Source organism: Hibiscus syriacus, unplaced genomic scaffold (genome assembly GCF_006381635.1).
Source record: "Hibiscus syriacus cultivar Baekdansim isolate YM2019G1 unplaced genomic scaffold, ASM638163v2 tig00112408_pilon, whole genome shotgun sequence".
NCBI classification, from domain to species: Eukaryota; Viridiplantae; Streptophyta; class Magnoliopsida; order Malvales; family Malvaceae; genus Hibiscus; species Hibiscus syriacus.
In genome coordinates this window covers 320,950-393,038 of record NW_024063325.1, presented here as the reverse complement: position 1 = coordinate 393,038, position 72,089 = coordinate 320,950, and the positions used below count along the sequence as shown (strand labels likewise).

Genomic DNA, 72,089 nt, shown 5'->3' with positions numbered 1-72,089 from the left:
TACTTTTATAGCAGTATCGGTACTATTATATTTAAAAATCATTTTTGACTCGATTAAAGTTCGAAACCCTTAGTAAAAATTATTTCAAAATCTTTTCCAGTATAAGACTCAAATTTTTAGTAGAGTGAGGAGTAAAAATTGATGTTTTAACTTTAAAGAATAATTATATATGTTCGAATGATTGAATCGAATTTAATCTTAAAATTTATAAAAACTTATTAACAATTTTGTTTGGTATATCAAAATATCAAAGTGTTTTCAACAATCTCCCCCTTTTTTATATAACAAAACATTTTAAAAATTTTAAGATTTACTTTGAAAAATTACTCCCCGGTACTCTGACATTTATCTCCCTTTTTGTTAAATCAAAAAGACTCAATATGAATAAACAAGATATAAAATCCAGCTGTGAAGAACAAATGTGCCAAAATAGGTCAGGCAACATAAATAATATCCAAAATATAGTGGGCATGGTCATAAAGATAATAAGAGGTAACATAGTATTAAAAAAATGTAAAATATGATAAATATAAATCTGATAATCCAAAACATAATAGTATGATCGAAACCAAAATATCAAATGCGAAGAAATTCAAGGAAATTGAAAGTTCAAAGTATGACATTTGAAACACCAACAAAGAACAACTATCAAAATAACATGATCAATCATCCGATGGAGGATAAAGATCCGAATGAGGTGCACAGAAAGAGGCAACGTCTTGTGAAAGAGCATTGAGCCTATCCGTCATGGCATCGAATCGAGCTAGGGTATCGCGTTGCAGCTCGGTCAATTAAGTCCCCAAGGCAGTAAAATAGGACTCCATAGATGCAAACCTCAGATCTAAAGTCTCCACCAGAGAATGAAAATAGGGAGGCATAACATTACTAGCGCTCGGAGGCTCACCAGGGATGCAATTTACAGGATTATCAACATCTTGTAAAACATCATCGCCCTGAGAAGGAGCCGGAGCTGGAGCCGCTCGAGAAGAACTAGCACCAGACGTCTTTTTAGGTGTCTGTTCCCAATTTGTCCCAACTTGAGTCCATCTTGACTTGCGGAGAAAGGTAAAATCTATTGGGGTACCCAAGGGGATGGCAGCATCTAGGTCTACTTTAAGACCATCTTTGATAAAGAAATTACTAAGAAGATAACCATAAACCAAAGACTCGACTCTTTTAGAGGGAATATGGTTCACGAGCAAGATTAATTCTTTTATTGTTTTGAAAACAATGGATCCACCAAATGTCGATACTTATGAAAGAGGAGTACTTTCCTCCGGATGGTCGAAACTGGCAAGAGATAATCAATTGAAGAAATTGCTTCGTAGAAGTCAAGGATACTAGCGCTCTTTCCTACTTCTAAGGAAGAATGGACGGTATCTCGCTCATTATCAATCCCAGTTTTTTCGAGACCAAAAGCACGGGCAATAGAGTCAAAATCAATGGTAATGTATTCACCCAAGAGATAGGAACGAATACCTTCAGTTTGTGTACGAGCTTCATTTTGGATGCAAACCGCGTTAGAATAGAAAATGTGGACTAGTTGGTGAAAGACAACGAGTTTAACTTTGAAAGTGTTATCCAAATTTCGAAGCTTGTAGAAGGGGTAGGTATTTAAAGTTCATTTCTTGCATTGCTGAAAGAGAGGGGAGACAATCACCCCTAATAGCATAAGACTTAAAATAGTTTAGATATCGTGAATATAGATTTCGACGATTCAGTTGATTAAAACACGAATTTACTATGGTCATTTCAGTTGGATTGGGAGGAGGATTTGGCGGAGGGTTAGGAAGTGGATTAGCACGAGAGGATGATGATCTAGGACGTTTGTGAGACATGTTAAAGAGAATCAGAATAAATATTATACCTGTAAAGAAAGACAATACATGTATATGCGCTCAATTAATCCCAAAACTCAATATGAGTCCATAATACAAGGTATTCTATAACTAAATATTTTTTAATATAATATAATGGGCAAAAAAATGATGTGTTATATCAAAAAAACAAGTTATGAAAAATAAAAGCATATGTATACCTATATTTTACGAAACAAACGTACATGTGTTTTTTATTTAATGAAATTTCGAATTTTGAAGATTTTGTTAAAAAAGTTATATATTCTAGTGTAAAAATACAAAATACGTAAATATAATTCACTAATTTAAGCAAAAACTAACTAAAACTATCCCTAAATTCGAAAAGAAAAATGTCTATCGGTTGTACCTCGGAACGATTAGGCAATCGTAAATGCTTATTTTGTCAATCATATATAAATGTAGCATGCTTCCTCTGCTTCCCACGCATATCTATTTTATGCAAATCGTCAATGTCATTTATTGGCATTTCTATTGGTTGGTGAAACCCAAATTGTCACAAAACTCTATCGGCGACATGGATCTCAACAATTGTGAAATAGAGCAATGGTGTTATGGCACACCATGTGTCCGCTCCTTCAAAGAACATTGGCGGTAGACACCGTTGGATATCCGAATCATAATAAGGCATCCAATTAAACTATAAAAAGTATTATGTTAGTATAATTAAACAATTAATATTACAATTTAAAAGTTAATGCAAAAAATACGAAAATTTACCACATGTCTACCGGCGATATCAATTCTCATCTGAATATCTACTTTGGTTGCACCTGACAACTTTGTATCGATTATTCGGTGTCGTCATCTAAAAAAATTAAAAAAAATTATTGTGATTTTCAAAATATTTAAATAAATATTATAAAATATGAAAACTTTAAATATATGAATTTACCTTGCGACGAGAGGTAACTCCATAGGAGCGGATATAATAGGCGTCATAAACGGGAGACGATATCACGCTCATGATTGGAGCAAAACTAATCAACCCGCTACATCCGCTTTTTTTCGTCTAACGACTACGGTCGCCTTACATAGTTCACGATACAAAAATGCCCAAATTGCAGAACCTCAACTATATTGGCGACATACAACGAAATCCTCCATTATCGAAAGATATTGGGTGTGCACCAAATTGCCCGATTTATCTGGTAGCAAGTCCCTCTAATCAATGTCAAAAGATATGCTCGAGCTGCATATATCACCTCTTGCTCCATTGATTGTTCATATACTCTAAATTCTCTTTCCAACCACATCATCCGTAATCGTAACCCATCAATAACATCGGTTGAAGCCTCCTTTCCCAATAAATTTGAAATACCATTATTTACCTTATAAGTGTTGTGAATCACCAATCGCATACTATTAATCGGCACACCAAGTTGATACACAACATCTTCCAAAGTTATTGTCACTTCACCACAAGGTAAATGAAACGTATGCAGTTCGGGCCTCTAACGCTCAATCAATGCTGATATCAGTGCCGACATCACCTTAAATCCGTGAAGAAACGTTGCTCCATATAATCCATATTGTGAAAGATATATCATCATCCGCTGATATGGCTCTTTATTCGTCATTCCTCGATGACGAATGGTTCGTTCTTCTCGCTATAATTTGAAAATAAATTATTTAATACAATTACATAAATAATTATTATTAATACTATAATTTTGTCAAAACTAAAATGAAATAAAACAAATTAAACTTACTGTTGTCAACTCGATCAACGAAATATGAACTTCATCAAAACGTAACATTTCTGATATTGAGGCCATTTCAACACAAATTCTTAAACACAAAAGTTTTTGCTCTAAGTAGAATGTTTGATTACAAGTGAAAAATTTATCCAACCCAAACCTCTATTTATACTACTCTACCCAACGACTAGTTTTTTCAAATTGAAAATAGCCGTTGGAACTCGTCACACTGGCGTGACGAGTTCCATTGAAATTTTTAAATATTTTTTTTTAATTTTCTTTTAACAAAATTACAAAATAAAAAAATTATTGGGACTTGTCACGCCGATGTGACGAGTCCCTCAAGAATTTTTTTTAATCAAACTGTGGGGTTCACCTAACATTGCCCATTAAAAATTACTCCATGGGGATTGTTTAATTTACCGTAGATCCCAAATTAAATGTTTGGGTGACGTAATGGGCTAATAAGGTTTTTGTTAATTATATAATGGATGATATAAATATATTCTATTATTATGACTTCAATCATGTAATGTATTAATTATAATATTTTATAATTGAGGTTATATATATATATATATATTAGTGGTCATGTAATGTGTTTCGTATAAATTTCAAAAAACAGAAAACTCATTTTGAGACACTGTGATGAGTGTTTTAAATCTATATTATTTGTTTGTTAAATCTTTGATCTTATGGATTTATTGTTGTTAATTTGGTTGTGTTATGCTTATTTTCGTGAATGATCTTACTTTCTAGAATTTGCAGTAAAAAGGGTGCATTCTGCATTTTTTTTATTTGGTCACGGCTAGAGACATGGGCACGACTTTGGACATGACACGGCCTGACGTGGCAATTTCTAGAAGGTCCAGTCAGCATTAGTTTTCTAGAAGATCTAGTCAGCGCCTTCTGGAAGGCGGACGGCCAGAGATATCTTAGGAGATTTATTTTTAAATTTTAAAGTTTGAATTTAGGAAACATTTGAAATTTTCTTTAGGATTATTTTTATTTTTATGTTTATCTATAGGGTTTTAGAGGCTATAAATACCCTCTTGGGGTAAGTCTAAACTCACAACTCGGATTTCATTCCTCTTCTTACTTCTAGTTTTATAAAGTTTTTTTCTTTTCTTTTATTTTGTTTAAGTTTTATTTTTAAACATGCTAAGTATGACTTTTGTCATGTTTAGCTAATTTTCTCATAAGCCGAGAGCTTAAGCGATGACTCAATTACAATGTGAGAATTAAAAAGCTCTTGAATAACTTCGGAATATCTCTCTCAATCTCTGCGCTTATTTTCAAAATCAAAACAGTTTTCAAAATCAAAGATTAACTTTGGTCAAGATGTTGTTGCAATTAAATATGTGGGAGGAAGGATCGGCTTATTGAAAGCACATTCGACTTCCTAGGAACACACTTGGCGAGATTGCCTTGCCAAGAGGGAATTCATATCGAAATTAGTAGTTATTGAAACAAAAATTTGATTCGGTCTTCATGAACTTAAACAGTTATTGGTCTACTAAAATTGATGTTAATCAGATCAATTTCCGAAGCTGGAATCAAATATTGCCTTGGGTATTCGGTATACAAAGAAGAGTCACGAGGATTGTCCTTGTAGACAAAGTAACCGACGTGAATCACGAAGAGAAAATTTAATTTGATGATCCGAAGGAAATTGAGTCAAACCGAGGCTTGAGGTTGTTTTTAGCATATTCATTTACAACTTTACATTCTTTATTTTCTTTTATTCACTTTAAATATCTTTTTATTATTTAATAATTTTTACCAAAACCTTTTTTTATCCACTACTTATCGCTTGATTTAAGCAATTCAAACCAAAATTTGGGACTTTTCTAAGACCGTGAGGATCGACATTTACTTCTCTTTACTACGTATTTCTTATATTCTATTGGGAAGAAGGAATTTATTTTGACATCAAAATGACAGTTGTCAAATTGGCGCCGTTGTCGAGGACTTCGCCAAAGTTACTAATTTTTGTTTACTTTTGATTTATGACAAGGATAAACCCAGGCAAATTAGTGGAGTACGACTCGGAAATCAAAGCCATAGCTAGGAGACTTCAAGCACAAACGCTTCGGGAAAGAAGGAGACAATAATCAGATCCATAATTGAATTTAGAATCAAATTCAAGCGAAGCTGTTAATACCGAACCAAATTCGATGGTCGATCCTACTATCAGAGAGTTAGTCGCAGCTCTTACCGGACAAGAGCCTTTGTGCATTGATTTTCCCCAAGGCGAAACTCCATACCAGTTAAAAATTGGTCTTATTCATCTCCTCCCTACCTTCTGCGGATTACCAAACAAGAATCCGCATAAGCATCTCCCAAAATTTTACATGGTCTGCTCCAGTATGAGACCACAGGGAGTAACTGAGGACCAAATCAAACTTAGATATTTTTCTTTCTCCTTAGCCGATTTGGCTAAGGAATGGTTATTTTATCTACCCCAAAATTCTATTACTACATGGTCTTAAATGACTCACCTTTTTATGTACAGGTTTTTCCCTGTGGCGAAAGCAAGTGAATTACGAAGAAGAATACTTGGAATCAAACAACTTGATGGAGAGTCACTTTATGACTAATGTGAGAGATTTAACAAATTATGTGCTAGTTGCCCACAACATGGGTTAACCGAACAAACACTCATTCAATATTTTTATGAAGGATTAACTCCCTTGGAAATGAAGATGATCGATACTGCCAGCGGAGGAGCTTTGGTGAACATGACTCCTACTAAGGCTAGGTATTTAATTTCCACAATGGCCGCAAATTCCCAATAGTTCTGCCCAAATAATGAACCTCTTCGAAGGGTTCATGAGATAAGTTCATCTTCTTTAAAAAGTAAGATAGATAAATTAACTGAAGTAATCAACTCTCTTGTTGCAGGAAAGATAGGACCCAACAAAAACTATAATAATGTTCTTCTTTGAACTTGTTCTCGTCTAAAATTGTCACTAGACCATCAAAACATCCATCAACCGCTGAGACTTTGAATTCAAAATCATCATTGTTCCATATTCTTCTTATTTTAACTTCATTTGTAGAAACCTTCTTTGTTTCTTGTAAAAAATGATTTGTTAAAAATCGATAATGTTAGCGACCAATTTGTTACTTTTGAAACTTCAATGGAGAAAAAAAACTTATTAGTGACCATTTGTATCTACCTTAAATAATTAAGAGCATTATGTCACCCAACAACCTAAGAGTCATGATAACTTGCTTATTCATCTCACACTAACATATTGATATTTGTATACCTCTCAACCATTAAAACTATCAACACAATAATTTCCTAAAACAATATGTCTAATGTAAGTTATGTTTGTCTATGTTGGTATCAAGTTACTTTATGACATTCCTCTGACTAGGGGATCACAAGTGTTATATCACCCCCGTATATCAAGGTATCTAAATAATATATTTGTAGCAAAGGTTTCAGAAGAGTAACTTCAAACACATACATCAAAAGTCAGAGCCTTATACCCCTTGGAAAATCACAATTCTGTGACGACCTTTAGTAGGACCTCATATGACTTGTCAAAATCAATCAATAAATTGATCACATCCATTAGATCGATCTAACTTGTCAACCTATAGGTGGTTATCATGACCATATGACACTATGCATGATTATAGCACTAAGAGTCAATATAGACCCTATCGACTTAGACTGAGAAATGATTTTATAATCCCTCATCATTTTTTCCTCTTCAATCTTTTGATAGATAAAATAGACATGGATGCTAATCAATGGCCAATCCACCATCAACTGTAATTTTTAATTTAAACTAAAAAGGTTAATTACTTATTGTTGTCAGATTCTGTTAGGATCGAAGAGGCTCAATTTGAACAACCAAAAAATATGCAAGGGGGTGAATTGGCCAATATTGTTTAGGGAGTAAAGATAAAAAAGATAGAAAATTTTGCACAATGATTTAGAGTGGTTGGACTTCTCAACTAAGTCTACCTCCACTACCTTAGCTCCTCACTAAGGATTTTCTAACAAATTCACTAATTTGTTCTTTCTTTTTCAATGACAAAGAGATAACCTTTTACACTCCTTATTTTATCACTTGACTAAACTAGAACCAATCCCCTTTTACAAAAGGTAAAAAGAAGTAAACAATAAAACCTCTCAAGGGCAGGGTGTTTACAAATTTAGCTCACTAAACACTAATATTTACAAGAGAGATAAAATAAGATTGGAAAACTCTTCTCTTGTGTTTGATTACTTGGATAGGTGTTCTAACCCTTCTTCAAGTGTCCTCAACTTGTATTTATATGTTGGAATAAAGTTGTGTCTGTTTATAGTTGTTGGGAGTGATTTGGAGCCGTTTGGGGATGTTTTCTCTGCAAAATAAAAATGCTCAGTACTGAGGGTATCGGTACTAACTTTGTTATTTTTAAATCAACTAGCCGTTGGGGCTTGATGGTATCGATATTATGCATATGGTATCGACACTACTATACAAAGTAGTATCGATACCATTTTTTCATTTTGGAATTTGAGTATTGTTGGTAGTATCGATACTACCTAGTGAGTATCGATATTTCCCTTACCTTTGGTATCAGTACCATATGAACAATATCGGTATTGTTCATGAGGTATTGATATTGTAAGAACAATATCAGTACTTCTTGTACGTGAAAATCATTTTTGCTCAAATCGACTTTTAAGGACTTTGAATTATTTTTGAAAACTTTGAATAAATTCAATTCAAGTCCAAAAACATTTTGCCTTAAATTGTTATATCAAAATATAGTTCAACAATCTCCCCATTTTTGACATAAAAAACATTTGAAAAATAGTTTTTTGGCAAAACTCCCCCTTAATAAAATATTTAATGAAAAAGATATTAATTGTTGGAAAAATGTATGAAAATGTCCAGCTCCCCTTTTTAATTAAGAAATTGAATTTTTCAAACCATACTACTCCCCCTTTTTGTTATATAAAAAATAATTCAACTTTAAAGTTCTAAAATAACATTGGAGAGTAAGTAATAAACTTGACATTAAAAACATTCGAAAAATCAAAGCTCCACCTCAAAAATTGCATTCCAAACAAAAATTGACTTTAAAAGCTTGACACTCAAACACAATTGAATTTCAACAAAGAATAACAAACATGTTAGTAGCACATAAAATTCAATATATCCAAGTCTAAAATACTTCATGCAATACCAAATTGAAATTAAGTGCATATGCATAAAGCTTTCCAAAAATGTTATGCATTTGAAAATTTTGTTATCAATTGTTAGAGAGATATCATTTGCATTTTTAAATTACATGCATAAACATTTAAATTTAGGTAAAAAACTTAAAAAAATTAAAATCGAAATATTTTGAAAATTTGATATCAATTGTTAGAGAGAAATTATTTGCATTTAAAACCAATTTTGACCAAAATTCATTATGATGAACTAAAAATTATGAAATATCATTAAAATTTTAAAATGTTCATCATAACACCTTTTTAACATACATGAGATGAAAAAAACATAACCATATAAGATCAAAACTCATTCATGCAAAACAAATCAAATGAAAAACCAATTATGCAAAATTAAAAAGCTTTTAAGCTTAGAGGTTACCCATTCCTTTTTTAGTGTGGCTAGAGCATCCTGATTTCTTCATTTTCATCACCATTGCTCCCATACACCTACAAGAGACATTTAAATAGATTTTGGTATCCAAATTGCTTTGGATCCTTGAACGTTATTTTCAATACCCCTTTTTCCCTTAGGAACCCATACTTGTCTAATTTTAAAAGTTTTTCTTTTCTTTATAGGACAAGCATGTTCCAAATGACCATTAAAATGGCAATGTGAGCATTTTGTCATTTTTAATAATGAGTTGTTTTTAGAAATTAATTCTTTTTCTTTTGTTAAGCTTTCAAGATTAACTTTTAAATCAAAATTTTTTTTCTTCTAAATCATTGATTTTGACTTTTGAAAGTTCTAAATCATTTTTCATAATTTCATTTTGTTTTTCAAAATCAATTTTTTCTTTCAAAACCAAATCATTTTCAACTTTAAGTTTTGAAATTAAATTTTTATATTTGGAATTCATGGTATAGAATTCCAAATACAACTCATTATAAGCATATTGTAACTCGTCAAAAGAATATGAATTTAAATCATTTGAGTTAGAAGATTTCGATGACCATGAGGCATAAGTTGGCTACTTCATCTTCATCATTGGAGTCATCTTTATCACTCCAAGCTGCCACAAATGACTTTTTCTTGGATGATTCATTCTTCTTTTAGAGGGGTCATTCATACTTGACATGCCCCGTTCTTTGATAATTGAAGCACATCAGGGGACTCTTCTTCTTGCTCGATTCATGCTTCACTTCCTTAGAAGTCATGAATCTCTTGAATCTCTTGAAGAGCTTGGCCATCTCTTCATCTTCATTATCATCTTTATCCACCTCTTTATTTGAATCTTCATAGCTCTCATTAGTGGATTTGAAGGCAATGTCTACCTCATTCTTATTTTCTACATTCTTCTTGTCCTTGTTTTCTTCATCATCTTCCTCTTCCTTCACCATAAACTCATGAGTGAGAAGAGAACCAATAAGCTCATCGAGAGTGAGAGACTTTAGATTTTTAACTTCGATAATTGTTGTCTTCTTCGATTGTCAAGACTTTGGAAGAGAGTAAATCATATTCCTCACAAGCTTCTCATTAGGTATTACCTCTCCAAATCCCTTTAGACCGTTAACAATCACGAAAAATCTATCCCTCATAGCTTTGATGTCTTCTTCAGGTTTCATCTTAAAATTTTTGTAGCTATGGTTGAGAAGGCTTATCTTGGTTTCCCTCACTTCATCGGTTCTTTCATGAGTGACTTGGAGCTTATCACATATCTCCTTGGCATTGGAACAAGAGGAGACTCTTCCATATTTGTCTGGGCCTAATGCACAAAAGTGGATGTGCATAACTTAGCATTGAGTTGGAACTTATTCTCTCCATCACTCCAATCATTCATCTCACCAGGAGGAGTGGAGTAACCCTTCATGATTGAGTTCCAAACTCCTAGATAATTTGTTTGAATGAAGAGCATCATCATATTCTTCCAATAGGCGTAGCATGCTTCATTGAAGTAGGGTGACTTGTTGACCGGTTGTGAATCTTCAATATAATAGGCACTGGAGGTTGAAGCCATCTCTTTGTCAATTGTGTCGGAAAATCGGTAGAATTTTTTCAAGGAACGTCACAAGGTGGTTAAATCTTCTAAAGAGTGAGGCTATGATACCAATTGTTATGATCGAAGTGGCTAAATTTGAACAACTGAAAAATATGCAAGGGGGTGAATTGGCAAATATTGTTTAGGGAGTAAGGAGAAAGAAAATATATAAACTTTTACACAACGATTTACAGTGTTTCGACTTCTCAATTAAGTCTACCTCTACTACCTTAGCTCTTCACTGAGAATTTTCTAACAAATTCACTAATTTGCTCTTTCTTTTTCAAGGTCAAAGATATAACCTTTACACTCCCTAGTTTTTCACTTAGCTAAACTAGAACCAATCCACTTTTACAAAAGGCAAAAAGAAGTAAACAATAAAACCTCTCAAAGGTAGGGTGCTTACAAATTTAGCTCACTAAACACTAATATTTACAGGAGAGATAAAATAATATTGGAAAACTATTCTCTTGTGTTTGATTGCTTGGATAAGTGTTCTAACCCTTCTTAAAGTGTCCTCAACTTGTATTTATATATTGGAATGAAGTTGTGGTCGTTTATAGCCGTTGGGAGTGATTTGGAACCGTTTTGGGATGCTTTTTCTGCAAAATAAAACTGGCCAGTACTGAGGGTATCGGTACTCCTAAAGGGATTATCGATACTACCTTTGTTATTTTTAAATCAACTAGCCGTTACTAGCTGTCGGGGCCTGATAGTATCGATACTATGCCTATGGTATCGATACTACTATACAGAGTAATATCGGTACCATTTTTGAATTCTGGAATTTGAGCATTGTTGGTAGTATCAAAATTACTCAATGAGTATCGATAATTTCCTTACCTTTGGTATCGATACCATATGAACAATATCGGTACTGTTAATGAGGTATTGATACAATAATAACAATATCGGTACTTCTTGTATGTGAAAATCATTTTGTGTTCAAATCCACTTTTAAGGACTTTGATTTATTTTTGAAAACTTTGAATAAATTCAATTCAAGTCCAAAAACGTTTTGCCTTAAATTGTTATATCAAAATATAGTTCAACATATTCCATTTGTTTCCGTCAACATATTTATTACTTTTGAGAGATGGATACAGAAAACAACTTCGAAGTTGGACATTCAAATTTTAAACAAATGAAAAGGTAGGACAACCTGGACAGAGATGCTAAGTATTGTTGGAAGCATTGGTGGGCACTCGATAAATTATATAACTCACACGATGTTATTTGAATGAAAATATGAGTAAAACAACATGAATATGACACTATCTGTAGCTAGTTTAAAAACACCACGCAACTAAAGCTTTTCTAAGCTACCTCACTATCTTTTGTATTCTTTCTCTTCACTAGTATAAACAAAGAGCCAAACATATATATATATAAGAAAAATAAACTGACTATAATGCTGCAATTCCATGTCATGCTCAAGTTTAATTCTGCAATTTCTTTTTACTTAGTTAATAAGCTTTGGACTAATTTCTGCTAACTTAATTAGCTTGTTCTTGTTGATTCTCCTAATTGATCCATATTTCAAGCTTGGATAAGCTTGCCACAACATCTCATCTTTTTGTTGCCACGTTCATCCTAAATTTATCACCTTCAATTGATTATCATGATTGAATTTTGTTGTTTCCATATGTGTGTTTGCTACCCACATTTTCAAGTTTCATTAATTTTCAATTTTACCGACATGCACTTCCAACATATTTGGCTTGAGATGCTGCCAAGTAAATTATCACGTGTAATATTCTAAGCTTTGGTGACTTTCTAGAAATCAAGTTTGAATTCTAACATGCCCTTCAAACTTGATTTTCCATTCTAAGCTTTTCTTTGAGTTTGTTGAATATGTCTGCTTTCAATATCTTTGTGAAAATATCTGCTAGTTGATCTTCAGTTATGTAGTAGACTAATTCCACATTTATTTTCTTTACATACTTTCATATAAAATGATACTTTGTATCAATGTTCTTGCTTCGACTATGGGAGACATGATTCTTTGCGAGAGAAATTATAGACTTGTTGTCCATATATATTGTAGTTGGTTCTTCTTGTGTCAAGTTTAACTCATTCAAAATTTTCTTCAACAATAATGCTTGGCAAGTGCATGCTTCAGCGGCTATGTATTATGCTTCACATGTCAAAAGAGCTATTATTTGTTACTTCTTTGAAGACCATGAAAATATTGCAGAGCTAATATGGAATAGATAGCTAGAATTACTCTTTTGATCATCTAAGTCTCCCTTATAATCATTGTTAGAATAACCAACCAACTTTGAATTTTTCTGAATGTATATAGAATAACCATGACTTATAGTGTCTTTGACATATCTTAAATTTATTTTTGCTGCAATTCATTGATATTGTTTTGGCTTCTCCACAAATCTGCTTACCAATCCCACAGAATATATAATATCTAGTCGTATGATAGTCAGATACCTTAGACTTCCAATGATGCTTTGAAACAAGGTTCGATTCACCAACTCTCTTATTGAATTAACACTTAATTTCATGATTGTTTCTGCTGGAGTGGCTACCGGCTTGCAATCTTCCATTATAAATTTAATCAAAATTTGCTCTGCATACTTATTTTGTGAAATAAATATTCCATCATGCATTTGATTCACCTCGACTCCAAGAAAGTATGAGATTTCACTAGTATTTGTCATTTCAAATTCTTTAGTTATAGTTTTCTTGAAATCATTAAACATACATAGATTATTTCATGTCGTCCATACGATCAAGATATCACCATCGTCATCTTTCTTCGTATATAAGGCATGCTCGTATGGACTCTTAATGAACCAATTTCTCTGAAAATATTCATATATTCTCGTGTTCAATGCTTTTGGAGCTTGCTTTAATCTGTATAAAGATTTATTCAATTGATCAACTTTATCTTCATGCCCCTTTTTAAGTGTATTAAGGTGGTTGCTCAATGTAAATTTCTTCTTCTAGGTAGCCATTTAGAAATGATGACTTCACATCCATTTGATAAATGTTCCATTTCTTTTGTGTTGTTAGTGCTATGAGAAGTCTGATAGTCTCGATCTTTGTCACTGGAGTAAATACTTCATCATAGTTTATTCTTTGTCTTTGTTTGTAGCCTTTGGAAACTAATCTTGCTTTGTATTTCTCTTCTTTTCCTTCTTTATTGGTATTCGTCTTGTACACTCATTTGACTCCAATTGGGTTGTGACCTTCTGGTCAACTTTTTAGCTATCATATATATCATTTCTTTCTATCAATTCAATTTCTTCATCCATTGCTTTCTTCCATTTTTCATCTTCAACCGCTTCTTCATATGTTATTGGATCACTGTTTGCAAGTAAGCAGAAAAGTGAAACATTATTTAATTCTTAATCATTGTACATTTATGGATATCTTCTCTCCCTCGTAGATCTTCAAACTTCTGTGGGAGGTTCTTTAGGATTTTCTGTTCTCTTGCGACCACTGTTGTTTCTCTATGATGAATATGACTGAGTTGAATTTTATTGAGGACCTTGATCATCATCTTGTTTATCTTGATTGATAAGATTATCATCATCTTTATTTTCATAAAAATAGTCCTTCAACTTTCCTGTCTTCTCTGCTCCATTTCCAATAATTTGCCTCGTGATACTCGGCATCCCTTGAAATTATTACCTTCTTGGTAAGAGGATTATAGAGCCTATAGGTTTTACTTATTTCATCATAGCTGATGAAAATATATTTCTCTCTTCTATCATTGAGTCTGTTTCTTATTTGCTCAGGAACATGGGCATATACAATGCACCAAAATATTTTGAGGTGTTCAACTCCTAGTTTTTGACCACTCCATGCTTCATTTGGAGTTATGTACTTCACACTTTTTTATGAACATCGGTTTAACAGGTAGACTGCACATCAAAGAACTTTAACTTAGACATTTCTCGGTAGATAATTACTTTTTATTTATACTCCTCGCTATGTCAAGAATTATCAGGTTCTTTCTTTCAGAAACTCCATTTTGTTGAGGCGTGTATCTTACAGTAAGTTGATGGATATGTTAGAGTATGCTCAAAGACCAATCATATGATGATTGTAATAATACTTTTATTTACCGATTTTATTGAATAAAGGCATTGCCGCTATTATTTTCAGTTATATATATGTGTTTAGCATAAACTGGAATATAATAAAGTCCATATAATGCATAATTGTTATTATAAAAGATCCCTAGTCAAGTATTATTATGGGCATGGACAATAATAATACGCTTAAGACTAACATGTTATTGATTGATGACAATGAGTTGTCATTGACATAGAGATGTCAGAATTGATACATGATTATATTGTTAGAGAACAATGTATTGATTGACCCACCATGAGCATATGTCTTGGATTATTATGTGACAATCATAACATTGCTCATGGTGATGACTATATGTATGATCCTCAGACTTGAGATCAATACTATCCCAACATATATTGTTGTATGTTTTGATGCAGCTAAACAAGCTCCGTAACTGGTTGCTCTATAAAGACCGTTATTGAATATATCTCAATATATGTAGTGGGTGTGTATGATTAAGATAGAATTTGTCCTTCCTACATAATAGGAAATATATCACAGGCCACTTGATTGAGTAAGACTAGAAACGCATGGCCATGCTCGAATAAGTTGATATGAGATATCATAAATTATTCGTTAATTAAAGTCTACTCTAGATATCAAGAAACAATAGATGGGCTATACAAGTGTGACTATTCCAAGACTTGTGCCTATTCTAGATATAAAGGACATAAGGATGTAATAAATGAAAGAGTTAATCACCAAGATAATATGTCGAATCATATTTTCTTGTAACTTAGGTGTCAATGATATATTGCTAGATGTCACTCATTGTATGTAATATTAGAATTTTTTTAATAATTACTGCTAACGTTACAAGAACCTACAGGGTCACACCCTAGGATTGAAACGAGCAAAGATGTACAATTTGTTGTACGTTACTAAAATATATATCTAGAGTTAATTAAATATATATTTTAATTTTAATTAATTAAATATAGATTTAATTAATTTGAAATAATAAAATCCCTAATATGATTAGGGTAACTTGGATATAAAAGGATTATCAAATTTAAATTAATTAAATATTGATTTAATTAATTTGAAATAATAAAACCCTAATATGATTAGAGTAACTTGGCTATAAAAGGGTGTGTTAGGTCTAGCAGTCGCTTTTTGAGAAAACACACAAAATCTTCAGTCATTTTCTCTCAAAAACGGTTTTGAGGGAAAACAAAATTGCTCTCAATCGGGTGAACTGAGTAGAGGCCGAGACGTGATTTCGTGCAGGCTTACGATTCGAACTGATCTACATCTCCAGTATTCACTGTTGTCCTTGCTGTTTTTCAAGGAATCCGCTGTAAGTATTCGCATCTCTTCCTCTGATTTTAGTTTTCGTTATTGGATTGTTGGTAAGACCGTCGAGTTTTGTTTCCGCTGCGCCATGGGGTGTGTCGACGGTCCCAATAGTAGTATCAGAGCCACTTATACAATCTGAATTTGGGTTAAATTTTTTGTTGATGCGATATGTATGAGATGCATGTTCTAGTTTTATCGATTTTGGTAAATATGCTAATATTATTGTACGAATCGATAACCGCAACGATTAATATGTTAATTTGTTAATATATTTTTCAATCGATTTGTTGTTGGATGATCTGTGGGAGTACGATAGCAAAACACGTTAGGAAGTGGAACAATGGTTGTTCCGATGTAGAAAACTTCAGGATTGAAAATCCCAAAAGCACGATTTTGTTGATAATTGTTATAAAATCGTGAAGTTTTCCCATGGAAACAGAAGTATTGTTTTTCAAAAAATCCCACCGGCCCTTGACCCCTTATTAGTAGTATAAATTGAAGGCCCATATTAAAATTTTATTTTTTTAACAAATGCATAAGAATGTGTATATATATATGATATGATATGTTTGTTTTGCACGGTGTTTGACATGCATGGTTATAGCCCTTGTTCACTTATAATGGTTTAATTTGAAATACGGTTTTTGAGTTGTGCCTTTCTATATCTCTTTTGTATTTCTCTTCTCATCTTACTCCCTTGTATGTAAAACGAGTTTCTTTTAAAATTGTAAACCTATGAAGATTCACATGGAGCAGAAGAATGGCCAGAAGATGCCTAGAGAGCAGTCTTAGGCTTTAAGGTTCTTGGTTATCTCATTGGCTTGGGATAGGCCACCTTAGTCATTATTTTGGGCTATAACCATTGCATCTTATTTATTGCTATATTTGTTATGTATGCAATACATCAAATGATAAAATAAGAATAAATATTGATGAGATCAATAAGGGCCTAATATTAAAACGAACAATGATGAGATAATTACGCAAATCCCTCTTTATAATCTAAGTTAACTTAACCGTCCAATATTTACCCTCTTTAAGGCTTTGATCGATATTGTGTGGGTTTTGCCAAAGCATTGGCACATAAATCTATCTTGGTTAAATGCGAAGAATAAGCAAGTGATATTCACCGGTTGAAATATTGGTAATAACTTAGCTAGGTTATTCTAATAGGATTAGAAACTTAGAGGTTAAATATTTGGATAAGTCATGAGATGACTTGAACAAAAGTTTTTCACCAAAATGAGGAGTTACATGAGATGTAACTAGTCAAGTGTTACTTACCTAAATAATCAATATCCTAAAAGAAAAGCCAAAGCTGATTTAGGAATTTGTTATATTATGGATCCTCACCCACTAGAAAAAATTTTGTTGAATTTTTTCGAAATTAAAACAAAGAGGGTTTTTAATTTTGAATAAAATAGTGGGAGTAATTTGTAAATAAAGTCCTATTTATAAATTTTAATTCGGTAAATTTACTTACTTTAATATTTCCATTGTTGTAGATTTAATGGAAAACAATACTTTATCACTGTGATCACTCCTTGAGAATGATAAACTTAATGGCATAAACTTCCTCGACTGGTTTCGTAATTTGAAAATTGTTCTCAAACAGGAAAGGAAGAAATATGTCATTGAGGAACCTGTTCCTGATGAACTGCCAGCTAATGCTTCAAAAGCTAACAAAGACAAATTCAAGAAACATATGGATGATATGTTAGATGTTGGATGTCTAATGCTTGCCACCATGACTCCTGAGCTTCAGAAGCAACATGAGGACATGGTTGCATATGAGATGATTCAAAATCTCAAAGAAATATATGAAGGGCAAGCACGTCAAGAGAGATATGAGACCTCTAAATCTCTTTTTCAATGCAAAATGGAAGAGGGAACTCCTGTAGGAGCTCATGTCATCAAGATGATGGGCTACATCCAAACGTTGGAAAAATTGGGATTTCCTCTCAAAGATGAATTGGCTACCGATGTTATCCTGCAATCGTTGCCAGATAGCTTTAGCCAATTTGTCCTTAATTTCAACATGAATGAAATTAACAAGACTTTGCCACAGTTACTTGGCATGTTACGAACTGCTGAAAGTAACATGAAAAAGGTTGGACCTATGCTCATTCTGATAGTCCACAAGGACAAAATGGTAAGACCAAACCAAAAGGGAAAAATGCATTGAAACCCAAAGGGGGAGTTAGCAAATAAGGAAAATGTTTCCATTGCGATAAGACTGGACACTGGAATAGAAACTGCCATGTTTACCTTGAAGAGGTCAAGAAGGCAAAAGCAAACGGAACGTTTGTTTCAGGTATTTATGTTATTGATATTAATTTGTCAATATCTACTTCTTGGGTATTAGATACCGCTTGTGGTTCTCATATTTGTACTTCTGTACAGGGACTACAAAAGAGAAGGAATCTGGCTAAAGGAGACGTGGGCCTACAAGTGGGAAATGGAGCAAGAGTTGCTGCATTATCTATAGGGATAGATGTTTTATCTTTTCCTAGTGAACTTGATTTAAATTTAGAGGATTGTTATTATGTGCCTAGTTTGACTAAGAACATTATTTTTATTTCTTGTTTGGACAAGATTGGTTTTGAGATTATTATTAAGAATAATTGTTGTTCTTTTTATCTTGATAGTGTTTTTTATGGTTCGGCACAATTGGTTAATGGTCTCTATATTTTGGATCAAGAAAACACCATTTATAACATAAATACTAAGAGATCAAAAACAAATGACTCGAATCAAACTTATCTTTAGCATTGTCGTTTAGGCCATATAAGTGAGAAACGCATATCAAAACTCCATAAAGATGGATTCTTAGACTCATTTGTTTTTGAACAATATGATGTATGCGAATCTTGCTTGTTGGGAAAATGACTAAAGCTCCTTTTAATAGTAAAGGTGAGCGAGCAAGTGATTTATTGGGGTTAATACATAGTGATGTATGTGGACCAATGAATACACAAGCCAAAGGTGGATTCCATTACTTCATTACTTTTACCGATGACTTCAGTCGATATGGTTATATTTATCTTATGCGCCATAAATCCGAAGCCCTTGAAAAGTTTAAGGAATTTAAAAATGAAGTACAAAATCAATTAGGCAAGAGCATTAAGGCACTTCGATCAGATCGAGGTGGAGAATACTTAAGCATAGAGTTTGATGAACTCCTAAAAGAATGTGAGATTGTCTCACAACTTACACCATAGTGGAATGGAGTTTCTCAAAGAAGGAATCAAATACTGTTAGACATGGTTCGATCGATGATGAGTCATAGTGATCTTTCGACTTCTTTTTGGGGACATGCACTTGAAACAATCGCTTTCACACTAAATCGTGTTCCATCTAAATCGGTTCAAAATACACCATACGAGATATGGACTGGGAAACGTCCCAGTATGTCTTTTATGAAGATTTAGGGTTGTAAAGGTTATATAAAACATCAGATGTCTACAAAGCACGAACATAAATCTCATAAGTGCATATTTGTTGGATATCCTAAAGAAACTAAAGGATACTATTTCTTCAACCCTAACGAGAACAAAGTGTTTGTTTCTCGAACATGAGTTTTTCTCGAAAGAGTATTTCTCTCGAAGAAAGGGAAGGGTAGAAATATTGAACTTCGAGAAGTTCAAGAGAACCAGATAAATGAACCTGAAGTTGAGCATGTTTCACAAGTTGTTGAGGAGCATTCAACAGATTTAGAAACACAATCAATGCGTAGATCCACAAGATAATATCGTGCACCTGAGAGATTTGGATTTCTCGTTACGCCACATGGAGATGTTCTTCTTATGGATCAAGATGAGCCCAGGACTTATCAAGAGGTAGTGTCTAGCCCAAACTTTGAGAAATGGCTTGAAGCCATGAGATCTGAGATGGATTCCATATCAGTAAACCAAGTATGGACTTTGGTTGAACCACCTGAAGGGGTCAAACCTATAGGGTGTAAATAGGTTTTCAAGAAGAAAACTGATATAGATGGTAATGTACAAACATACAAGGGGCGATTAGTCGCTAAAGGTTTTCGAAAAGTTCATGGTGTAGACTATGACGAAACATTCTCCCCTGTAGCTATGTTTAAGTCCATCTGGATCTTGCTCGCAATAGTTGCATTCCATGATTATGAAATCTGGCAAATGGACGTCAAAACCGCCTTCCTTAATGGAAAACTTGAAGAGGATGTGTATATGACACAACCAGAAGGTTTTGTCTTTCCAGGAAATATTGGAAAGGTTTGTAAGCTACAGAGGTCTATTTATGGACTAAAGCAAGCTTCTCGAAGCTGGAATTTTCGTTTCAATGTTCCAATCAAAGAGTTTGGTTTTATAAAAAATGAAGATGAGCCTTGTGTTTATAAGAAGGCTAGTGGGAGCATTGTTTCTTTCCTAATCTTGTATGTAGATGACATACTCATCATAGGAAATGATATACCTACTTTACAGTCTGTTAAGACTTGGTTAAGTAGTTGTTTTCCTATGAAAGATTTGGGTGAGGCAGTGTATATCTTAGGAGTTAAGATCTATAGAGATAGATCAAGACAATTTCTAGGTCTAAGTCAGAGTACATATATAGACAAAGTGTTGAAAAGGTTCAGTATGGAAGAATCCAAGAAAGGATTTTTGCCTATGAGACATGGCATTTTTCTTTCTAAGGAAATGAGTCATTCAACTCCACTAGAAAGAGAACAGATGAATAAGATTCCATATGCTTCGGCTATTGGTTCTATAATGTATGCCATGATATGTACTCGACCAGATGTATTGTATGCTCTAAGCATGACGAGTCGGTATCAAGCAAACCCTGGTGAAAATCATTGGGTTGCGGTTAAAAATATCCTTAAGTACATAAGCAGAACTAAGGATAAATTTCTTGTCTATGGAGGGGAGGAAGAGCTTAGTATAAAAGGTTATACTGGTGTCAGCTTCCAAACTGACAAGGATGAATCACAATCGCAATCGGGTTTTGTGTTTTGTCTTAATGGAGGTTCTGTGAGATGGAAAAGTTCAAAGCAAGACATAGTAGCTGATTCTACAATAGAGGTTGAATACATTGCAGCCAGTGAAGCAGCAAAAGAGGCTGTTTGGATCAAGAAGTTCATATCGGAATTAGGGAATGTTCCCAGCATATCAGATGCTCTAGAACTCCGTTGTGACAATAACGGAGCCATTACACAAGAAAAGGAACCCAGATATCATCAACAATCCAAACATATTCTTAGGCGCTTTCATCTCATTCGAGAGATCATTGATCGAGGAGATGTGGAAATTTGTAGAGTACACATGGATGACAACATTTCTGATCCATTGACGAAGCCTCTTACACAGCAGAGGCATGATCGTCACACTGAGTCACTCGGTATTAGATATGTGAGTGATTGGTCTTAGTGCTAGTGGGAGATTGTTAGAGTATGCCCAAATACCAATCATATGATGATTGTAATAATACTTTTATTTACCAATTTTATTGAATAAAGGCATTACCTCTATTATTTTCAGTTATATATATGTGTTTAACATAAACTGGAAGATAATAAAGTCCATATAATGACATAATTGTTATTATAAAAGATCCCTAGTCAAGTATTATTATGGGCATGGACAATAATAATACGCTTAAGACTAACATGTTATTGATTGATGACAACGAGTTATCATTGACATAGAAATGTCAGAATTGATACATGATTATATTATTAGAGAACAATGTATTGGATTGACCCACCATGAGCATATGTCTTGGATTATTATGTGACAGTCATAACATTGCTCATGGTGATGACTATATGTATGATCCTCAGACTTGAGATCAATATTATCCCAACATATATTGTTGTATATTTTGATGCAGCTAAACAAGCTCCGTAACTGGTTGCTCTATAAAGATTGTTATTGAATATATCTCAATATATGTAGTGGGTGTGTATGATTAAGATAGGATTTGTCCTTCCTACATAATAGGAAATATATCACAGACCATTTGATTGAGTAAGACTAGAAACACATGGCTATGCTCGAATAAGTTGATATGAGATATCATAAACTATTTGTTAATTAAAGTTTACTCTAGATATCAAGAAACAATAGATGGGCTATACAAGTATGACTATTCCAAGACTTGTGCCTATTCTAGATATAAAGGACATAAGGATGTAATACATAAAAGAGTTAATCACCAAGATGATATGTCGAATCATATTTTCTTGTAACTTAGGTGACAATGATATATTGCTAGATGTCACCCATTGTATGTAATATTAGAATTGTTCTAATAATTACTGCTAACGTTACAAGAGCCTACAAGGTCATACCCTAGGATTGAAACGAGCAAAGATGTACAATTTGTTGTACGTTACTAAAATATATATCTGGAGTTAATTAAATATATATTTTAATAATCCCGAATATTTAATTTCAATTAATTAAATATAGATTTAATTAATTTGAAATAATAAAATCCCTAATATGATTAGGGTAACTTGGATATAAAAGGATTATCAAATTCCAATTAATTAAATATTGATTTAATTAATTTAAATAATAAAACCCTAATATGATTAGGGTAACTTGGCTATAAAAGGGTGTGTTAGGTCTAGCAGTCGTGTTTTGAGAAAACACACAAAACCTTCAGCCATTTTCTCTCAAAAACGATTTTGAGGGAAAACAAAATTGCTCTCAATCAGGTGAACTGAGTAGAGGCCGAGACGTGATTTCGTGGAGGCTTACGATTTGAACCGATCTACATCACCAGTATTCACTATTGTCCTTGTTGTTTTTCAAGGAACTCGCTGTAAGTATTCTCATCTCTTCCTCCCGATTTCAGTTTTTCGAACTTGGATCGCTGGTGAGACCGTCGAGTTTTTGTTTCCGCTGCGCCATGGGGTGCGTCGACGATCCCAACAGGATAATATCATGCTCTCTACATAATTTTTCAAATAAATCTGATGTATACTCATCTCCTCTATCATATCTATGTATCTTCAAGTATTGGCCACTTTTCTTTTCCATCATTGCTTTGAAATCTTTTTAATTTCTTCAATGATTTGGACTTCATTTTCAAGATATATATCCAATTTTTTTTACTAAAATCATTGATAAAGGTTAGGTAGTACATGTTTCCACCAAGTAATGGGATGTGATAAGGACCAGATATATCTATGTACAAATCTCCAACGGCCTTGGGCTCGCTAGGATCTACTAACTTCAAAACTTTGTCTATGCTGCTTTCCTTTAATGCAAGCATTGCATAGTTGATCTTCATGGTTGATTTCTAGCATTCTTTTCACCATATTTGCCTTCATAATAACTTTAGGCCCGAGAATCCAAGATGTTCATATCTTAAATGTCATAACCATGAATCATCTTTAATTATTGTCTTCATGCACCATATTTTGCCTAATTTTATATCAATGGTAAAGAGACGATTTTGAGTCATGTAGACTTTGGTAATTATTTCTCCTTCTATATTTTTGATGGCGAGGGAGCGATTCTTCATCTACACTTTGTATCCTTTTTCTAGGAGTTGACCAAGGGAGATAATGTTGCTTTTCAAAGCTGTTACATAATATACATCTGAGATGTATTTCTTCTTACATTCTTTTGTGTTATCATAAATTCGCCTTTGCCTTTGACTTATGTGTGTGAGTCGTCTCCAAATGTTACTCGACTATGGACTATTTCATCTAACTTCACAAATAGCTCCTTTCGACCACACATGTGATTATTGGCACAATTATCGAGATACTAAATATTTTCTTGAATTCTCCATCTCCTTTATGAGTCAAGAAAACATGACATTTTTCAAAATTTTCTTCTTCAGCAGCTACTACATAATTTCCTTCTTCTTGTTTAGGAGCTGATCTACACTCGTAACTATAGTGACCATTTGTGTTGTGATAACTCCATAAAAATACTCTATTTTTAGTCTTTTTACTTAAGTTATTGCTCGTCTAAACAAAGTATTCACAACATATTAATCGCATTTAGCTGCATTTAGATTATAATTGCATGTGGTGGATGAGTTTTGCTTAGGCAAAATTTATTTGGTTTGATTGATGTTGTTGAGGAGAAAGGGCTTGTGTGGATTGTGTATGTGCAGGAAATTAACTACGGAAGAACATTTCAGTCGCGACAATGTATTTGGAAAGGGCCAGTGGAATATAAAAGATAAAGATAGTGAGGAGTATATTTATCTCGCCAAGGAAAGGTTTATCTTGCAAGTTTGAAGCAGATCTGACGAATTGCCTATGTCACATGCCAGTTGTACGACTACCCTCACGTGGAATAAAGCCCTCAAGATTCTGACAACAGCCAGCCGTCTTTCCTTTTTTAGTGTAGAAAAGAAAACAACGAGTATTTAGGGAATCTTCACTTGTGCGAAACCCTAGGAGATTTCCCTCTATAAATATCCAGTCACACCCGCCAAAATGAGGAGGCAATGAAGCAAGAGGAGCTTTAACTAAAGCGTGAGCGAGAAACTACAATGTTTTCCCACCATTTTCCAACCTGACCATCCTTGGTGTCCTCCATAGACAAGATATAGAAAAGCGGCTCGAGGCCTGACCGCCAGCGCAGGCGCGGTGTTGATCAGAGATGTCACGAAAGAGCTCCCAATTTTGGGAGTCGTTCTTTCTTTGTTCTTAATTTCTTTACTTTTCTTGGGGTTGTATTAAAACGATGATACTTTGGTTAACTTTTTGACGACACCATGAACTGCTTTACTTGGTGTTAGTCCTTGTTTTGCCGAGATAATTACTTTCTGTTTTATGAATGATGAATTATGATTTTGCTCATGTATATTTTGTTTATTGTTTAAATATTTTGCCCTGACACTGGAAGAGCTTCGAGAGATTGCTTGGGGTCTAGGTGAAACACGTCTTGACACTGTAAGAGCTTTAAGAGATTTCCATTTGTCTAGATATTGATTCTTAGATTTGAAAAAATTAAGATAGATCTATGTGAACAATGAAATGGATCTGGGATAGTAATGTTCTAATCTGCGTACCTTAGAGATAAGGAGAGGGTTTTAATCGAATAAAAGGGATAGATGCTAGAGTAGGATAGACAACGATTATAGTTCACGCTGAGAGGTATTGCTACAACAACAGTCTGACAAACCAAGGGTTGTAGTTAATGCTGAGTAGTATTGCCATAATAACCGTCTAAGAATACTCAGTAATCCTGTCGGGCAGCTTAATCATTCTAGACTTAGAATAATTGTTTGTCATAACAAAAGATTAACATGAGTGCTTTGTGAAAAGTCTGAATATGTGAGGTTCGTTTTGAATATATTTGAATTAATTTTTGTCTTTTCCTTGTTTATTTTATTTCGATAGTTTTGCATGTGTTTTGCCTCAACCAAACTTTTCTACAACCATACTTTATAATACTTTCTTGCTTTATTTTGTTACTAATAATTTTTTTAGTTTGACAAGACTTCGGGAATTAGCTTGTGACAATTAGTTCTAGTTGTGGTAAAACTTAAAAGAGCCGACTAATCCCTGAGGAGACGATAACTCACTTACCCTTTATTACTTGATTCGAATGTGTATACTTGCACAGATTTTCTTGCCTTAGCATATACATTTACAAGCGATCATGTTGCAATTATAGCATTGTATCTGGGATCTATTTATATGTTGATATTTGCCTCGTCCTCGAGCTCGGCCTCTAAATCCTCTTTCATCATTTGATTCTAGTAATTTTCACTCGTTTGAGCGATGTCATATAATCGACTATCGCATTCATGTTATCCTTGTCCACCTCTAAATCTTCCATGATAATCACCTCGATTTCCTCTACCTTGTGTGTAGCTGCTGCTAGCTTCTCCTTTATTGACATTAATCTTGCTTTGCAAAGCTTGCTCTAAATTTTCAGAATCTTCATTTTGCTTTATTTTCTGCTCATGGGCTTGGAGTGAACCCACAGCTCATCAATCGATATTTGGGACAAATCTTTTGATTCTTCAATTTGCTACTATCACATAGTCAAATTTTCGTGTTAACGACCGTAAAATATTTTCCACCACTTTGACTTCGTCGAGTGATTCACTATTTCTTTTCATTTTATTCACCACCACTTTTATATGGCTAACATAATCGTCCATGCTTTCGTATTTTTCATTTTTAGCATTTCAAATTTCGCTCTAAGCAATTGTAAACGTACATTTTTCACTTTTTCAGCACCTTGAAGAGATTTTTACAAAATCTCCCACACTTGTTTTGTGGTTTTCGCGTATGAAATTGTTTAAAATGTAGATTCATTTACTCCTTGAAAAATGAAAAATAATGCCCTCTTGTCTTTTTTACGTGATTCTTTCAGTGTCCTCTTCTCTTCATTTGACATGGTTGCTTATGCTGTTGCATTCTTGGGCTCGGTGTAACCTTCTTCTAAAATATCCCAATAATCTTGTGAACCAAGTAGCGCCTTCATTTGAACACTCTAGTTTCCATAATTTGACTTTATCAATCTCGATTTGAGGTTGGATCATATTGGTCATCTTCACCACTGCGTAAATTCAAACCAAACTCTGATACCACTTGTTGAAAGCATTGGTGGGCACTAATAAATTATATAACTCACACGATATTATTAAAATAAAAATATGAGTAAAACAACACAAACACGACACTAGCTACAGCTAGTTTAAAAACACTGCACAACTAAAGCTTTTTTAAGCTACCTCACTATCTCTCGTATTCTTTCTCTTCACTAGTACACATTTCATGCATAAAAACAAAGAACCAAGTATATATATATATATATATTTTGCTGCAATTTCATGTTGTGCTCAACTTTAATTATGCAAATTCTTTTACTTAATTAATAAGATTTGGACTAATTGTTGCCAACTCAATTAGCTTGCTCTTGCCGATTCTCCAAATTGATCCACATTTCAAGCTTGGATAAGCTTGCCACAACATCTCATCTTTTCGTTGCCACGTTCATCCTAACTTTGCCACCTTCAATTGATTATTGCGCTTGAATTTTGCTGCTGCCATATGTCATATTTGTGTTTGCTGCCCACGTTTTTAAGTTTCATTAATTTCCAATTTTGCCGACATGAGCTTCCAACATATTTGCGTTGAGATGCTGCCAAATTAATTATCACATATTATATTTTAAGTTTTATTGACTTTCTAGAAATCAAGTTTGAATTCTAACAAGCAATACTTATAGTCAATAGGAAATATATGGAAGCATGGTTAAGCTTAAGCAAGAGGTGAAGGTACTCGCAATCAGAGGCATCTTTCTTTCATTAAGAAAGTGAGCAGAGCTGAACAGATTAGATCGAGAGATGAGCGAGACAAGCGAAAAGCTTCAGTTTGTAATGGTGCATGGGTTCGGGCATGGAGCCTTGTGCTGGTACAAAATCAGGAGTCTACTGGAAGCAATGTGCTACAAGGTCAGCTGTATTGACCTCAAAGGCTCGGGCATAGATCCATGCGATCCCAACATCATCTTCACTTTCCAAGACTATAACCAACCCTTGATTAACATCCTCTCCAACTTACCTCAGAATCAAAAGGTAAACTTCACCACCACCACCACCACCACTCTTAAGGAATTTGCTAATATGTAAATTATTAGTTAATTAGTTTTGGCAAAGGCATGTGATTCTGGTCGGACACTGTGCTGGAGGTCATAGCTTAACCTACGCCATACACAAGTTTGCCAACAAAATTCGTATGGCCATTTATGTCGGTGCTACTGTGCTCAAACATGGGTTAGTCACCCCTCAAGATTATGAAGACGTAATTACATTTCTTCTCTTATTTTATAAATACATCATCATATTCATCCTCTCTTGTTTTTACCATCTCTTTATCAATAAGAAAGTGATTAACTGATTACCACTACTTAAGGAACGGCGTCTGTGGATAGATTCAAGTCAGTGTAGTTTATCCGTTGGGTTTTTACAATAATATTTAGAAGGTTAATTTGAAATTATAAACTATTAAGATTCATTATTTTTTTCCAAGTGCCAGCGCGAATCGCAATATATCAACCTTGTACATCTTCCGATGAAATTAAGAAGCTGCATGCGCTGAAGCTCATCAATCTCGAGGAACATAGACAGATGCAGGAATTTAAGTTAGATTACTCATTTAAAAAATTATATTAAAAGTTTTTTTTATGTGAATTTATAAAATTTTAACGGTGTAAAATTAGATAATAAAAAATAAAAAATCTAAAGTATAAGAAAATTTAAAATTTTTAATGGTGTGACCGTACCATTAACACCCCGAACTATCCGTGCGGAGGAACCTCATATTCTCCATCTGTAACAGATCAAGAAAAAGACGTGAAGAGGCCGGAGAAAATTGTAGTGTAGGATGATTTGAGTAATATTATGTTTAGATGAAACGAGCTTGTAATTATAAATTTCTAAGGTCGATATTTGAATACATTTAAAGTAGGGTTTGAGGAAAGAGTGTCTAGGTCACGGCATTCTCTCCTGTTATATATGTAGATGGTATATAATAAGTTATTATTGTCCAGTATATATATATATATATATATAAGTCATCAGTCATATCAGTCATAGTCTAGTCCATACTCTGACCACCAGCTGTCATAGGATATGGTTTCCTTCTCCTCGTCAACCAACCAAACCAGCAAAGTCAACATAAAATAAGCAAAACAATATATAATTTCTTTTCTTTTCTTGTAATAGAGGATATAAAAAGCTAAAAAAATCAAAATGGGGCTTTTTATTTCTCATTTTTTTCCTATCCTCTCCAAAAAAAAAATAGAGATTTGTAAAGGGCTCTCCATTTTTTTTAAGAAATCAATACAACAAAAAACAAAAAAAAGTTTCAAAGGTATCTCAATTTTCATCTTTCATTTTTCAGCATCCAAAATATATCTTCATTTGTTATTTTCAAAACCAAAACAAGGTAGAAAGAGAAGAGTTTTGATCGATTTACCTTAGTTCATCGTCAGAGTTGGGAACTCAGGGGTCAGGGTTCATTTTAAGGCGCTTTAGGGGCTCGGTTAGAGCCTCACCAGAGTCGAATTGCTTTCTTTGGTCGTATTTAGGGTATGTTAGATTCGGAGTGGCCACCATTAAAAATGGTCGGGGTTGTTAGGGTGGGGGCTTGACTTTTAGCTATCTTGGCAGCTGCATTAGAAGAAAAGGGGAGAGAGTGAACATAGGAAGAGACGAGGTTAGTTTAAGTTTAGTTTTTTTATATAAATAAATTAGGTTATATTAGAAAATTTTTGGGATATTCACATGCAAGTCCTCCCAGTTTTGGCATGATCTTACATTTTAGTCACAAAGTTTAGGGGAAAATCACTCTTTAGTCCCTCTAGGTCTAGTGTGTTTTTCTATTTCGATCACTAGTCCCCTACTTATTTTGTTTCTTTGATTTTTATGCTTTGATTTTTGCTTGCTTCATTTTAGTCATCAAAATTTCCTTTTTTTTATTTGTTTCAATTTTCGCATATTAATTTCATTATTTTACATTTTGGTCCTTTTTTGCATTTTTGTTCATGTCAATTTTGCTACTATTTTATTATTTGTTGCAATGGGTTATGCTTTGTAATCTTATTTAAATTTGATGATGTAGTTTCAATTTATGCATCTTGGTCACCATTCCTTCCTTTTTTTTAATTAATTTTGTTCTTAACTTTTCATTTTGTTTTATTTTAATATGGTCACTTATTTGCTTTTCATTTTAAATATAGTAGTTATTTTATATATATTAATATATACCTTATGTTTTTAATCCCTATTTGTTAAGGCTACAACAACTCTTATATTCAATATTAATACTTGGTAAGATTTCGTTATACTCGTATGCTTTCAAGAACACTCTATCGTAGAATGAGCGTAAAAAGCATCGCTTAAAAAAAAGAGGTGCGATTCAATATGACATTCGAACAAAAAAGGTGAACTTGAAGTGAGTCAAATATTAATTTAATAATATTCAGTAAAAAGAATCGTATTTTAATTTGTGACTCAAACTTATTAATTCCACCACCACTACAACATATAAGTGATTAGGTACCAATTTTTGGGTGTTGTGGGGGTGCTAACCCTTTCCCCACGCGTAATCGACTCCCGAACCTAAAGAAATCTTTAACAAGCACAAATCAATTTTTTATCTTAAAAATGATTTTTCTTAAAAAAATTTAAAAACATTTTTAGGTGTTCGACCTGCCTAACTCAATAGTCGATGACGACTCCAAATCAATTTAATCATTATAAAAATAAAAAATTCAATTTTCCCAACTAATTCATAATTCAGGGTTTTCATTGAAAACTTATTCAGTCGTCAAAAAAGACGTTACGACAACTTGGCGACTCCACTGGGAAAAACTTTAGAGAGTCAGACTGTAAGTCGCTTATACAATGTATTAATGGTGGAAATTATGATTTAGAGTCTATAGTTAGCTTATGATCATTCTATTGAAATTTCGCATTGCTATACATTCTTTATGTAAATAGTTGTACTAATGTTTAAATTCATGTTTTTAGCTTCTCCAAAATTCTTCTCAAAAGTTTTTCTTTTATTTTTGTTGTTTTATTTGGTCAAAGGTTTGTGTGTTCCTCCTCACACACCTCACGTGCATTTGCATGACATAAGCTCTATACCCGAGCTTCGTCCCAAGTAAGTAGAGGTGAACGCTTTGCTCTCGTAAGAATTTATTTTTCGTATGAGCTTTAGCAAATAACCTCTAGGGTACACATGCCTTATATCTTCTTAGGGATTTATTCCTCGTATGGGTATAGGGAAGTGAATCCTCTCAAATTAAACTCGATCCGTTTAAGCCTATGATGTGTGAGGATTAAGGGTTTGGCAGCCCAACGGGACACTGACAACAAGGAAAATTTTTGAGTATCTTTCCCTGTTAGAGCCCAAACCATACATATAGTGAACCATAGAATGGTCACCCTATGTAGAGCCATACATAACCTCTGTCTGTTAGTAAGAACCAAAATAAGTGTACATGAAGAATGAACGACTCTAAACCTTTACATTTTGCTTTAAATTCATAGAATATATTCTTTTGAAAGTTGTGAATTAGATACCATGCGGATAGGATTAATTTCTTGAAGTAAATGATTTTGGGTAGAAAGCATGTCCGGGTAGAAATGTTATTTAATAAAATCATGTTTGGGTAGATATCATGATTGGGTAGGTGTTATTTTTATCTTTAAATAGCATTTTTAATTCTATTGATTATCTTGTCTGTACTAATTCATTTATTCTCATTTTTTGTGTCATTTTTTGCCTTTTTTGCATTGCATTGTCATGACATAATGGAAAGTTGTTGATCCGTAATTGACTATCGAATAGAAATGTTTCATGAAAGGGAGAAAAAGTTTCAATCAAATAGCCTCATAGACAGACGTGCACTGATGGCTAAAGGAAGTCCAGAGAGAACAAAGATAAAACATCAACCTACTTTAGACCAAGTGAGACCATGTCTGTAAAGATGAACTATATTGTAATAGTGAAGACTTTTCTCTCTAATGAAACTTGTTTTATGATATTCATCTTTGGGACCAACACTTTTTGCATTCACATTCGCATCTTTGCATTCTGTATGGCGTTTATTTAGGCATTTTGAAATGCATTAATCATTGATAGATAGATTTATTTCGTGGAGGACTCTAAGGTGGTTTTTCTAACTACGTAACTTCATTCACACAGTACTAAGAATTGAAACAAAATTTGAGAAACTAAAGAAAGAACTAGAAGAGAATTTGCAAATGATACAAATAGATTAGGAAGCTATAATGGAGCAAGCGCAAAAGGCCACTGTGAATCGCATATTATAAAACCAAGACAACATGATTGACCAAATTGTAGCAAAATTGAATGGGCTCAACGAAGAAAGAAGATATCCTTGATGCTAATCCACAACTACTCCTTTCACCCGAGCGGCTTCCAAGCCACCAAGTAGGCTTCTCCGCCACTAAGACTCAAGCAACTATGTTAGATCCTCAGGATACCCTTCTGATCACAATATGTCTGATCTTGATGAGATGAAAAAAATCCAAGAATGAGATCCTTGAGAACTTAAAAAATTGGTGCAGAGAGACATTCAAAGGAACGAGAGGACAAAGCTCTCATAATGAAATTGATGCAAAAGAACTAGTATTGGTTCCTGATTTGGTGTTCCAGCTCAAATTCAAAATGCATGATTTTGAAAAGTACAATGAAACCAGTTGTCCTACTGTCCATCTCACGATATTTATTCGAAAGATGACTGGATACACCAACAATGGTCAAATTTTGATACACTGCTTTCAAGACAGTTTGACTGGACCCACTTCTAAGTGGTTTAATCAACTGATTCATATTCAAATCCAATCCTGGAAGGATTTGGCTCATGCATTTTTTAGTAAATACAAGAACATGACTGATAGGGCCCCTGATTGAACAACGCTGCAAAATATGAAGACAAAGCGTAATGAAAGCTTCCAACAATATGCACAACGATTGAGGGATGTTGCATCTCAAGTGTATCCACCAATGATTGAAAGGGAGTTTATCACTTTATTCATCGATACATTAAAATCTCTATATATTAACCACATGTTATGGGCTTCCACTAAGAGTTTCTCTAACGTCGTCATGTGTGGAGAAATGATTGAAAGAGCTGTCAAGAATGATAAGATAAGAGGCACTTGCAGTACTGACATTGAGAAAAGAGCTGAGATTAACAAAGTGGGATCTTATCTAGCTAATCAAGGGACCAAACCTCATAAGGTGTTTTGTGAAAAGACTCCCATCAATCCAATTCCAATGATATATGAGGAATTGCTTCCAACACTAGTTGAGAAGAACCTTGTGACTCCAGTTCAATCTAAACCAAAAGACGCCCCATATCCTGAATGTAATGATGTTAACGCCATATGTAGCTACTAAATAGGAAGCTCAGGGTACACCATTGAGAATTGTGGGGAATTGAAGCGCAAAGTCTAAAATCTGATTGATTCAGGGACATGGACATTCGATGTGTAATAGGGCATTCTGATCAGGAGTGGGCTACGACATCCTGATAACTTCGTAAAAAGACTATGTTTTATGTCTTTTTACTGAAGTTATTGTGTGTCTAAAAGCTATTTTCATAGCATATAATTGCATTTAGTTGCATTTAGGTCATATTTTCATATGGTGGATTAGTTTTTCCTCGACAATTTATTTGGCTTAACTGATACTGCTGAGGAGGAAGGTTCTTTGTTAGCTGTATTGATGCAGGAAATAACAAATGAAGAATTTATTTGCTAAGACAACAACTATTTCCCAGGGCAAGAGGAACAATAGAATACAAAAGTGAGGAACAAATTAATCTTGCTGAGGCAAGATTTATCTTGCATATATGACGTGGCTTAACAATTGCTGACATCATTTGCCCAGCTTCACCCTCACGTGCAATCATGCCCTTCAAGAAATTGACCGCCTCCAACCGCATTTATATTAATAACATGGGTAAGTCACGAGGGTATTTTAGGGAATTTCCAAGGACACAAAAACCTAGGAATTCCCATTATAAATATTCCAGTATAACCACCCAGTAAAAAGGGAAGCAAGGATAGGATTTACCTTAGGCATGGAGTAAGCAACTACAGTACCTTACCTTCCATCATCCCCCACTCGACCGTCCTTGGTGCCCTCCATAGTCGGACTTCATTAAAGCAGTGGCTAGGTCCTCGAGAGAGACCAGCTGCATGAGCAGGCGTGGTGGTGTTCAGAATGTCACGACAGAGCTGTGTTTGGGAGTGTTTATTCATTTATTCTTAATTTTTGATTCTTGTAAAAGGTCTTGTACATAAAGTTTAAATTCTTGGATGATATTTGCCACACCATGAACTGTTTTACTTGGTGTTGGTTATGGTTTTGATGAAACGTTATTTTATATTTTTGAATTAAGAAGTTTGTTTATGCTTAATATTATTTTGTTCATCGTTTAAATATTTTTCCTTAACACTGTAAGAGGTTCAAGAGATTGCCTGGTGCCTAGACAAAACATTCCTAGATTTTGTAAGAGCTTTCGAGATATTGCCATTCTTCTAGGAATAGATACCTAAATTCGAGAGAATTAGGGAAGTTCTACGTGAATAATGGGACTAATTCGGGATGGCGAAGTTTTAATCAACCTTAGAGATAAGGAGATGGTTTCATTCGACTAAAAGGGGTAGTTACTTGAGTAGGATAGGCAATGAATGTAGTTCACGCTGAGAGGTGTTGCCGCAACAAAAGTCTGACAAACCAAGGGTTGTAGTTCACGCCTGGTAGTATTGCTGTAGCAACCGTTCTTGAATACTCTAGTAATTATGTCGGGCATTTTAAGTATAGCTCACCAAATCATTCTATGCATAAGTTAATTCTTCATCTTAGCAAAACCAACCTGGGCGCTCCGTAAAAAAGTCAGCTTGTGTGAGGTTTCTCTGAATTTATTAAACTTAACGCTTTTATTCGCTTTAATATTTTGATTAGTTTACTTGTGCAATTTTCCTTGCCTCGAATACATTTTTTTGCATCACATACTTTACAATAGTTCTTGCTTAGACAATACTCTTCCATTAGTTTACTTCCCCTAGTATCTCTTATTTTTGTTTAGACAAGAAATTTAGGACTAGTTGGTGATACCTATTTCTAGCTACAACAAAACATCAATAATTCTCACCAATCCCTGTGGAGACGATACTCAACTCACTACTATATTACTTGCATCGATTGCGTATACTTGCACAGATTTGCTTGCCTTAGCATATACATTTACATGCAATCAAGTTCAGGATTGATATTGGTTTAATTCTAGCTGGATGAATGGATTGGTGGTTTGTTTCAAGAATTTAGGAGTGTCTTTGGGCATTCAAGCAGCCTATTCGACAACAATTAACTAAGCATTTCTTGGTTTGTGTTTACTGCACAGCAGCACCACTACTACATCCATGTATATCAGCTAGGAATGCATGCAAAGTAATCTCCGGCTTGTACACATGACATGAGAGACAATTAAGGTATAATTTCTTGTTGGTGGGATTAATTAGTGCCAACTTCCACTGTATATCAAAAGCAAATTAAGAGTGGCTTATGATTGTGTGTGAATCAAAGTCTCATTGGGTGAAAAAGAATGAGACAGTCACAAGTTAAAGTCAAATCTTTTCTATGTATGATTGCTTAACCAAAATCAAACCTAATAATCAGGGATTCATCCATCCAGGACTAATGGACGCTTTGCTGCATTAAGAATTGTTTTGCTTTAAGGTTGTGCTTAATTAAATAATTAGTATTTAACAGCCTAATTTCGACATGTAATGAGCAAACTTACTCAATACTCCCAATTTTTATTTTATAAACTTTATAGTGTAGTACCTCTCTTGCTTAATCATGCAAATTGTTGATGAAAATAAGTGAGTTGTGATTATTATAGATGGTTTACCCTTATAATTTGAATGGAGAGTTTAATTGTTGATAGATCGGTTGTTGGTTAGTGTCAAATTATTTTATCTCCACAAGAAGATAAAAAGGAGATGAATGAAGATGATTTGGTTCCATTATTTCTCTCGATATCAATCAAGATATTTTATAATGACTTCTAAAGTTTGTGCTAAGCGTAAAGTAATTATAATTACTTATAAATTTACATGTTAACGATAAATTTAATTTTGAAAGGTGATGAACTCATCAAAAGCCATTTTAAGTTGTTTTGGCTCTTTAAAAAATTTAAATATGTGAGTGCCAAGATAACACGTGAAAAAACGAAATAAAACACAAATGAAGCATAATTATAAATAAGTAATATTGTAATCCAGGATTAATTTTAATTATAGCCATTTCTTGTGCAGTACATATTGCATATATTGATGTTTGAAAAGCGAGGAAGAGAAGATGCAGATGAAAGAAAAACAAGCCCAGAGGCCCAATCCAAATTGAGACCTAAAAGACAGTAGAGTACGATCAAGGTCACAGAATCTGAGGAAACGGCCGAGTCACCGTATCAGAGCGCTTTGGGTTGAGTTAAGAGTTGAGACTAAAGACTGGAGGGGATTTTAACTTTAAGCGGTGTGGTGTGTCTTCAAGTGTCGCGCTCTGACGCTGCTCGTGCATGCACTCTCTCTCTCTCGCAAAACATAAACAAAGCACGTTCTCTTGGATTTCTTTTTTCAATTCTAAATTAATGTGTAGTTGTTGTAGTAGTTACTATAACAATAACAACGCATAATTACATCTACCACCGCCGTTACTCTTCTCTTCTCTTCTCTTTGTTTTGTTCACTCCACTTCTTCTTGCCGGTTGACTGCCTTCTTCTTCTTCTTCTTCTTCTTCTTCTTCTTCTTCTTCTTCTTCATTCCAAGTGAAGTGGGTTGCTTCTGCGAATGACTGATTTGTTGTGAGTTGAACGAGGTCAGTCGCTTTTTATCGATAGTGTTGTTTGGAAATTTCGATTAGATGTTGTGCATGGGGATGTTCTATTTGATGAAATTATAATTAGACTCATGGATGACATTTGATTTTGATTTGAACAGCTTATTGTTGAATGGAGTCCAAGATTTGCATGAATTCCTATTGTGGAGCTGCTATCACCCATGAATGGAAGAAGGGTTGGCCTCTGCGATCTGGTGGCTTTGCTCATCTCTGCTACCCTTGCGGGTACTCCAATCCTCTTTCATATTTTTATCAATTCCACATTTGGGTTCTGGGTTTCAAATTCAACGCTTTCCTTGCAACTACTACTACATGGATTTGTTTTATCACCCTTATTGCTTTACGTTTTTCATTATTATGTAAAATTGGGATTTCGTATTCTCCAGCTCACAATAATTCTATTTAGACTTTATTCCTTCTTTCGGAAATTTATCGAAGCAGTATTAACTTTATAGATCCAATAAGTACCTAAGAAATTTAGCGCTTAATATGGTGTTCAGGAACATGTTTGTCATTTAATTATTCAAAATTGCATTTCATTAGCGATCTTCTAAATTTCGAGTCATTACTGCTAGAAGTTGTAGAATACGCAACATCAATTTAACTAATTTAATTGCTGATCTGCCAAAATAGATCCGGAGTTGCATGGAAATGCCGTCCTCTCAGAGGGTATGCATTTGGTGCACGATATTCTACCTCCACCTGAAAATGTTATATATATATATTTAAATTTTAAGGTGGTAGTGTTTTTTATTCATGTATTTTCTGTATCACTCTTTTGATTTTCAATGCTTCCTCTTATTTTTTTTTTGGCCTGCTGATTTCTGTGGTTAAGCTCTGCCTACGAGGATGGCGTCTATTGTAACACGTTCCACTTGGAGGAATCTGGCTGGAGGGAGTGCCGTCTATGCGGCAATGTAAGCTGATAATCTTGCTAATCCTATTAAAGTTCAATCAACGATCAATTATTTATCATTTTAAGTAATTGAATGTGATATGGCAGCATCTTCACTGTGGTTGCATAGCCTCCAAATATCTTCTTGATTTCCTAGATTATGGTGGTGTTGGATGTATCAGCTGTCCAAAGAGCTCCCAACTTCATCCAGTTAAAAGAATTCAGGTACTTTTTTCTGTCACTTCTCACCTGATTCCTTTTTTGGTGTTTAACATGATCTTTCGTTTTAATCCACATACATGCTAACCCTGGTTTGAGATCATGGGAAAAAGCTGATGCTTCTTTACACCAGTGTAGTTCTTTGCTAGGCCTTACCGTCACCACCACCATACACACACACCCCTTTCTTTTGCCACATGAATTTCCATGGAAAGTAGGATGTAGGAGCCAATATTTTAACAATTGAAATGGCACATTAAGGTCTTTACACCATTTGATTGGTTGTGTTCTTGTTGCTTCCTACTGTAATTTACCCTTCTGTGATGTAGACACATGGTGATGAAATTTCTGAAGGATTTGGAGCAGTGCCAATGAGTAATATCAGATCCAGTGCTACTGAAGGTAAAGCAGTTAGTGATCATGTTGACGAGATAAAACTTGCACAATTGTGCAAACCCATGGAGGCTAATGAGTGCAACCTCTTGCCTCAATCTCAGAGAGTTGATGCAAATGCATCTCATGGGCAAAACAGAGGAGAGGAAGTCATATGCACCATTGAGAAAGTAGGTGTGGGTTGTTCAAATGCTATGCAACCAAATGCTCAACCGGCTAACTTTGCAAAAATAGACAATGCCAAACCAGCTTTGGACATTAGAGATATTCACGATTCACTTCCACAACCTTATTTGAGTATGTCCTTGGGAGGACCTTCTGGGAATCCCAGTCTCTTACTACCTTTCTCCAGTGGGATACCTAATGGAAAAGAACCAAGCAAAACATGGTCCACTTTTCAACAAGGGCAGCAATCTCGTCGAATACTACCCAAACCCTCAAAAAATGGTCCAACAACAAGTTCAGAACGGAATAAGGGCATGGTTCCTCAGGCACGTATCACAAGGCCACCGGTTGAGGGGCGTGGGAAAAATCATTTGCTTCCTCGGTATTGGCCCAGGATTACTGACCAAGAGCTACAGAAACTATCTGGAGAGTATCCATGACTGTCAGCTTACGTTTCCAAATTTTCTTTTCCTAGAATGATTTATATATTTAGTTTTTGTTTACTGTGTTGATTCAAAATTTCTGTTCACCTTAAGTTGTGAATTTAAAGTTTGAAATCTGCCATTGTGCCACTATTTGAGAAGGTTCTCAGTGCCAGCGATGCTGGTCGAATTGGTCGATTAGTGCTGCCAAAAGCATGCGCTGAAGTAAGTTTTTCAATATATTAACTTCCATGCCTTTTCCTTGTCCCACACCTCACCCTCCGCTACAAAGTTCCCCTATCTACCCCTTCTCCAATCTTTTCCTGGTATTGCATTTGTATGAACTAGAAATGAATGCAGGCATATTTTCCTCCAATTTCACAATCAGAAGGCCTTCCTCTAAGGATTCAAGATGTAAATGGGAAAGAATGGACATTTCAATTCAGATTTTGGCCAAATAACAATAGTAGGATGTATGTCTTGGAGGGTGTAACGCCATGTATACAGTCCATGGAACTCCGAGCAGGCGATACTGGTATACTCTGTTCCTCCACTGCTAAGATCATGACAAAGCGTATAACCTTTCTTGATATCTATGATATTATATCTTATTTGATTTTGAATTGATAGTTTTATTGTGATGAAAAAGGAATTCCCTTTAATGGTGCTCTGTCCGGAAACCCTCAGTGTTTTTCTGGTGGTAATAAATCTGTGAGTAATGAAACAACTTTTCCAAGTTTAAAAACTTAGGAAGCCATGGATCATTGTTTGATGGAAAGTGCCTCTATAGAAAAGATATGAGAACAAAATGAGGGATGGTTCAAACGTTAAGAGTGATCACTTCATGCACTTCTATTTCGTGCATTTGTCCAAAAATGTTGAAAGATAAAATTTTCTTTAAGGATCTCACTTGAGGAGGATATATCTAGGAATTTTCCCTTTTTGATTCTTAAAGGGATAAGACCCCTCCATTTCCCCAATCTCTCTTTATGGTCCTGTGAGTCTGTATTCTCATGTAGGTGTCTGAATATGTTGTTTTTATGCTGTGTCAGGGGTTAGTTTCATCAATTTCAACTTTTGTCTTTTTCAGTACTTTATCTTTCTCATGATACATCATAGCTATGAAACTTATAACATTACTCTCCATCTATTTTCATATTTTAATTGTTATTCATGATGAGAAATGGAACAAAATGCTAAAGTTTTCCAGCAAGGTTGTTTGAAATTCTTCTGTCAGAATTTAGAAGCGCAGATAGTACTTGTTTTCATTTTCTTTCCCTGCTTTTCAATTTTTGTGTGCTTCATGGCTTTGGGTGGTTTGTGCCACTTAATTTGTCCGCTTCCTTGTGTAAAACTTGATTAATTTTTGAGATATTTTGTGCGTTAACAGATCCTCTTTCCATGATAGTCTGAGAACTTTATCATACTAGTGGAAAGTCAACTTGTGTGGCAGACGTAAAGTTTTCTCTCTTATTTACTAGTAATAATTCTCTTTCATTGCAGTTATATTTAGTCGAATAGATCCTGGAGGTAAATTAATTATGGGGTTCCGAAAGGCAACAAACTCTGATACACAGGTCAAACTTTGTGCGGACTTTCCTGAATCATTCTTGAAAATTTTCGAAATTATTGAGAATTTATCTCCAGCGAGCACTTACTCTTGGTCCTTTTCAGATTCCTAAAGGAGGCAAGGATCTACATGTAAACAATCTGTCTGAACATTGGGGTCTCCCTGATGGAAATGCTAGTCTGGGTAGAGATGAGAACCATGGACATGGGGAAAATGGGAATTCAGTGCAGCAACTTGTTGCGAACGGAGAGAAGAAGAGGACTAAAAACATTGGATCCAAAAGTAAAAGGTTACTGATGCATAGTGTAGATGCATTGGAGTTAAGACTCACATGGGAAGAAGCACAGGACTTGCTTCGTCCACCCCCAAGTGTCAGGCCTAGCATTGTGACTATTGAGGACCATGAATTTGAAGAATATGATGTATGGATCAATAATTTTTCCATATGCTAAATGATTCCTCGATGGCTTGTCAATGCAAATTATATTTACTATGTTTGTTTGAAGTTTGTGATCAATGATGTTTTCTTATTTAGGAGCCCCCCGTTTTTGGAAAGAAGACTATATTTGGTGCCCTTCCATCTGGGTAAGCATATTACTCTATATTTTCTCACTTGTTATTGGAAAATCTGACAGTTGACTAATTTATAATGTGGTTATAGTATTTGTCTCCTGAAAGAACTTGCAAGATTATGGTTAGGGATATACAAAATACTAAGAACTCAAAAACATTATTTGAACATGTTTTAATTGAATTCTTGAGTCTGATACCAGAGGTGTAAACTTTGGAGCTATTTCCTGATTCTGCACATTGACAACTTTTCAATGTAAAAAATCCTTCCTTTTGACGGTGGTCAAGCCTTTCAGTTTGGAAAACTTTGGTTTTGTACCAACACTCTGATTCGTCATTTGGTTATGTGGTCTCTCTTAAACAGTACTGTGACTTTCCAGTTTCTTTTCTTCTTCTTCTGTTTCTTTTTTTTTTACTTTAATTGGGAGCACCACCTGTTCATCGTTGATTTTAGTTTCATAGAAGCTGGAACAACTTTAAGATCTCGCATTGCTGCATATTTGGTAAAGGACTTCTTTGTCACCTATATTTGTTTAATGTTGAATGTTTTAAGGGCTGTCTGTAGGAGACAGGAGCAATGGGCCCAGTGCGATGATTGCTCCAAATGGCGAAGGTTACCCATTGATGTTCTCCTCCCACCAAAGTGGACATGTTCAGATAATGTTTGGGATTCAAGCAGGTTCTACATTTTGATGTGATAATTTTCTGAGATGAAAAGTTAGTTTTGGTTTCATGATCTGCTGATTCAGTAATGTGTTCGTAGGTCTGCATGTTTTTCACCAGAGGAGATTAGCCCAAAGGAACTGGAGAATATTCTCAAAGTGGGTACAGGTAGGGCACTGTCCTAGAAGAGGTTCTGTGGCTCATTATTTAGGATAGGTTTAGAAAGATAAAGCAGGTGTTCTTTCTATTATAAGATGGATCCTGAACTCTTGTTCTGTTATAAATGATCCTTTATTCATATTTTCTAATTCTGATTAGTTTTGCACACAATTGAGCTGGTAGACATGCATACCTTCTTGTTTTTGAAAAGTGGCATATGAATATCTTTGTTTGTCATGATACTTGGCCAAGCACAGACTGCTTTGTACTTTCTTTCTCCTGGTGAAAGATCCATGAATTTGACAGTGCTGCATTGTTTTCATCATTTGGTGTGAATATATGTGCCCACACACACCACATGTATGTGTCGACTTATGTGGTTGATTTCCTATTTGAATTCCATTATGCTTCTTAACTACCATATTCCCTTTATATCTTTTCCCAGATTTGAAGAAGGCAAAAGTTCTAGAAAGCCCTAAGCTAGCCCCAGAACCTGAGCCTTCAGGCTTGGATGCTCTGGCAAGCGCTGCAGTTCTAGGTGACAAAATGGGCGACGTGGAGGAGTCTTCAGTTGCAGCAGCTACAACAAAACACCCTAGACATCGCCCTGGCTGTACCTGCATTGTTTGCATTCAGCCTCCAAGTGGGAAGGGAAAGCACAAGTCAACATGCACTTGTAATGTATGCTTGACAGTAAAGCGCCGGTTTAAAACACTTATGCTGCGGAAGAAGAAACGCCAATCAGAACGTGAAGCAGAAATTTCCTGGAAGGATGATAAGAGGCAAATGGATAAAACAGAGGCGAAGGACACAAGAAATGATCATTCAGAAAACAAAGCAAGTCAAAGAGGGATTGAAGGTGAGGTAGCTGAGGCCATCACTGGACAAATAGACCTGAATTGTGATCCCAATCGTGAAGATGTACAACTTGAAGGAGAAGGATCAAATATGATGAGTCTTGTTGAAGCTGCCAGCATGCCAGTAGAAAATCACACCAAGCAAAATACGGTTTCAACCTTAAATAGTGAGCAACAACAACAAGAGGGTAGCCTTGTGTCCCATTTGCAGTCAAAAGCTAGTAAAGAGAATGAGATACTCCTCTCCGATGAAGAGTTTCTTGTATCGGTTGGATGGAAGTGTGCAGGACATGAGGAGCCAAACACGGAGAGAAATGGTCTTCAATGAAAATATCATCCACAGATTTTCCGATCTTTCTATTTTTCCCTTTACAGGTATAGTGGTTCTGTAGGTGTTAGCCTCGTATCTTCACAACAAACATAAACACTGCAGTAAACCTTGTTAAGCAAGTTACCTGCATACCAAGTAAATGGTGTTAGGTGGTTCCTCTCTCTCTGTCGCTTTCCACATTTGTTATGGCAGCCTCAGGTTGTCTAGTTATGTATACATACCGCTGGTGCTAGATGGTGGCTGTGTTTTGGTTTATCAACCAATTCAATTTATTCAAATGTGATCAGTTTGTTTAACAATGAAAATGTGTTCTTTTTTTTTAATTATTTCATTTTTCTTTTGGCGGAGGAAGGGGATGCATGCATTCAACTTTTTCAGTGCTTGTTGGCAATGATTATATCGATTAATATTTGCCAAGGGAGGGTGACATGCATTTTTCCATTAAACATTTGCCAAGTCCAATGATAAGGAGGGGAAGCTTTCATTGACAACAAGTCTTGCATTTGCTTAATTTTATCCTTACTTAAATCGCTTTGTTGTTTCTGTTCTGACGAATATATAAATGTAGTTGGTATTGTTGCCAATATTTAAAAGGTCCGGCCGAGCGTTTGTCTTATTTTTGGCCTGCTTGCAGATGGCTGATATATATGTACTATCCATCTCACAATATACATGAAACATAAAGGAACGATGACGAATTGTTCTTTTTCTTTCGACGACAGTGTTGCAATTTCTTATAAACTTTTTCCTCCCTAACAATTCAATTTATCTGATTTGTAATTTGTCCTCGGATTGTTATATAATTTTTAATTTAGCCAAGTAGATTTTATAACGTGAACATAAATTTTGTTTAACATAAAGTGAACAAACAATAATAATTTATTCAAAACCTCTAGAAACTCACTATTGAACAGCAGTAATGAACCAAACCCTTGGACCTTGGCTCACAGATAATGAGAATAGTTGAGCCAAACCCACTCAAGCTAGACTCATAGAAACCAAACCCATTGATAGAAACAGGATCCGTGAATTTGGATCACTGAAAAGGGATGAAGAAATGAATCCCCTTAAACCGAACGAAACAAGTATATCGCTTTCCTTGATTCCAACACCAAGTTAAATTAATTGGAATCAAATAGCATATGGCTTTGATAATGAGGACGAAGAGGCTCTAGGCCAAGGTATATAGTATATACATTACATCGTCAAGTCCGGCCTTGCAATATTTTGCATTTTTATTATATACGCCACGCGTCTCCATTTCCAATGAACCATTATAATAAAACGCGCTTTCCCCCTTTTTAAGGAACACGTCACTCCCCCCACAAATCTCTCTCTCTTTCTCTTGTTAGAGCTTGGAAGCCTTTAAGAATCATCAGAATGGGGGATAGGGCAAGACTGGCAAAGGCCAGAATGGAGCTTGAAGAACTATATCTGGGGATCCCGGATGACTCTGTTAATCTCACTTTCCAGGACCTTGCAGACATGCAGCAACAAGCAACAGACCCCTCTGACAACAACAACCAGAAATCTACTACCATGGACACCGTCCATGAAGACAAAGTATCATCTTTGACCAAACTTCCCAGCCTCGATTTCAACAGGGCCCTGCAAGAGACCAGCCATCATCACCAACAACGACGCCATAAACCCTATCTCGAAGAGAGTGGCGACGACTTCGGCTCACACATGGAAATGGACCACCACCACCACCATCGTCCACGTCATCATGATAGCCATGCATGGAAGGATCATCAACCAAGGCATGCCACTAGTCCCAGAGCTCATACGGGTCAGTTCAGGCATGGGATGGAGAGAAGCCTGGCCTACGATGATGTAAGCGTGGTAAGCATGGCTTCCAACTATCCGGAAAGAGGACAAAGGCGGCGGCCTGGGATTCCTCACTCCAACATATGCACCATCTGCAGTACTTATATCTACATCTTCCGCCATCGATGCCTGGTATCTTTTGCTGCTTTCAACTAACCAAATTCAAAAACATATTTGTGAGCAATTAAAGAAAACCACTAGTATACATGCAGGTTTGTGGAAGGGTATATTGTAGGCAATGTGTTTGTATAGGCATGGGAGAAATGACTGAAGGCAGAAAGTGCGTGCTGTGCCTTGGGAGAAGATTCAGCCCAAGGTACTTTTATATATATATATATACACGTGTGTGAAGATAACAATAATATGTTTTCACCCCATAATTTCGCTCCTAACATAAAGGTCCTTCTTTGTCTGTCCTTGAATGCGTTATGTTTGATGGATAGGTACATAAAAAGAGCAGGAAAGATGGGTTGCAGTTGGAGGTACCCGAGTGCGGTGAAGCAAGCAGAGCTGAAGTGGGCGGAGAAAGGGCCACGGAGAAGCGGGGAGCGAACAGATGGGCGGAGTTCCGTGAACATGATGTCGAGGGCAAGAAGCCCTCAAAGGAGTCCAACAAGTGTCACGACAACGATGGCCATGAGTAGCAGCACCCCATCTTTTGTGGCTAGCTCACCTGCATATTCCCCTTTTAGTCATCACCACCTCCCCTTGTAAATGTAATAGCTTGCAATATATTATTCTCTTCTCTATTCAATACTTTTTCAAAGATGAACTAATTGGCATTTAATTTTTATATTATTTCTTATTTCGTAATTCTTTTCAGTACAACCACTGGGGATCAGTAATAGTATATGAATAAAATTTCATCTTTCTTTTGTTTTGCCTTTTTGGTTAGATAATTAGTTTGAGGCAAAGGCATCGCATAAAAAGCAAAGCCATTAGCAGATGTTCACATCAGTTTTAAGCCAAAAACTTCACGTTAATCATTCAATAAACCCAGGTTCAACTTGTTTTGGACAAGTTGTTTGAACTGTCCAAGAAGCAGCCACAGAACACAAAGTGTTTCATATTTTGTTTGGTATCTTTCCGAGTTTTCTTTTTCCTTTGAGCTTTTGGTTGTTAGATGGTGTTCTTCATTCAGTCGTTGGATGATTGTGGTTTTCTTAGAAGTCGATACTTTCAGCAGTATTGATTGGTTGAGCCAATTTATTTGGTCTCTTAAAAGGATGAGGTGATGCTGTTCGTTGTATTTGGTTCGTGTTTCATTGTCCTTGGGTTTTCTGGTCTGTACTTGGTGTAGTTGTATGATTGTTGATGTTCGTTGAGTTATCCTGACTCCAAGTTTTGGAGGCTTTCGAAGATCTTTGTGTTGGGTTCTTCATGTTGCTATAGCGATATTGGCTCAATCTTTTTCTCCTTCTGGTTGTTCGTTATGGAGCTGCTGGTTTTGCAGACTGGAGTTTCGTTTGATCTATGTGTGGGCAGTGAAGATCCCTTGCATACAGGATTTAGGTTGAAGTCCGAGTGTTGAGTTCTGCTGAGGTCCTTGTCGCAGGAGTTTATGTGGCTAGCTATACTGCTGTCCTTCCACATGTGTGTCATTAAGGCTGGTTGTTTTTCGTTTGTAGCTTTTCGCTTTTCCTCAGCAGTGTAATTTCTTTGTAGCTCGGCTAGAATTATCCTGAGGGTCGGACTGGAGTGTTTTATTGTTTGTTGTAATTGTGGGTTCTGGATTCCTTTTTCTTCCACCCACGGCACACTCTTTTTCCTCCACCCCATGGTACACTCTTTTTCCTCCAATTGGTTTAGGAAGATTTTCTAATGAGATCCATGGAGTGGTGTACCTTGTGTCTTTTCAATACAAAGTATCCTTCTTTAAAAAAAAAAATGGTGTTCTTCAACTCAATATCCTAATCGTTGCTTACTAGAGTAGAAAATTGTTTGAGAGTAGGCAAAGTTCAACATCTTCAAATTAGCAAAACTATGAAGTTGTCGAGTGAAGAGATGAACTAAAATTTATCGTTTCAACTTGACTTAAGTACACATGAGAAGAGAAGGTTGGGCTTTGATATTTGGGCTCTACACCCAATTCTATATTAAATATAATTTAATTTAAGGTAAAACATATTAGTTAGATTTGCTTTTAAGCTCAAACTAATAGGTTATTATAAGGATGAAAAATGTTATTATATCAAACCTCGTCATAATTCATAAATATGTTTCAATTTTTTTAACAGGTGTGATTTGATTGTAACAAAATTCCAATTGAGTGACTATATTGTAACCTTTTAAAATTAGATGACCCGTTTGTAATCTAACTAATAATTGAATAACTTGAATGCATTTTACCCTTTAAATTATTATTGTCGTAATCGTCCTTCGTGTGGGTCCGAAATCTGGTTTCGACTTAAATACACGTGTTAGATCCACCACCGATCATTTAAAATTAGGTTGACCAAACACCTTAACTTTCCATTTACCTGATCTGCGTTTTACAATAAATTAATCGGATTTGAGAGTCGATTACTGTCAATGAAGGATTAGCATCCTTGTACTGCCCTTTCGGTACCAATTCGATCTTCCGGTTGTCTTAATTGCAAAAATTAAAAATTTGAAATTAAAATTTTAGTATTCAATCCGAATTACTTATCTTTGATCGATTAAAAATAGACCTAAAAAGGGATCATAGTTAGATAAGAAAAGATTAAATTTAAATAGAACTAAATTAAAGTGGTTAAATATTAAAATGAATTATATTGAAATAAATTGAAATTCAGGGGTCAAATTGATGTTTAAGTGAGCTGTAAGGGAAAAATAGAGAGTTAGGGGGTTAAATTGCAAAAATATAAAAGATAAATAGGGATTAAATTGAAATAATTCAAAATTCAAGGGTAAAATTACAACAGGTGACCAAAATGAATTACACATCAAAAGTTCAGGTACTGCAGAAATAATTTAAGAATCTCATAATTACACTACGGTCCTCTATAAATAGCCTATTTAACCTAAAAAATTCATTTCAAACCCATTTCAAAAAAAAACTTCCCTAGACAAACACCGCCAACAGCTGCTTCGGTCACCGCCTACAGTGTTTGAAAAATTCACACTTACCCCAAAAAGACCCCTCTCATCCCTATGAGTTTAGAATCGAGGCCCAAACAACCCCTAAATCATCCAACCGTCATAGATCTAGGATTTAAGCTTCAATGTTTACCTTTTCTATGGTGAAAACATTTCGTTTTATGGCAACCGTGGCCCCTCCGATGTTGTTCGACATTAGCCTTGGTTTTTAGCACTTTTCCTTGCTGCTTTGGATGCTACTTCATTTCTTGACTTGTTTTTGTTTTTGCTATATGCTACTGTGTTTCTTGTGGTTTCCTTTGTGCCAAATATTGCTTTGATTTCTCTAGTGGTCTTCGCAATTTTTGTTGTTGTTTTTCGATGGCTTGGTCGGAGGCTTTTATAGCCTTGAATGCGGCCGTTATGAGCCCGAAAGGGATGGGATTTCTGTTCGATTCCTTTGTTGGACATATGTATGAGTTTCGTTCGTGCGAGTTGTTGCCCATGTTTTCGATTTTCTAGCCGAGAATCTCGATTTGTTGGCGCGTGATCTCCACGCGCTGTTGAAACGGTAACCGAATGCATTTTGGCCTTTAGATCGAAGAGCCAAATCCAACGGCCTTGTTTGTGCGGCTCTGGTGCTAAACATGGAAACCTTAGACCCCACTGGGTCAGGCACGCGGGCTTGGGCCTTTCACCGGGCTTGCTTTGGTTGGGCTTCTCCTTGGACCAGATTGGACTATGGACTTGGACTCTTAATTTGGACTGAAATGAAAATAAAATAAAATAAAATAAAAAATAGATAAGAAAATGGAAAATAAAATACTAATACTAATAATATTTATGTATTTAAACTATATAATATATATTATATTTCAAAAAAATATAATATGTTTTCAAATATTATATATATTATATACGTTTTCAAAAATCATTTTAAAAAACTATGTATATATGTTTTCTAAAACTATATTATGTATGTTTTCAAAAAAACCGTTTTAAAAAACTATATATTATATGTTTTCGAAAATAATGTTTTCAAAAATTATACTATATATTTTCAATATATATATATATATATTATATTTGAAATTATTATATATATATATATTATCATATATACTATATAATGTAATAAAGACCCTTGAAGTCCAAACTAAAATGGGTGTCTACAGCTGCCCCTCTTTGCCCATTATTATGTAACAAAAATAGGGAAAAGACAAAAGACACAAATTTTCGTTCGGTACAATCGGATTTTGAAAGCAAGCATATTCCTGTGAGTGTCGTCGATCTCTGAATTTGAAATTCGACTCAATGTTGTAGTCGACTCTTTTTATCGAATATCCTCAGTCGCGGAGTTGAAATTTGACTTTAAAATAGAAGATGGCTCCCTGCTGTTGAGCTGGGTTATGGATAACTCATTTGTAGTGAAGTTGAGTCGATTTTGAAATGTTTTTGAGCAAGATATCTTTTTTCATGAAGTTGAGATCGTGATTGACTCCTTCGTCGTGAAGTCGAATCAAGGGTGTTTCGAGCATGATATCATTCACTGTGAAGTTTAAATCTAACTCGATGCCTGGGTTAGGTGGTAATACCGTGGTTGGTTTTGGGTTTTAGTCCAATATCATTCATCCTGAAGTTGAAATTTGACTAGATGACCTTAGTATGCCGTTGAGTTGAACTATGTTGTAGATGAATCCTTCGTTGTGAAGTTGAGTCAATTTCGAATGCCTTGGGCACGATGTCCTTCGTTGTGAAGTTGAAATCATAGGTGACTCCTTCGTTGTGAAGCTGAGTCAATCTTGGATGTTTCGAGTGTGGTATCATTCGTTGTGAGGTTGAAATCTAGATCAAAATCTAAATTGAAAAGTGGATTCTTGTTGCCAAAATGTAGTTAACCTTGGTATTCTTCTTGGCTTAAAGACCTCGGTTTAAAATTCAACCAAAAAGTAATTCCTCGTTGTTACCATGCGATTGATACGCCCTCGAGCTGAATAGAATTGAACTCAAAAGTTTTTGTTGACAGACATCTTTTCTCGACTTAAGCTATGTTGTAAATCAGGCTGGGAGATAGTTCTTTGTTGCTAAATCGCAGCCAACATATTTCTTCTTCTTGGCTTAAAGACCTCGATTTAAAATTCAATCGGAAAATAGTTCCTCGCTTCTACCATGCGATTGATTTGCCCTCGAGCTGAATGGAATTGAACTCAAAAGTTTTTGTTGATAGACAATTTTTCCCGACTCAAGCTATGTTGTAAATTAGGATGGGAGATAGTTGATTATTTCTAAATCCCATCCAACCTAGGTCTTCTTCTTGCCTTAAAGATCTCGGTTTAAAATTCAACTGGAAAATAGTTCCTCGCTGCTACCATACAGTTGATACACCCTCGAGTTGAATGGAATCGAACTCGAAAGTTTTCGTTGACAGATAACCTTTCTTCCTTGAGCTATGATGTGAACGGTTCCTCTAAGTGAAGGATGACACCCCTTCGCAGGTCTAAGCCCGTCATAATTCTTTAGATGACTCCCCTTCAAGTGAAAGTCAGGTGAGACCCTTCACGGTTTAATTCAATCTTGATTCTTCGGATGACTCTACTTCACGGGAAAGTCAAGTGGTATATTCTTTAAGTGGTTCCCCTTCTAAGGTTTGAACCAGGTGAGATGATCTTTGGATGACTCCCCTTCACGGGAAAACCATGTAAGATGTTCTTTGAGTGACTCCTCTTTGCGAGAAAGCCAAGTGAGGTAGTCTGTCAGCTGGATATCGTCCACTGTGGAGTTGAAATTTGGCTTGAAAACTTTAACTGGAAACTAGCCACTCGCGATTGAGTTAAGCTAAACTAAATCCATTCTGAATTGGCTCTCAAACTCGATTTGAAGTTGATTCTAAGATCTGTCAATCTTTCTATAGGTCGAGTTGGTTGAGGTGTAGTTCCTCACCGCTGAGTTAAGCAACCATCGTCAGTTTTTTAAGACGTTTTTGAATTAAGTATCATTCTTCGTGAAGTTGAAACTTGACTCTAAAGTTGCAAAAATTATGCATGCGAAAAATGATAAATGTGATGCTCTTAAGTATGTCTAAGATGTATGCAAAATGAATTAGTTCTTTTTTATTTCTTGGACAGAGTCTTGTTCTTTGTCTATGGTCTTGTCCTTGGAATCGATCATGCCCCAGCACTGACGACTTCATGGAAAATATCTAACATTTACTTATTTGTTGGCTCAATCTAATGATCTTGCACTTTTGATTGTATGGATCAATTTTAATTTAGTGATCCTAAGCGTTCTTTTAGCCTTTGTTTACTCGAGGGAGCAAGACTTTTGTATTTCGGTTGATGATAAACTACTGGGACTGGTTGAATAATCATCGTAGTTAACACATCAATTTTCAATGAAAGGCTTTCTTACGTAGCTTGGAAGCTCAAATGACAACTTCTATAGCCAAGGATACCTCCTTCAATGTTTGTAAAATTCTTCTGATTGGTATAGAAAAAGACTGGAGAACAAGAAGGCACACTGTCTTGAAATTATATCAAACACCCTCAGTGGTTCTTGTGAGTTCTCACATTCTTGTACTCGCAAAGTACTTTGAATTTCTTGCATGGGAATTATTGCAACAAAGCTTATCTTTACTCTAAATGTCGTTTAGTTATAAGTGTCTCGCTCACTTATTTTCACACTAATTTGGGCTGCCATTATCATCAGGGCTTGCATTCCCGTTGTTTCTCTTTGATATGACATCATCAGGTACAACAGTAAACCCATGCTTGAGGAGGGACCCGATAGTGAAAAAATTTCTCATCATCATGGGCTAAACTATTTCCAGCCAACTCATTCCTATAGGTCTCTTGGACTTTACTGGATGACCATATTCATAGTAAAGGGAGACATTGTGCTGGATGAAGCAACCATCTGTATTGCTCCTACTCACTTTGAAATGATTGGTTAGAATGGTTATATTTTGTCCATTTGATCTAGTATCACGTCTACCCACGGATTGTAACACTACATTCTTCTTCACAACATAAAGCTCTATTTTGATAGGAACCACGTCAGGAGGCACAGGTGGTGGAATGAGAAGAGATTGGAAATCTGGAGATGCCCTACATCGTTTCAGGTCCTTCAACCGATTTTTTGAGAAACTATGTCTTGTCTGAGATATATGTCCCTTTTATAAAAAGGTTTGGATAAAAATGATGTCAAAGTAATTGAAGCAAAGTATCAGTTCACTGAATATCAAACAAATGAATCACACAAGTTGTTTTAAAAAATTATAGCCCTTTGACATGGATGATAAGGGAAGGTAATGCAATTTGGTTTTGATTTTCATGATTTTCAAATAGGATGTGAACAAAATAGCGCAACTGATGCACTCCACTACAAGGCCCTTTAAAGAGTATTTCTACGTCAGTTATTAGGAATCTTCCATTTGTTCAAGTTTCGTAGACTCTTTAAGTAGAGATAGAGTAGTAATATCAATCTAAAAACAAAACCTCTGAGTGTTTTTGTGTAGGCAACTATAACAGATGCTTCCTAGCTCTTTTAGTCCACATTTCATAGAAATTTAATTTCAAATCCATGTTTATTTTAGGTCTTATCGCCTTTATTTAAATTATACTTTGTTAATCTTGATGGCATCACTTTAGATTTTGCTGGGAGATTCATCTCGACACATTGAGACTAGTGCCATGATCTGAATGTACTTGTATTCATAAAGTTAGGGAACTTAACATTGCCCATTACTTTAGCAGAATACCCTTAATTAAAGGATTCAAGTGTAAGAAAGTCTTCGACTTGAGAAACTAAAAAAAATCCACTTCATAAAGTTCGGACATTACAACTATAGCTGCTTCAAACATTATCTATAAAGATTAACAGCCTACTACTTTCAGCGGAGTGCCCCAACATTGTTAAAATTTTTATCACATTAATTTTTCGATTTCAAGATTTTCTAATTTTATCAGGAAGAATCTGTTATAGTCTGAGTGGCAGTGAAAATCAGAAAATTTTATCTTTAGAGCTCAATTCCTAAGCAAATGATCTAAGCCAAATTTGCATATTCCACAATATCATTTGTGAAAATTGTATATCGTCATGGAACATCCTTAACAATCACACAAACTAACTGGCCATGCATTGGGGATGCCACATCTTGCATAATTCCATACTTGTATGCGTGAGAAAACATTTTTTTTCAGGTAAAAGATATGGATCTTGTTTTTTTTAAAAGGAATTTGATCTTGGTATATGTCAAAAGGCTATAACCTCATTTATCAAAATGTGCATTTCATTATACTTGATATTCACTAAATTTCAAACAATTCTCTATTATTCAAAGATATTTCATTTTTTAAAAAAGTTTCAAGCATATAAAAGACAAATTCAAACAAGACATTATTTCATTGGCAACACAAATTTGTGGCAATGATGATGATCTCCTATTGTCTCATTACATTCCTTGATTATGACATTCACTTTTCATATGCATCTCCAGTTGCACAAACATCTGCTTCTAGAGTGTCATTGTTTTCTTTATAAAACTCTAACTCTTTTCTGTTCATCAATAGCTGGATTAAGGCTATAGATTCAACACATTCTTGTACATCATGTCCGTCCTCATTGTGATAACAACAATGACTTCCACCTTTGCAATATGATGTGCTAGGATGCGGTGCAAGAATCCATGCATTTATCATTTGTCTCCATACCCAATCCAGAGGCGACTTCACTTCGAAAACATTGGTTTTGACCTTCTTACCCTTTTTATCGGTGATTGTATTTACCCCATTTTCTTGGTGATTAGGTAGAGGGCTTTGTGCAATATTGGGTGATTTTGAATTGTTGAAATGAATCCAGTTCCTGTTACGTATTCTTTGGACAATTCTCTTAAAGGCGATGCAATTTTTGATAGCATGCCCGGGACACTACCATGATATTCACAATGTGCATTTTCATCATACCACCTAGGGTATGAGGCTTTTGAGGTTCCTCTGGATATGGTGACACCACATGTGTGTCAAAAAGCTGTTGATAAATCTTCTTATATGTCATGGGAATAGGATTCAAACGCTCATTTCCCTTTTCTCTCATCGGTTCCCTCGAATATTGTCTAGAAGTACCCGACGATACAACTATAGTTGGTTTTGATTTAGAGGTCGTAACATTTTTACTGGTGTTCAAAGAGTTGATGTTGTTGATCACTCATTCTCTCTTCTTCATGGGAGGTCTTATACTCTACCCACCTCTTTCTATATTTTCTTGCTTATTGGCCGTTTCCACCAACTCCTTGGCCATCACCAAATCAAAAAAATTCTCGGAAGCAATAGCAACCAGATGCCGGAAGAACAGAGTCTTTAGTGTATGTACGAAGAGCTTCCTTGTTTCTTTCTCATCCAAAAGTGGATGAACCTTCATAGCTAACTCTCTTCCTCACTATGCATATTGTCTAAAATTTTCATTATGCTTTTTCTCCATATTTTGCATCATAACATGATCTAGTCTCATGTCATTTATGTGTTTGTATTGTTCCAAGAATGATTTGGCAAGATCTTTCCATGTCCTGATGTGAGAACAGTTCAGTTGATTGTACCACTGGATGGCTAAACCTGCCAGACTCTCCTAGAAGCAGTGAATCAGGAGTTGGTTATTCCTGACATATCCTGTCATCTTTCGACAGAACATGGTAATGTGAGCTCAGAGGCAAGTATTCCCGTCAAACTTCATAAAATCTAGGACTTTAAACATAAGAGGAAAAATCAAATCTGAGACCAAACTTAGCTCTAGAGCGTCAACTCCATAATAACTGTCATCTCCTCTAACTATCTTCATTTGATCTTCCAATTGCTTAATATTTTCTCTCATTTTTATTGCTTTGGCTTCCTCATCAAAATCCATAATATGATAATCAATAGAATTATTTTGAGGGTTGGTTATAGAGGCTCTTACTTTTGCTGCGAATGAATACCCTTAAAGTCCTGACAAGATTCCAAGTGAAATAACCAACTGTGGAGTAGGTGGTACTGCCACCCCTTCAGATGCCCTTACCCCAGGAGCATTCATTTGATTCAGGCCAGACAACCTTGCAACAATCTGGTCAACCAATGAATCTTGGTTTCTAGTTATAGAATCCAAGGTATTTTGTTGATTCTTACTTATTTTCTCCTCAAGATCCTTTTGTAGTCTCAGCATGTTTTCCTCAAGTTGAGTAATATTTCCTTCCATTTTCTTTTTCTTTGTACGGGTATTGTGAGGATGACGTGTGTCCAGTACTTGATGAGGTGTGTCTAGTGTTTGTTCCTTTGTTTGATGAGACATTTTCTGCTAGTTAAATTGAATGTAAAGAAAAGAAAATGCAAATAAATATACAAAATGAATGATGCATGAAATGTTTGAGGCATTGATCCAAAAAGTGTCTGTTATTATAAATAGTCTTTTATTGGGACAAAAGTGTTACTTCTAAGAGACCAAAAACAATTCAAAGGTACATTCTAGCTAGATCTTCTAGACCCGGAACGACTTCTAATAAGTTGATAAGTCTTCTTGCTTCTTCTGTCACTGGTTGAATACCTTGTTGAACCATCCTGACTTCTCTTGCCAAACCATGCAAGTTGCGTGCCTCTTTCTGTACCTACTCTAGGAAGTCCTGAATTACTGCATCTATAACTTTCACCCTTTGTTGAACCTGTTCCCAACGAAAATGCCATTGGAGCCCTCTATCAAAATGAACTATTTGGAGTTGATTTGCCTGCTTCTTGAATTTGTCCACGATGACATCCAGTTCAGTTATAGTTTTATTGTCCTATTCCTGATGCTTTTGAAGGGACTTTTCAAGATCAATTACCTTATTTTCATTAACCCCTTCAACCTTTACCAACCCATTTTTGAAAGGTTAACTCTTGATGTATTTGATGAAGACTCAGTCTCTTCTGATTCATTCGCATTGTAATAGGGTAGTGTACTCTTCAATTGTGGGTACCATGTCTTCTTAATTGAGTGTAAAGTAGTTGTATCCAGAATTCCAAAATTGTACTAGGGCTTAAATTAGGGGTTCGACTATCTTGACATAGAGCAAGTGTGATATATCACTGTATCGTTAGCAAGACTTGTATTTCTTTTCAGCTTTCCAACTATCCCAAATATTTCGCAATTCCTGAGTATCATTTTGTTTGAGGTTTATGGAAACATAGTCAGTCAGGTTTGACACATAGTTGTCTTGCAGACTGTCCCATTTTCCTTCTGAGTCCTTTCTGACCATAGTTGTACTTCTGTATTCTTATCATCTTGCATTATAACCCCTTTGTCCATTAATGCCAGTTATTTGAATTTTAACGAACATTTTGCGGATCAACACCTCATTAAATGATGCAAATGATAAAAGATAAAAATAAGAAAAAAATAAAGGAAATAAGTTAGTAAAATAAAATCATAGTTAAAATTAATAATGAAAAATAAAAATTTCTATCCCACATGATATTTATCCCACATGCTTTTATTCCTACCCGCACATGATCTTTATCCGCATGTTATTTTCTTGAACAAATCCTAACCACATATATTTCTAATTCGCATGCTTTGAACATAAAATAAATATGGAAACAAATCAAGCATCCTAGCTTTTGAGATGAAGTTTTGGGGTGGGCTCTAATTCCTTGCAGCATCAAAGTTTGGTTCTAAAAAAGGTACCCGAATTCTCCTTGCTGGTGCCCCCTTGGGCCTGCCAGACCCTCAGTCCTAAGGCCATCACAGGCTTATGTGGACCGAGTTAAACTCGAGAGGACACATTCTCTTATGTCTGTACGGAGAATAAATTCACATTAAGACATAAGGTATATGAATCCCGAAGGTTATTTTCTAAGTCTTTACGGAGAATAAATTCCCACGAAGGCGTCACTTTCACCCCCACTTAAAAAATGTTTGGAGCTTGGGAATAGAGCCTAAGACAAATGATTTTTTTTAAAAAAATTTAAATCATAGAAAAACATCAGTACAACTATTTATTTGAAAAATAATAATCAAAGGTAAGCAACAAGGATCAAAATAATAAATTATAATCTAAACTTACCATTTTTTCTTAAGAAGATAACCGAAAAATAAATTTTGGCTTGACTCTCTTACATGTCCCTAGCAGAGTCGCCAAGCTATTGTAACTGTCATTCCTGTGGGCCAGGAATCAGGTTTCAACTTAAATACACGTTTTAGAGTTGCCACCGATCATTTAAAATTAGGTTAACCGGACACCTTAACTTACCATTTGCCTGATCTACGTTTTACCATAAATTAATCAGATTCGGGAGTCGATTATAGCCAAGAAAGGATTAACACCCTTATATTGCCATTTCGATACCAATTTGATCTTCCGGTTGTCTTAATTGCGAAAATTAAAAATTTGAAACTAAAATTTAAGTATTTGATCTGAATTATTTACCTTTGATCGATTAAAAATAGCCCTAAAAAGGGATCATTGTTAGATAAGAAAAGATTAAATTTAAATAAGAAATAAATTAAAGTGGTTAAATATTAAAATGAATTATATTGAAATAAATCGAAATTCAGGGGTCAAATTGATGTTAAAGTGAGCTGTAAGGGAAAAGTAGGGATTTGACGGGGTTAAATTGCAAAACTATAAAAGATAAAATAGGGATTAAATTGAAATAATTTAAAATTCAAGGGAAAAATTACAACATGTGACTAAAATGAATTACGCATTAAAAGTTTAGGGATTGCAAAAATAATTTAAGAATCTCATAATTACACCAAGGTCCCCTATAAATAACTCATTTGACCCAAAAACTTCATTTCAGACACATTTAAAAACCCTTTCTCTCCCAAAAAAGGCTCTCAACTCTCTTCCCTATACCTAGTCGACCACCCACCAGCATCTAGTTAAACATCGCCAACCGCCGCTCCAGCCACCGGAGGCAGTGGTCGGACAATTCACACTTACCCCAAAAAGACCCTTCTTATTCCTATGAGTTTATAATCGAGGCCCAAACAACCCCTAAATTAGCCTACCGACATAGATCTAGGATTTAAGCTTCAATGTTTACCTTTTTTCAGTGAAAACATTTCTTTTTATGGCAACCGTGCCCCCTCCGATGTTGTCCGATGCTAGCCTTGGTTTTTAGTGTTTTTTTTGCTATTTTGGATGCTACTTCCTTTCTTGACTTATTTTTGTTTTTGCTATATGTTACTGTGTTGCTTGTGGTTTTCTTTGTGACGAATATTGCTTTGATTTCTCCGGTGGTATTCGTAATTTTTCTTGTTGTTTTTTGATGGCTTGGTCAGAGGCTTTTATAGCTTTGAATGTTGTCATTATTAGCCCGAAAAGGATGGAATTTATGTCCGATTCCTTTGTTGGACAACCGACCAAGTTCTGTTCGTGCGAGTTGTTCCCCATTTTTACGATTTTCCAACTAAGAATCTTGCTTGATTAGCGTGTGATCTCCACGCAAAGTTAAAATGGTGACCGAATGTATTTTGTTCGTTATCGAAGGGTCAGATCCAACAACCCTGGTTGTGCATCACTGGTGCTAAACATGGAAACCCTAGCCCCCTGCTGGGTCAGACAGGCGGGCTTTGGACTTCCACCAGATTTGCTGGGTCAGGCTTGCATCGGTTGGGCTTCTCCTTGGACCAGATTGGACTATGAACTTAGACTCTTAATTTAGACCTGAAATAAAAATAAAATAAAAAATAGATAAGTAAAATAGAAGCGACACCTCTTCGTAGCACAACCCCTTCGTAGAGTTGTCTTCCTTGCGACGCAACCACAACATTTCCGCTTCTTTCGTAGTACTACTCTTCTCGCCGTACTGTTCTTGTCTCACTGTCAGTTCAGCACTACCTTCATTACAGCGACAACCCTTCCCGTTCTGCTGTTTGGTACATGATCTGCTGCTGTTTGGTAGTTGTTCTGCCCCTATTCGACCAACACTATCTTTTCACCGTATAACCCATTCGATACTCATCCTAGCATCGATCTCCTCAAATCTCTGATTATCACCTATAACAGTGTTTCCTGCTAGTTCACGACATATCCCATGCTCTCAATTACTCGACAGTCATGGCATATCCTTCTTCGTCCAATCTCACATCCGAGGATAAAATTTCCATTGTTTAGTCGTCTCCTTCTGACTCTGTTTCCTCATCCATTACTTATCATCGTCTAAATGGTGAGAATTACATTGCATGGTCTCAATCCATGCGCTGTTCATCACCAGTAACAGGAAACCATAATATCTCTTTGACAATATGTCGGTCACTGATCCCTCCGACCCCTAATATGACACTTGGCTCACCGAGAACACCACAATTATGTCATAGCTCCTCAACTCTATGTTGTATGACATTAGCACAAACTTCATGCTCTACACCACCACCTCGAAAATCTGGAATGCTGCCAAGGAGACGTACTCCAATCAGGAAATTCGTTTGCTCTATTTTCCATTTAATGCCGAATCAACGAATTGAAGTAGGGTGATCTCATTGTTACCCAATACTTCACTCAGTTATCTTCCTTATGCCAGTAAATTGATCTGTTTGAGTCTCCCGATCGACAAATCGGTGCATATGCCAAACTCTACAATGGGTTAATTGAAAAAAGACATATTTTTCAATTTCTATCAGGATTTTCTATTTCTCTTGATGATTTATGTGGCTAGATTCTGGGCATCAGGCCTCTTCTGTCTCTTCGCGAGGTGTTCTCTAAAGTTTTCGTGAAGAAAACCACCGCTTTATGATGCTTCCTCCACCTATTGAAAGTTCTGCCTTAAATACTCATTCATCCGGTGACACATGTGTAAAAAAGGTTGTCCCTGATGCGATCACTATCGAAAACCTGGTCATGTTCGGGATAAATATTGGAAGCTCCATGGCCTCCAATTAACTAGACTCCATCCAAATCCTCCCCGCGTCCATCTCATGATAACTCTACTGTAATGACATTGGAGGGTGATTTATTTTCTTATCAACAAATGTTTGGTCATTTACAAATTCCTCCTACTACTGAGTCCAAGTCTGCCTTTATTGTTAGTGAAGGTAGTTCTCCTTTAACCTTATTATCCCCTTCACCAGGGTGTGTCTCTTGGATTGTTGATTCCAGAGCAAGTGATCATATGATGGACAACTTCAGTTTATTTTCCACATTTCACAAAAATGGTATCTCATGCAGTGTTCATACTGTTGATGGATCCCTATCACCGGTTAAGGGAAGTGGCTCAGTTTGCATTAATAGCCACTGAAGATACTAGTTTTTTTTATTTCATTTTTTTATTATTATTATTTTATTTTAATATTATTATTATTAAATAAATAATTTTAATACATTGCAGGCCCAAAATCGGATCGACCTAATTACAAGAGCCCAACCAGAATCGGCCCAGACTAAATGGAAACCCTAAACCCACTTAGGGTTTCTACTAGGGTTTTTAACCCTAGCACTGCCGCCGCCTCAGTTATCTCCAAGTTCCAGTCGACACGCCTCTGCCATGTGGTCCAACGCCTACTGCCGACACTACAGTGCCACGTCACTTTGTCGTCGAAGACTCCAGAATCACCAGCTGCCCCTCCACATGTCAAAATCTAGGATGAGTCACCACTATGTTTGGTGACTCACCAAAGGTCGCTCCTTTATGACCAGTCCAATGCGAGCCTCGGTGGTGGCTATAAAGCCGCCCAACCTGCAAGAAGATGAAAAAAAAGGCAGAACAAAACCAATAGAGAACAAGCCACACAAACAAACCTACAGCAACCACCAGAAAAGAAAGAGAGAAGAAACAGAGGAAACTTACCCTTAAAACCTTGCTCATCGTTAGAAATACCAAAAGTCATCGGCCGTTTTTCGATGGTAAAACCCTATTAGGATTTTGAAGGGATCTTTAGGTAAAAATAGGCTTAGATTCGGGTTGAGGGAAATTTTCGCTTCGATTTGGGTAAATTTGTAAAATCCGACCACCGTCGGCAGTTGCTAACGGTGGCCGGAGGCAGTAATCACCACCGGGGCATAGTAGCCAGCGGCTGTTGGACTTCTCTCCGGTGAGGGAAGCTAGAGAGAAGTCAGAGAGAATTTTTTCTCTCGGTTTTTAGAGAGAGAGGGGAAGAAAAAATGAAGGAATGACCTTAAGGCCGGTTAGCTTAGGGTTTAAATACCCCTCTTTGAACGATGTCGTTTTAAGGAGGGGTCTGTGTGTAATTTTTAAAATTCAAACCCTTTCTGTAGTACTCACAACTTTGTAATTTTATATTTTAATCACCGAAATCAAATCTTGGGACTTTTAATTCGGTTTCATAATTTTAATTTTATTTATTGTAGTCTTTTACATAAAATAATAGATATTTTAGGTAAAATAATAGATTTAGTCCTCTAATTTTAGTAATTAATATTTTAATCTCGAATAGCATTTTTTAATTTAATTTAATTTGATGTTCGAATTTTATATATATTTAATTTAGTCACTAATTTTAATATTTTCATTTTTTTAATTATAAGTTTTATTTCTTTTTATATTTTAAATATATAGTTTTAATTTATTTATTTTAGTCATTTTTTTATTTCTATTTATATTTTATATGTTTATATATTTAATTATTATTGTTATTATTATTATGTAGTCATATAAACATATATAATAAATAATATTTATTTACTTATTTTTTTATACATTAAATAAAAATTATATTTATAAATTTAATTTTATATAAATTACTTTTAAGAAAAATAATCATATTTTAATATTTATTTATTTTTTAATATTAAGAAATGGGTTGTCTTAAAGCACCTAGAAGTTCTTTTCTGATATTCTTAAATAAATAAATATCCTATTTTTATAAATTATATATTAATTATTTTTAGAGAAATATTTTATTAATATTTATTTATTTTTTATTATTAGAAATGGGCTGTCTTAAAGCACCTAAAAGTCATTTTTTGATATTTCTAATTAAATAAATATCTTATTTATAAAAATAAAAAAATTATATAGATATTAATATATTTTCTTAAAATTATATTAATAAATTTGAAATAACAAGATTATGAATTAAATATTTTTTAAAATTTTTAAATTTCCAATAATAGAGACAATTTATAAGTAATGAGTACTAATTTTGGGCGTTATAAGGGTGCTAATCATTCCCTAAACGTAATCGACCATGAATCCCTTCTTTACTAAAAATATTTTTGGTTATACACAAATTAGTTTATCTTTTAAATTATGTTTTCTTAAAAACTATTTTAAAAGATTGTTTTTAGGTATTTGACCTACCTAACCCAAAAAGGTCAATGACGACTCCCAAAACATTTTTTAAAATCAAAATCATTTATTCATTTTAGTTTTCACGCCAAGTAAAAATTTCGTGCCCGGGCAAAAATTGACTACGATAGCTTGGCGACTCCGCTAGGGACCTTGGTCAAGCTTTAAAATCAATTATAAATTGTCTCTATTAATTAGAAATTAAAAATTTATATATTTAATTTATAATTCTTTCTTTTCAAAATTTTTATATATACTTATTATTTTCATAATATTTATATGTATATTATTTTTTTATTAATATTTTTATTTTATTTTCAAGTATTAAATTTCATTATTTATTTGTTTGTTAGAGGTTTGAACATTTCTCCTCACACACAACACGTGCATTGCATAACATAAGCTTTATAATCAAGCTTGTCCCTTTTAAGTGGCAGTGAAAGTGACGTCTTCGTGATAATTCATTTTTCGTGTCAGGCATAGGGAAATGTGTCCCCTCGAATTGAACTTGATCCGCTTAAGTCTGTAATGGACTAGGATTGAGGGTTGGCAACCCAAGGGGGCACCAACAAGGACAGTTCGAGTACCTTTACTCCTAGAACTAAAACCCTGCATATAATAAACCCTAGAAATTCTCCTAATCTAATACAATATTGAAACTCTGTCCGTAGGTGTACACAAAGCAGAAATAAGCTTTAGCTTTTAATTTATTATCTCTAAATAAATGTATACGATCTAGTAATCATGCGGTTAGATTAATTTTTCCAAACAAAGCATGAAACTAGAAAGCATGAGGTTAGGATTTATACCTTGATAGATAGATTTTTTTCTTTCCATTAATTGGTACTAACCAATTTATTTTTCCTTTCTTATTTTTATTTTTTATACATTTTGTTTTTTTATAACTTGTTTTATATTGTTTTCTTTTGTTTGCATTGCATGATCATGGCATAACCAAAAGGTGTTGACTTGAAAGATGTTCATCAAATTGGAAAGAATTCATAAATGGACAAAAAGTTTTATGATCAAACAAAATATGACGCAACCAAAGAAAGATATCCTGAGGAAACTCCGAGGATAGAAGCGAGCTATGCACACAAAGATCCTGTTATATTAATACCAAAAGTATTCCACAAAGATCCTGTTAGATTGATACCAAAAGCATTCTAACAAGAGTATCAGTCAGGGCATTCAAAATAAAGGAGGTTTTTATGAAGCTCAAGCATATTATTTGAAAGATCAAAACAAGAAATTGAGCACAGAAATGGAAACCATGCATGAAGATTTCCAAAAGATCAGTCAAGCCTTTCAAAATGCAGGCATAGGAAATACCCCAGAAGAGTGGATAACAGGGTTTACCAAGCTGAAAAAGAACTGCAACATATACGAAGATCTTGTCAAAGAACTTCTTGAACACAAAGGTTCTCTTACAAAGGAAAATGAGAAACTCTGAGAATTGACACAGAAGATGAAGGAAAAAGAGAATGTCATGGAAGAAGCCGCAATCCCGACAAGCAATATGGCTGATAAGTTGATAGACTTAGCTAACTTTACAAGGAATTGAAGCAGACTGATAACTCAACTTTTGAGCATGAATGGAAACTAACTTGACTTTAGAGAAGTTAGGATGGAAGGTTATTCCCTATATGTAAAGTTTTGTTGTAGTTATGACTAAAAGTTGTCCCCTACATGTAAAATTTTGTTTGATGCATGAAAACTTTTGTGTTCAATGAAATTTGTTCTAAGATGATCACTCTTGAGTAACACCTTTTCATACATGCATTTGCATTTTGCATCTTTGCATTTTCATTTTGCATTTGTTGTTTGCTTTTGTATTACACAATTTGCATTTTTATTTTTATTTATTTCTATATTCATATCTTTGTATTTGTATTTGCATTTGCATCTTTGCATTTTTATATTTGTATTTAAATTTACATTTTTTGCATTTGCATATTTACATAATTACATCTATAGTTTCAAACTTACATCATGCATTAAAACATTCATTCATTAAAATAAGGATTTCTACCAAAGTGATCTTGGTTCTTCCTTGTAGAATGCTTAGCACAACATAAGAAAAATGTCTAAAGAAACTGAGGATAGGCTAGCCAAATTTGAGATAGAGAAAAAAGAGAACAGGAAGAATTGAGGAGCAAGTTGGCACAAATTGAAGCTAATATCGCAAATTCTCATATTGATCTATGGAACAATATGAAAGAAATGATCGGGAAGCACCAGACAGCTGGAAAGAGTCTTGTTGAAAACCCCACAAATGCTCTGGGTGTTACACCTTTTCACATTCCTGAGCACACTTCTGTACATCAGGAAATCCAATCACGAGTTCACTTCACTGTTAAGAACCCACAATATCAGGCTGGAGCATCATTCCCCACTGATTGTCCTAATGCTTCTATATTGAAGCCAGATGAATTTTGTACTGATAATAAGGTCCCTGACTCCAAAAAACTTATCCATCAACTGAAAAATGTAGAAGAGGTGATAAAATCTAGAGAGACGGTTAAGTCATTTTATGGGTTTGACGTGAAAGAGCTAATTTTGGTCCCCGACTTAGTTCTCCCACCAAAGTTCAAAGTTCCAGATTTTGAGAAGTATAATGGGATCACATGCCATTCATATCATATCACTATGTACTGTCGTCGTATGACTGGCTATGTGGAGAATGAAAAGTTGTTAATCCACTGTTTCCAAGACAGTTTATCTGGGTCTGCATCCAAATGGTATAATCAGCTCAAACGTACTCAAATACGTTCTTGGAAAGACTTAGCTCAAGCTTTTTTTGGTCAATACAAGCACATGGTTGATATGGCCCCTAATCGAACAATTTTGCAAAACATGAATATGAAGTGCAATGAAAGCTTTCGACGATATTCACAATGATGGAGGGATGTTGTTTCTCAAGTACATCCACTATTGACTGAAAGGGAGTTCACTACTTTGTTCATCATTACATTAAAATTTCCCTATATTAATCACATGATAGTGGTTGCCACTAATAATTTCTCTGACATCATCATGAGTGGAGAAATGATTGAAATAGCTATCAAGAATGGCAAGATAAGAGGCTCTGACAATACTGACGTCGAGAAAGAAGATGAGGTTAATACAGTGAGGTCTTATTCAATTAAACATGATGCCAAACCTTATAGAGTGATCAAAAAGAAAAAGAATGTATAGGGTTTTCAATTTCCTCCCTTCCACTGTTTGAATGAAAAATTGCATCCAAAAATGCTCTCATCCAGATTAATTACTCCACGACTTGTTCAACCACAGTGGCCTCCACATGAGAATTGGACCTATAAGGAGGTTCCTTGGATAAATCAGACTGGAATTCCAAATTGTTCAGCTAAGGTTCTTGGTAACCTTGAGGGAAATTTCCAAGATCCTTTAGAGCAAGCAATTCAAAAATGCAAGGTAAAAGAAAGGGTTAAGGTTCAATGTTCAGAAATCGTTGCTTCAACAGAGACTAATGTGACCAAATCTTGCGAAGAATATCGGGCGCAAGAAAATGGGAAAAGAAATCAAAAGGCTCCCATGGATATAATTCGATATTGACTCATAGGTCTAAGAAAGAATGGAGCAGATATAACCCATAAGACACCTCAGATACCTATATCAATTTTTTGAAAACCAGTAAGTAAAGGGGTGACTTAAGGAGTCTAGTTAATAATATCCCAGTTGTAGATGAAATGAGCATCCAGAACCCCCTTGATCATAGTAGAGCATTTAGTTGTTCAGAACGATCAAGGAAAGTGAAAATTTCTCGAGCAACAAAAACTCTGAAGGTGTTTCAAGAATCTATCTCAGATCTGTACCCTCATTTGGTTAAAAGCCAATACATTACTCCAGATCGGTGAAAGTGTTACCAAAGCCTTATGCCCACTGCTATGATCAAAATAATTTCTGTAATTTTCACTTGGGAGTATCTGGGCATTCAACAGGGAATTATTGGTCATTGTTAAAAGAAATAGAGACGCTCGTTGACAAGGGAGTCTTGACACAAGAAATGATCAAGAAATTGGGGGCAAATAAAGATGAAAATCCTAGGCCAAGTACACACCCAACATTCAAGGAATGATGAGACATGATAGATAAATAAGTCGAAGTTGTAATTTACCACTGTAATACTTTCTACTTTCAGCATCTTGTTTGAACATGTTTTTGTTCCTTTCTCTGTCTTGTTGAAATAAATAAACTTGTGTTACTTTTATGGTTATGAGTAAAGAATCAAATTTTAATCTTGAAATTTTTTAATATCAAGTAGATTAAATATTCTTTTTCAAGAATTATAGATCTTTGGCAAGTGGTAAAATTATACCTTCCATATCCATGAAATGCCAATTACTTGACTCACCAAAATCAAATCTTAACCATATATTCATCTGAGACTCAAAAATAATGCCTCTACCTGTTTTTGAGACACCAAATCCAGATGTTTACTTTCTCGGGTAGAGTTGATTGGTTCATTACCTTCCACTATATACACGACTTCCAAAGTCACATCTTTGTCCTTCCATATACAAAACCATCATTTTTATACAGTGAAAATAAAAGACCTCAAAAGAACCAAACTCTTAATTATCTATGAATCTTCCTACAAGAAGAGACGAGATGAGGTATCATGGATCAACTTATCGAAGAATGATTGGGGCATACTCAAAGAAGAAGAAAAAAGATTGATTTAGATAAATATATCATGCATTAATTACATTGTTTTCATATAAATAAAGATTAATCTTGAATATTCATCCCCTTGGGGATACCTCTTTTTACAAAGGCTTCTGTATATGAGATGACGAATGACATTGTTTCATTTATCCTTTCAATTATATGTATATATATATATATCCCTTGTTGTCCCCTTTTGAGCCTATAATATTTTGTTTCTGATTCAACCCTAACCAAGGATCACCCTCCACATTGGGGGGCAAGGTGAAGGATATCTACTCACAATAATAAAGATTGTCTGCATAAAATGAAGAGAGTTTTGAACTACAAAGTAGGTCAAATACAAAGTGCTTGAAGATCAATCCATTCAAGAGTAACGAAAGAATTTTTGAAATATAAGAGGAAAAGGAGGTTCTCAAAGCAATTGGAGTCATGTACTCATTCATCAGAAAAAAATGGAAAAAAAGGAAAAAGGAAAAAATGAAAAATTGAATCAAGATGAGTGACTCATTAAGACTTAAGTTACAAGGTTGATCAAGTGCAATATAGTTCAAAGATTCATATTCAACAAGAAGCACAAGAAATGCTGGAGATGAATGAATCGTATGGAAAATTCCCCAGCAAAGCATATCCAAGTCAAGCAAGGCAAGATTGAATGCATCAGAATGAATTGATCATTGGTTTAATTACCCTTAAACACTTGTTTGAGACTTTTTATCCATTTCTTTCGTAACCATAAACCCTGGCCTACGTTACGTACCTGAAAAGTCCATTCTAATCATACATGGATTTCTATGTGAAAGAGACAATCTTCAGATTTCAATCCTCCTCTCAGGATTGATTTTTATTTACAAAAATTATTTTTTTAAATCTTTAATGCATTATATGAAAAATGATAAAAGGGGGTTCAAGATGTAAATTTTTAAATAACATATTAGAACCAAAGGAGGATTCAAGTCGAAAACCTAAAAAGGCAGCTCGAATATTGAATTGTGCAACAATGACATAAGAGACGATCTTAAGCTCTTGATGAAGCACCGCACATCCCAAAGACATTCCTGAGATTCTGGAACTAAGAAGTATCTCTATGAGATGAACATAATAACCCTTCCTTCAAGATAGTGGAAGTTCAAAGAAAACATATATGTTGGATCAACTTGACATACCTTACTTTACCAGAATCAACCTAAGTCCTAAATCAGTCAATAATTTTGACACTTTCCATAGGACTATATTTTTTTATTTTAAAGTAGCTGATTTATTTGATATTCATTAAATTCATGCTTATGATTTGATTCTATTGTGAATCTGTGATAGGCAATACTTTACAAAATTCTTTCATTCTTCGATAAAGAAAGGAGGAAAAACATTTTCAAGCAGGACAGTCTCAAATGAGAAAGGTCCTTGAAGCAAGTCGTTGCCTATTCTACCTTTATTGAAGAAAAAGAATAAACGAGGCCAGAATGATGAAGCATTTCACTTTATTGAAAGTAAGTGGTCCAAGAAGCAAGAAAGTCTGGAGAATTGAACTTGTAACACTCTCCTGTGACATCATTAGTAATCCATCAAGAAAGATTATCACTTATCTCATGCTGAGGGTGATAAGCATCACCAGACAAATTATTTTCCCCTGCCATCAGTCCATGTTCTCTAGAAGATTAAATCACAGATCTATAAATCTCATTAAGGTGTATTATGGGAATGAACAAGTCACCACCTGCACTCTGGTTATACTGTGATACTGGCTCAAGTCTAGATACATCATTACTACTTATTCCATGTTGATCATTTTCTTTGTCAGGATTATATCCATTATGTCCTTCAGAAGATTGCTGAACTTGAAATTGATAACTTATGGCACAGAATAAGACATTGGAACAAATGCTACACATATAAACCTTTCACACGAGAGTGTGATATATCTTGGAGAACAGAAGAGACAGTCGTTGTAGCAGTCATTGCAAGAAAATGTACTGACATAAATCTTCTAGTTCATCTCGATGATATTTATTTATTCCGGTAAGGTTGTTACACTGGATGCCACCAACAACAAGGTCGAATCTACCAAATCTACTCATTAATTGCTCCAACCGATCACCATTCAGTTCTTGTGCATCTATTTTCAAAGGTATGCCAAGACAGTAGAAGGTAACCTCTGCATCACTGATCCCAGAGAAAAGAGACAGGACATTGATACCACCGGGGAACATGTCTCTAGCAGATCCTCCTCCTCATATATGATTTTTAGGGAAACCTAGAAGCATTTCCACCTCATCAGGTTTAAGTGGAACAACTTTATTCCTTCCAACCCATACCAGATTCCATTTTCGGTACTCATCAAGAATGTACTTCTGGACACTCAAAGGTGGCTAATCGTCATAAGCTTCAAGAGCCTTACGGATCCTTTCTGTCAATTTGAAACTTCCTGTACATGTTTGTAAATAGTTGAACTTTGTTCTTGGATCCCAATAAGGTCACCAGGTTTTTTTTGTCAATGGAAAAGCATCATGTATGGTGCGTGGAGGAAGCGGAATAAGAGGAAATATGTGTTCAATTGGCAGATTATGAATATAGCCCCTTTTCGTGCAGCAGCACAAAAATACTTCGAATCTACAAATTCTGGCTCTACATCGTATAAGTACAGTGACATTTCGATCCAAACACCAACTGGAGCAAGTGCCACGTTCTCGTAGTAGAAATAAGGAGGCCCAATAGCATATTCTGAAAGTGTTCTTTGAGTTATCTGATATGGTTCGGTAGGAACCCCAAAACCAATCATTAGATTTAAAAGATGAACTGCATGATCATCTTCAGTAAGAAGCTTATTTTAAAGTTTCCTCTTCTTCTTCCTTTTTAAAAAAATCATAGCCCGAGTTTCGCCTTTTCTTGTAATTGGGATCATTGTATAATGGCTTCCTATCTTCTATCGGAAGAAGTGTGTCAGCAGCCTTAGCCATCTGAGTAGCACATATAAAATCTGTCAACTCTGCAATTGATGAATCCATGCCACATCTCTCCATGGCTATTGAAGCCTCAGCCTCTGAGTACCCTATTTTTGTCAAGTATAATAATTTATTCTCCTCATCAGAATCAGAATTCAAGATTTCCTCGGTATCAGAAGAACTATCAATATCTATGAAATCATCTTGAAAGATTGCTTCATAATCAGATGAGTAGTTATCAGAATCAACATGTTGCATGGGTGCGGACTTTTCAAGAGTCTGTACCACTGTATATGTAGTCTTGCTATTACATCAAAATAAGATTACTGTTCACATAAATTGGATTCTCTCCCACAGAAAAATATATTTCAGAAATAGCCTTCACTGAAAACAAGGTTCACTATGTCAGCCTGAAATGAATTACCAAGCGATTTATACCACTCTGTCCGATTAGATCCATCCAGATCCAAAAAATAGGTACTTTATTCAGAAGAGGCACATATCTCAGACATTTCCGTCAGAATGATTGATTACTTCTTAAACAACATGAAGAGAATTCCTCAAGTTACTTGACAACCGCTGTTTAGTAACACTAGAATGAGAGTATTCAAGATAAACAGATTTGGGTCACGAATAAAGCCACAAATACCCACAATAGTGTATTGTAAAAATTGGACCTCGTGGGGATCATGATATTGAAATCAAACAAACATTGAAAGTAAGCCTTACAGTTTAGAAGGTTGGGGCATTTTGAAGGCCCAATGCAGACAGATCCATGCGGGACATCTTGAAAGCCCATTTCAACTAGAAATATAATGGCGGGGCATTTTGAAGGCTCATAGTAATATGAATATTTGGGCATTCTTGAAGGCTCATCTTAGCAAGAAGTAATGTTGAGCATAGTTTTAACATCTGTATAAGCAAATGTTGGGGCATTTTAAAGGTTACTTCAGACAAATCCATGTGGGGCATTTTGAAGGCTCAGATTAACAAGAAGCAAATGATGGAGCATGTTGAAAGCCCATTTCAATCCTAATCAGGAATATTGACACATTTTGAACGTTTGTATTAGCCAATGCTGGGGCATGCTGAAAGCCCCTTTCAATCAGAATCAGAAATGTTGATGTATTTTGAACATTTATATTAGCCAATGTTGGGGCATACTGAAGACCCATATCATATTATCATTAAACAAATATCTACTCAGCAAGTATGTTTTCAAATACCCAATCTTCTTAACCATGTATCACATGACAACGTGTTCTTTGTTAAACTACATCACGGTTGCATGGATAAAGATGGTCCCCAGGCATACCATTCGATCTAGGGTTTAGTTCCTCAAGATCTCATCTTTGAATTTTGTATTCCATGTGTCGGTGATGATTGGAAATATTTCTTTGAGATTCATGGCAGTTAGTTTCAACCATATTGTTGAGGTTACGAAGCTGTTTTTCACATCAGTTTTTGTTTACTTGATGATATTGAATAAAGAGGCTCAGCTTACGTATATTGCCCTTTCCCGTTGTTACTGGGGTTATCATTACCAGTCAGGATGAACTGAGTTTTTATCTATGTGGTTTATCATGTGAATTTCATCTACAATAGCAAGAATTCAATAGACCTCCTTCTGTACATAGATCCTATAGCTGATGTGTTTCTACTTCTTACAACACTCATTACGGAAGAAAACATGATCGGTATCTCTTATTCAATTCAACACTAACATATTTTGTGAATTTGACCAACATTTTGGTCATAAAATACACCAACATCTCACTTCTATTCCCACTAAGTTTTGTTCTCAAGTGGTCTTGTGACATCATATAAAAGCTTTGAATACTGTGCAAAGAGCTTCATTGATCAGAAATCTGTGCATAAACCACATAAAAGGATGAATGTGTTGTCAAATGCTTTACGAACATCTGGCCAGAAGCCACAAGAAAGGATGAATGAGTTATCAAAAGCTTTATGAAAATCCGGGCAGAAGCCACGAGAAATGATGAATGTATTGTCATATGTTTTACGAACCAATGATTATAGTGTTGAACCACTGTTGCTATCATATGGTGTTTTCATTTATTGATTTGAGATAAAGCCAACTAATGTTGAACAATAGGTTGTTGTTAAGCATCTTGATATGATATGGTCCAAGTTGTGTTGTTCGAGATCCAATTAGATGCGGAACATGAAAGGAATTAGGATAAATCCTCCTTATGATGTGTTTCAAGAGTCAAATCATAACAGACTCTACTCTTTTAATTAATTTGCTATGTCAGGCATATCTACATCTACACTCTTCAAAGATGATAGATGTTCTCTTCAAAGATGATAGATTCTCTTTTCAAAGATGAAAGCTTAATTGGATTTTTATACAAGTCGAAGCAAAGAAAACTGATGTTATCAAAGACAAAAATGGGGCATCAAGGTCATAACTCTTATTACGGCAAGAGTTCCACAAATGAAACATTTCTTTTGAGACTTTCATGAA

At 35.1% G+C, this 72,089-nt stretch overlaps 2 protein-coding genes across 2 annotated transcripts; both read left to right on the top strand.

Annotated features, from left to right (window-relative positions):
• The first annotated feature begins 36,493 nt into the window (after positions 1-36,493).
• Positions 36,494-43,093, top strand: LOC120179230 (B3 domain-containing transcription repressor VAL1-like). The gene is made up of 13 exons (XM_039184874.1): positions 36,494-36,566; positions 36,689-36,812; positions 37,423-37,504; positions 37,591-37,707; positions 38,031-38,689; positions 38,810-38,906; positions 39,042-39,216; positions 40,185-40,258; positions 40,356-40,673; positions 40,787-40,836; positions 41,387-41,500; positions 41,585-41,652; positions 42,089-43,093. Exons 2-13 carry the CDS (start codon positions 36,700-36,702, stop codon positions 42,826-42,828), a joined length of 2,607 nt encoding a protein of 868 aa, XP_039040805.1. The 5' UTR covers positions 36,494-36,566; positions 36,689-36,699; the 3' UTR covers positions 42,829-43,093.
• A 1,098-nt stretch (positions 43,094-44,191) lies between these two features.
• LOC120179231 lies at positions 44,192-45,434 on the top strand. Its single transcript, XM_039184875.1, has 3 exons — positions 44,192-44,793; positions 44,874-44,977; positions 45,105-45,434. Exons 1-3 carry the CDS (start codon positions 44,212-44,214, stop codon positions 45,373-45,375), a joined length of 957 nt encoding a protein of 318 aa, XP_039040806.1. The 5' UTR covers positions 44,192-44,211; the 3' UTR covers positions 45,376-45,434.
• Positions 45,435-72,089: the final 26,655 nt, after the last annotated feature.

Excerpts from the sequence above, each read along its gene's own strand:
- LOC120179231 (XM_039184875.1), top strand. The coding sequence starts at position 44,212 with ATGGGGGATAGGGCAAGACTGGCAAAGGCCAGAATGGAGCTTGAAGAA. Across the intron at positions 44,794-44,873 it reads TCTTCCGCCATCGATGCCTG|GTTTGTGGAAGGGTATATTG; the intron begins GTATCTTTTGCT and ends GTATACATGCAG. Across the intron at positions 44,978-45,104 it reads GGGAGAAGATTCAGCCCAAG|GTACATAAAAAGAGCAGGAA; the intron begins GTACTTTTATAT and ends TTTGATGGATAG.
- LOC120179230 (XM_039184874.1), top strand. The coding sequence starts at position 36,700 with ATGGAGTCCAAGATTTGCATGAATTCCTATTGTGGAGCTGCTATCACC. Across the intron at positions 38,690-38,809 it reads CTACAGAAACTATCTGGAGA|TTTGAAATCTGCCATTGTGC; the intron begins GTATCCATGACT and ends GTGAATTTAAAG. Across the intron at positions 41,501-41,584 it reads AATGTTTGGGATTCAAGCAG|GTCTGCATGTTTTTCACCAG; the intron begins GTTCTACATTTT and ends ATGTGTTCGTAG.